We start from the raw sequence: 71,220 nt of genomic DNA on the forward strand, positions 1-71,220 counted from the left end.
AAAAGGACAAGCTGTGGAAAACGGCGGAAACAGAGATTGAACGGCTAAAGGAAGAGCTCCGCTAGCAGAAGGACTGCGAGGACCGGGGCCGTCGTCAGATCAACGCACGGCTCAAGCAAAAGACGGATGATTTTGAGCACCTGCACCGGGACTACAAACGGCTGGAAACGGAGCATAAAGAACGGATGGCCGAGCTCCAGCAGGTAGTTGATCGGGCCGCGACGGCGATCGCCGACGAACGGGCGGAAAATACAAGACGCTTAGAAGAGGCGGAGAAGGTCCGGATGGAGCTCCAGAGGCAGCAGCAGGAAGACAAAGAGAGAGCGTCAACAGTATTGCAGAAATTACAAAGTACATATCAAAGGCAATTGACGCATTACAAGGCGCAGGCGGAGGACAACGTCAAAATCATCAAACAACTGAAGGAGGAACGGCAAGCGGCGGAAACCAAATCACAATTGGGAACGAGCCGGATTCAGTCCATCCTCCGGGCATGGCTGAATCAGACGAAACACTTGATTGATGAAAGCTCCGTAAAATGGTGGACAAAGTGGGCACAAAATGCGGCGGAACTCCAGTTGCTACGGGCGGATGTGGCAAACCGGCGGAAGGTAGGAGATGACTGTTATACGTTGACTTCCGAAGACTTCACCGCCATACGGGACGAGCTAGCCGACAACTTCCAAGTCCTGGCAGATGAACAGCTGGCGCAGGTCAGGCAGCTCGTAGCTCAGCTGGACGATGATAGGTTGGACGCTCAAATCCAGTTTGAAAGCTACGAGCGGTCCTAGGTGCGGGAAGAAAAAGCACGGGAAGCGACAACGGTTAACCTTAGTGATGAGGAACCATCGCCGGCTGAGGGCCAGCCGGGAACCAGTCAACCGGAGACCACTACGATGCAGGGAGCAACGATGGAGACGCCAGTGTCAGAGCCACAAACGGAGGAGCAGCCGCAACAACCACCAACGGACCCGCCGCAGCAGACAACAACAAAGCAACAACAACAGCAACAACAACAACCACTTCCAGATGAACCATTGGAGCCTCTCGAACAAAGCATTCTAGACATTTTGGACGAAGAATAGCAAGGGTCAGTTGTGGATTCGACATACAAGGTACTGTCCCACGGGCGTGCCATGTGTTACCGGCCGACAAAGGAGTCCAGAGTGGGAAACGGAGAGCTAATTAAGTAGTAGGAATGTGGTTGTAACTAAGCTATGAGTGTGGACGGACGGACCGGAATCGGTATGCCGTTCCGGAGCCGGACCGATCCCGAACAGGCGCGGATGGCACCGTTTTGTAATACAGACCAGAAACCTATTTAAAGGCCCGGATACAATGTAATAGTTAGCGGTTAATTAATGAAAGCTTAAGCGTTGTTATCTCTCTGTGTTAATTGTCGTTCTGTCTTAATTGTTATATCTTACGCGTGTTATGAAAGACGATCCTAATAAGTAACTTAACTAAGTTGGATTAAGCGTTGAAGTCTAATCCGGTTGCCGTAACACCCTTTGGTGAAGTGTCTCACGTAGACACCCTGTGTTAGGCCATTGTCCGGCCCGAAGAGTTAACAAATGCATTGGTTGTGGATGCATCGGTGATCTGTCGGAGTAACGAATCATCCTGCAACATAAAGTGGCAAAAAGATGCAATTGATCGGGTTTCAGCAAACAACGAGATTGTTGAGCATGAGCAGCATCCCCCGAGCAGATGGAAAATTCGGCACGACGAGAAAGAGCATTGGCCTTCCCATGTTGGCCACCGGGTCGAAATACGATCTCAAAATCATAGTAAGCGAGAAATTTCGACTAGCGAGCCTACCTTCCATTCAAAGTACGAGTAGTGGAAAAAATAAATAAATTCTTACGATCAGTCACTACCTGGACACGGTGTTGTGCTCTGGCCAAATAAGGGTGCCATTCTTGAAAGGCAACAATGATAGCAACAAGCTCCTTGTCGTATATTGCATAATTGATTTCATATGCTATGAATTTGTGGGAGTAGTAAGCCACTGGGTGCATGATATTGGAGTCATCGACCTAATATAAAATGGTGCCAATGGCAAAGTCAAAGGCATCAATTTCTACCTGGAAGGGTCATGTGGGGTCAGCATGTAGAAGCACGTTGTCGCGTTGTTACACACGTGCGTATAGAACGAGGTGGGACCACGGGGGTCTTGGAACGAGGAATAACCAATCAGGAGTAGGAGCAAGAAGGACAACGACCGTGCTTCCACACACACACACACACACACACAGAAACCGCAACCGAATGAAACAACGGAAACGAGACGAATGCGTATATGTATATATATATTCTGATGAAAAAGGGGTTACAACTGGTAGGCTGGTGAGTGACAATATCCTACGCCTACACGCACGCACATAGAAGAGCGAGATGGAGACTCTACCGGAAGCACTCGGGCGTTCCGCGGAGCAGAGTCAGCCTCCCGAAAACCTGAACAGAGCAAAGACAGAGAAAGACGGAGGAGAAGAGCTCGGTCCTAGTCCGATAGCACTTCGTCCTCGACAAAAGCGATCCCTTTTACGATTCCTCTCCCTCTCTTTTATAGCCCAAGGAGGGAGGCCGTTACAACTTGTTACCTCACCTTTATTCTCTGTCCTTTCGGACGGAGATATGTGTTATATGTTTTATGGTTAGGGTATGATAATGATAAAGATAGGAATAGGGCTAGCAATGATGGTAGATTGATAATGAATGTGTGATGATGAGAGAGGGCGTGAAGAACAAGACAACCATTGAGGGGTGGGGGGTGGTGCCTAGAATGGCTCCACCCCCCTCCCAAGGGGGTTCAACGTTAAGGGGAGAGAGAGGAAGAGAGATGACAAAGAGAGAGAGAGAGAGATTAAGAGAGAAATGTTCATTCATGTTTCATTCATTCCCCATAAGGGGTTAAATAGGTACAAAGGGGTAGATCCACAAGGGTGCAAGCCCCCTTGGCATTCACACCTAGTCACTCACTCACACCTCTTTGTATCTACCACACTCACACTTACATTCACACTCATAATTTTATAAAATCACACATACATATCAACACATTACATCTTTCACCCTCACTTATCACATTTATCAATCACCCGTACATCTCGTACGGTAACACAATATGGCACGCCCGTGGGAGAGTGCCTTGCACGTCGATCCCACATGCCTTGATCATAATTTTTCTTCGACCGGAATTTCCATCGGTCCTCTCAACAATCGACTCCCTCGATCAGAGCGCTTGACTCGAACATCTCCGTCGGTCAGTGACTCTTCTGTGACACGAACATTCTTGTTCTGTCGACTTACGAACTTTGGTAACATCAACGATCGACTCCCTCGATCGGAGCGCTTGACTTGAACATCTCCGTCGGTCAGCGAATCTTCATCAGTTCACGAACTTCGGTAACATCATTTGGGTTGTCAAAAAAATGTTGTATGTATGTGTGTTCCTTTTGTTCATTTTGTGAGTTGTGTGTCGATCGCGTCCATTTCTTTTAGGTTGATGAGTTTTCAAATTTTCGTAGGTGCCCTTTGATTTTTAAAATTTGTATTATATACCCTCGAGTTTTGAAAATTTCATTCAGTACCCCCAGGTTTCTGAAATTTTAGATTGCTAACCTCAACATTTAAAATTTCTTCAGGTGCCCCTTATCATTCTCTTTTTCCCTCTTTTTTTCTTTTCTTGTTTCCTTCTTTTTTTTCTCTTACTTCTTGTTTTCTTCTTCTTCAACGTCTCTTCCTCTATGTTTTCTATTTCTTCTTCCCTTTCTCTATTTCTTTCCTTCATCTCCGTTTTCTGTTTCTTCTTCCTTCTTTCACCACCGCTATGTCCGTTGTCCGTGCCTATCACGCTTTGTTCTTGTGTGTCGTTGCGTCTATACGGCCTTCTCGGTTCATCTCCGTCTCTGTCTCTATTTTCGTTTCTGTTTTCGTCTCTGGCTTCGTCGCCGTCACCATCACTGTTGTCATCACCATCACCATCACCATCTGTCGTCCTTGTTTGTCCGTCACTGTCGTTTGTCGGTTAGTCCTCGTCCAGCGTTGTCTATCTGTGTCTCTGACTCTGTCTGGTCCGTCTGTCAGAACTGGCCGTTATTGTCTTTCCGGCCCTCCAACCACTATTCGGTTGTCCGGTCTGTCGTTTCAACATCATCACTGTTCCGGCCATCGGCTGTCCGGCCATTCCTGTCACTTTTTTGCGTGGTGTCGCCGTTCTGGTTGTTGTCCAGCCGCTTCGGCTGTCTGTCCGGTTGCTAATTTTTGCTGCCGCTGGTTGTCCGTGTCCGACCCTATCTCCTGGTCCTCCGTTCGTTTGTCTGGCCCATCCGGTCCGGCCATCTTCGTCGCTAATTTTTCGCCGCCGCCGCTGATTATTTGCTGCCACTCCGGTCGTTGTTCAGCTACTATCCCAACCATTTGTCCGTTGTCTTCCGGTCGTACGTTCGGTCCGTCCTCCCGGCCGCCTGTCTGCTTCCCCAGCCTTGTCCGACCCTCCGGCCACTCCGGCTGCTACTGCCACTGTCCGGTTATTCCGATCGATTTTCGGCCCTTCCGACCGCTCTTTCCACTCTTCGGCCGAAACTCTCCTGTTGCGGCCGCTACTTCGTTGGGTTTTATGGTCGTCTCCGTCGACCGGCCGTCGTCAAGCGTCGTCGTCCGGCTGTCGTACCGGCATTTGTCCGGTCGTCGGCTGTTGTTTAGCCACTAACCGGCTACTCCAACCGCTCCGACTGTTGTCCGGCTGCTCTTCAGCCGTTGTCCAACGTCGTCCGGTCTGGCCGCCTCCTTTCCGGCGCCGTTTAGCCACTACGACCGCTCTTCGGTCGCTCTCCAGCCGGCGCTTCTCCAGCCTCTCCTCTATCGATATCGTTGTTCTAGCCATCAAGCTGTCTTAGTTCGGCTCGTTCCGGTCCGTACCGGCCGGTTTTCTGGCAGTTGGTTCGGCTGCTCCCATCTTTGTTCATCTTCTCATGCCATTGGTCATTCTTTCCACCGCCCTTTCTCTTTGTCACCATCATCTCTGGCGGACCCTTCATTTTTTTCGTCTTGTTGTCCGGTCCTCCTTGTTCTTCTTTGGTGTTCTCCCGTCTTCTCCTTCTATTTGTTGTTGATGATTTTAGCAATGGTGACCCTAATGATTATGATTACAACGAAAAGTGACCGCACATTCTAATTCCTTCATATGCATCATCTTGGAGATCATGTTTTATGAACAAACTATGCTTATTATGAGTGCCACCATGATATGAATCATGCTCACATGCATTATGGTGGTTAATATAGCTGTTAGTATCAGGGTTAGTATAAGGGCCAGAGGCACACACTTAGGGTTAGTACACGAAGAGTTTGGGCTAAACTTATAAGGCCCATGGGTGTAGGAGAAACTAGGGCTAGGGTATCTAGTGCAAGGAATGGTAGAGGAATTAGGGTTAGGAAAACAAGAACAGAAAATGGGGTTAGGGTTACAGGAGTTGTGATTATCCAAAGACCAAAAATGATGAGAATGATGATGATAATGCTCGGAGACATCATCAATCTACCATTTTCATCATTTCTTGTACATTGTCAATTTGATTTCTTGCTCTCTCGCACATACTTCTACCGCATATCATTCCGTAAGTTCCACTCGCACATCATACTGCCGCGGATCATTCGTCGACTCTATCTCCAAAGGGGGGTCGCCTTAGTGGTCGCCAAAAGGTGTTATATGTTTTATGGTTAGGGTATGATAATGATAAAGATAGGAATAGGGCTAGCAATGATGGTAGATTGATAATGAATGTGTGATGATGAGAGAGGGCGTGAAGAACAAGACAACCATTGAGGGGTGGGGGGTGGTGCCTAGAATGGCTCCACCCCCCTCCCAAGGGGGTTCAACGTTAAGGGGAGAGAGAGGAAGAGAGATGACAAAGAGAGAGAGAGAGAGATTAAGAGAGAAATGTTCATTCATGTTTCATTCATTCCCCATAAGGGGTTAAATAGGTACAAAGGGGTAGATCCACAAGGGTGCAAGCCCCCTTGGCATTCACACCTAGTCACTCACTCACACCTCTTTGTATCTACCACACTCACACTTACATTCACGCTCATAATTGTATAAAATCACACATACATATCAACACATTACATCTTTCACCCTCACTTATCACATTTATCAATCACCCGTACATCTCGTACGGTAACAATATGCCTCGATCTCCTACCTATCAAATCCGTGCAACCTAGGATATTCACATCAGCCGACTTGTACCTAAATATGTACATTACAACAAAACTTGTGCCCGCGTGTAAGGGTCAGTTCGCGCACATCATTCTCCAATTCCGCCTAGGGACGGTTTTCTCTACGACAACGTGGGCAGTGATGAATGCATGTTTGAGAGAGTTGAACGTATTTTGTGTTGCCGAGGTCCATAGAAAGGGAGTACCTTTGCGCGTGAGGGTGATAAGAGGATGAGCTAGAGTGGAAAACCCCTTGATGAAGCTATGGTAAAAATTGACGAAGCTGAGGAAGGAATGCACATCTTTAAGTTGAGTTGGAGTCACCCACTCCTTAATGACTGAAACCTTCTTCATATCCATCGTGATGCTAGTGGGCGAGATGATGTAGCCCAAGAATTCAATTGTGGTACGATCAAACTCACATTTCTCACTTTTGGCATAAAGGCCGTGCTCCCGAGGGTTTGCAAGAATTAATCGACCTTGACGGGTGTGCTCTGCCATGTTTGGTGAAAAAATTGAGAATATCATCTAGGTAGATGACCACAAAATGATCGAGATATTCCCATAATATACTGTTCAACATATGTTGAAAAACAGTTGGGGCGTTAGTAAGGCCGAAAGGCATTACCTTGTATTCGAAATGCCCATATCATGTTTCGAATGCGGTTTTCCATTCATCACCGGGCTTGATGCGTACCAAATTGTATGTGCCACACAGATCAAGCTTGGAGAAGAGATGCGTAGCGAGGAGCCAGTCAAGGAGTTCGGGGATCAGAGGGAACGGATAGCGGTTGCGCTCAATGAGTTTGTTGAGACCTTGATAGTCTACAGATAAGTGTACAAAGCCGTCCTTCTTCTTCACGAATAATATGGGGGGCCCGGCCGGCGACTTAGAAGGTTGAATATATCCTTTCGCGAGGTTCTCATCGAGATACACTCGAAGGGCCTTTAGTTCTAATGCAGACAATGCATATAGAGGACCAAAGGGGGGACACGCCTTCATGAAGATCGATGAGACAGTCGTAGAGCTGGTGTTCAGGCAAACGATTTGCATTACATTTCTCAAATACATCAGAGAGGTCTTTATACTTGTCGGGAATAGCGTGGAGTGTGTTAGAAGTAGCTCCACAAATGGTGAGCGGGTGATGAAGTAAGGATGGGATGGCCGAGTTGAAATCGACCGTCTCCAGAGGATGTGAAACTAAATTGACCTTCATAAATGTAAACGAGCATCATGGCTCACTAAATGTGATCGAGCGATTGCACAAATCCACTATTGGATTGTGCGCCTCCAACCACGATAGTCCTAAGACAATCGGATGTCGAGGGGATGCGATGAGGTAAAAGGGAAGCTCCTCCTGGTGGGAACCCACACGAAGCCGTAATGGGATTGTAGTCTCAGTAATTGCTCTTGACGAGATGACACACCTATCAATGGCTTCAACAGGAATGGGCTCTAACGACCAACCAATTCGTCTTTCGGCTTATTTACCCGATTCGGACCCAACCGATCGGTCTCCATCCGATCCGGCTCTCGGCTTCTTCAGCCGATTCGGTGCAAGTTGACCTTGCTCGCTCAACAAAGATCTAAAAAATCATTAGTTCTCATTTTTCCTTAAAAATACACAAAGTTACTTTTCATATTTGATCAAACTTTGGCATTTTTCAATTTTATCAAATGGTGACAATTTCACCTTTTTCATCAAGTTTTCAAGAACATGTGATACTAGTATCACGGTGTTTTGTGAAATGGCCAAAAAACCCCCAAAATCAGATGAAATATTCCTTATCCTTCCACTTGTGAATGCGAACGAGGATTCCTCACAATCTTCCTCTTGTTGTGAATCAACCTCATGTATAGCACCATCCCCCACAGGAATTGGATGAACATTAATTAGATCACTATCTCGACCTTTCCACCTTGTCAATATCCTCAATGGTTTGATCCTCGATGAACACTACATCACACCTCCTTATAAGCACCTATAATCAAAATAATCTTGATCATATCCCATTAAAAGGCATTGTTTAGACTTAGCATATAACTTAGACCTTTCATCATTGGGTATATGCACAAAACACTTACAACCAAACACACATATCGTAACAAACATCCCTACCATGTGTGACAACACTCTATTCACCACTATTATTAATGCAAATACATTTCAGCTTCTTCCTTATCTTCTTTCCACAAAAACATGAAATTCCTTAAACACATCAATTACTTGATCTTTTGACTTCAACATTCGAACCCAAAGCTTCCTAGAATGATCATCAATGAAAGTGACAAAATAAAGTACTCTGCCTATTGACCTTACCTTCGAAGGTCCACAAACATCCGAATGTACTATGTTGTGAAAGTTAACGTGCGGAATCGTATTACAAACCGGCTCTACCGGATAGTAACAGTAGAGAGAAAGGTTCAATGGAAGCTTAACACAGAGAATATGCGTGGGAGAGAAAGAGAGTGAGCAGAACGTAAACTCTATTAAAAAAGTAACACTCTGTAACTTTGTACATAGAATGTGCTCAGAGAGCACTTTTATACAAGTCCATAAAGGATTGATAGAAGTATTGACAGGTACTTCAATGCTCATACGAGTAACTGTACTGACTCCAAAAAATATCGCTACGTACTAGGCTGGATCCGTAGGCCTCTAACCGCATACCGGTTTCAATAAGATTCAGCTCTCCGATCGGGCTTCTGGTTCCGGATATCATCCAGACATCGATCCGGCTCTGGCTTATTCAGCCAATCTAGATCCGGTTGAGCTTGCTCCCTCAACACTCCCCCTCGAGCTCAACTTGAGGTTGGATCGTGGTGTCAGTTTCTGTGGTAGCCGGTTCTTCCCTCCAACTCCTTCTGGTGTCCTCCAACCTTGCTCATGCTCCTCGTCCGGTCCGGTTACGCTTCCCACGACCCGTCCGGTTCTGCGATCCTCGACCTCCTTAGTCGGCTTGTCTACTCAACATGCCCATCTCAGCTCCTTCGCTGCTATGACTCCGGCGCTTGTCCACCCATCTGTTTCTCCATGTCGGTGTCAACTTTCGTTGCCTTCTCGTCCGCTTGGTCTTTAGTTGATCCGGCTCCTCCGAATCCAACTGTTGAACCGAATCGGCTTCCTTTGATTCGTTCTAGCTCTTGTCCAAGTTGGTAGTCTCCAACTCGTCTTCCATTTTTAGGCCCTTCACCACATCAGACCACGTCCGGGTCTTGGCCTTCTTTCGGTCGGCTCTGTCCTTCTTGACTCTACCGCCACTGTCGTTTGCTCTTACTTGTTTGGATGTGCCAACTCCATTGGTCGGCTTGACTTCCTTTATCTACTCATCTCCCCCCTTGGTTCTTTCTTCCTCTCCGGCTCCTTGTCTGGTGCTATCCATTCCCATTCTTGTTCTCCCCCTCATGTGTGGCAGATCAAGATGTTGAATGCCAAGCATCTCCGAAAAATGTTGCAACTTGTCCTATCCGAGCGACTTGGTGAAGATGTTGGCAACCTGTCGATCCGTGTGAACATACCGAAGTTCAACTTCACCACCCAAGACCCGCTCATAGACAAAGTGATAATGCACTTCTATGTGCTTTGTCCGAGCATGGAATACAGGGTTCTTGTCGAGCTGTATGCTGCGTATGTTGTCGCAGTAGATCAGGATCAGGGTCGGCATCTCAATCCGGAGGTCTCGCAGCAGTCATCGAAGCCAGATGGCTTCACAGGTGGCAATGGTAGCACCCTGGTACTCAGCCTCAGAGCTCAACAGAGCCACTGTTGGCTGCTTTTTGTTGCTCCTTGCAACAACCGCACTACCAAGAGAAAACATGTAACCGGAGGTGGGTCGGCGATCCGATGCATCACCAGCATAGTCGGTGTCGGTATACCTGACGAGCTTCCCAACTATACCGTGTCGATATAACAATCCGGTCCTTCGTGCCGCTAACATACCAGAGACGGTGCTCGACGGTCGACTTTTGCATGAACTGGCAGATCACTCCGACCGGGTAACTAATGTCGGGTCGAGTGATTCTCAAGTATATGAGGCTTCCGACTATTTGTCGGAACCATTTCTCATCGCAGGCCGGTCTGGAGTGGGGACGTAGCTTCAGGTTCCAATCCAGGGGTGTGGAGATCGGTCGGCATGCTGTCATGCCGAACTTGTACAACATATTCAACACATAGTGTCTTTCTGAGAGGAATATGCCATTGGGGGTCCGGACCACCCCGATCCCAAGAAAATAATGAAGGTCCCCCAGGTCCTTCATTTCACATGCGTCCGACGGTTGGGACTTCACTCGATTAAATCATCTACATATAGCAGGATAGAAACCGGACCGTCGGACTGTTCCGGATGAACAGTGACGAGTCAAACTTTGAGGCCGCAAACCCCATCTTATGCAACCGGTGCGTGATCTTCGCATTCCAAGCTCGGCGGGCTGGCTTCAAACCATAAAGCGACTTCTTGAGTCGGCATACTACCAACTTGTTCATCGTTGTTTGGAATCTGGGGGTTTGGATCATATAGACCCGTTCTTCAAGGTCACCTTTAAGAAACGCATTCTTCACATCCATTTGGTGAAGATGTCATCCCCTTGCCGCAACAACAGCCAGTACCACACGAATCGTCGTCATCTTCACTACCGGAGCGAAGGTCTCGTCGTAGTCGATTCCGTGGGTCTGTGCGTATCCCTTTGCCACTAACCGGGCCTTGTACCGGTTGACCGAACCGTCGACATTGTACTTCACCTTATACACCCACTTACATCCGATCAGTTTACATTGTCGGGGAGGGTCAACCAGGTTCCATGTGTCGTTGGCATCAAGTGCCTGCATTTCTTCCTCCCTAGCAGCACGCACTTCCGCCACCTTAGTCATGTACGCATAGTGATGCGCCATGTACTCGTTATACCTGTACCTCTTGACAGGGTTCTCTTGGCGGGTTGACCGACGTAACATGTCATTACCCGGTTTGAGGCCCTTCTTGGCTGGTTCGGGCTTCATTTTTGAAGGTCCGCCTTCTCCCTTTCCGAGGTCAGATTCGGTCAAATCCGACCCTTCACTGCCGATATCGTATTCCAAAATCTTCTTCTTCCCCTTCTCTTTGCGCTTGAACCATCCCCTCAATTCCTTGTGCAGGGAGAGCACGGTAGAGTCTCCACGACTCGCCGGTTCTTCATCCGATTGGTCATCCCGACTCAGCCGCTCATTCGGCCCACTTAGACGGAATGAGATCAGACTCTCATTTAGAGTACCGAAATCTTCATCTTCTTCTTGAACCTCTCCAGGTTCACTAGCCTCATCCTCCAGAATCGGGTGGATGACGGGAGACGTCCAGCTGCATGGCTCCTACTACAACCAGACGATATCATTTTCCGAATGTTGGGGTCCGTTGGCTCGATGGAATTGTGGGTGACTACTCCTAGGACAATGGTGAAGGAGATGACCCAACGCACCACAATATAGGCACAATACATTAGCTCGCCGAAATTGTCGTTCAGGATTAGTCAATGGCCGAAATTGAGCTTGATCAATTAAATTCCATTGGGATGGAGCATCTGCCAAAGTAGGGGAGCGTTAAAGCGGGAATGATACCTGGGGTTGTACCATTGGGGCATGTCGTGGAAGTGAATGAGTCAAACTCCAAGTCCGGCCCTCTTCTTGGCGAAATTCAAAAAGACGATTGTCACAATGGACTGCTTGTGAAATCGCTTGGGATAATGAGGTGGGCTGGGGAAAGTTCAAGAGAAGATTCTTGACATTGCTGAAGGCCCCGCCGAAAGTGATAAGCTAAAGCTTGATCACCCCAGTTGACATCGCAAGCTAGTTGTCAAAATTCTGAAGCATAGATAGAAGTTTCACACAAACCTTGTTCATGTTGGGACCTCGATCCCTTTGGATGGGGGTCAGGAGGACCGATTCAGACAGACTAGATGAAGGAACTGGATCGGGATGAGACCCGGAAACCGGATCTAGTGAATCCGAATGGATCTGGTGCGAACCAGATCCAAGGATATATTTGTAAATATGTTTCATGATGAGCCTATTGAGGCTATATTTGTAAATAACCCAAAAGCCATATAAGTATAAATATGACTTAGGGCAATCACTTTATGTGTGTGTGTGTGTGTGTTGTTAGTTGTATGTGATTATCGTTGTCTTCGTTGTCCTTTTGTTTTGTAACTGCCGCTTAGCGAAGATACAGAGCTCCAGATTGTTGCCTGTGAGTCTCACATTGTTTTCCTCCCCTCATAGTGATAGTTGGAGTCCGTGGGCTCCCAGGGTTTTCCCCGTTTAGGGTTTTCCACATTAATAGTCTGTGCCATCTTACTTTTAGTTTGTTCTCTTCCATTCATTGTTTAAGTCTCGGTTGTGGCCGAGCGTTACTTCCTCTGAAACTGGTATCAGAGCGATAACAACAAACCAAATGGAAGACTCATTCGGCGGCATGTTCAAGCTCACAGGAGCCAACTACTTAGTGTGGAAGTCGAAGATGAGGGACATGTTGGTGGTTAAAGACCTCTAGCTTCCGGTACAGTTCGAGGACAACAAACCGGACAAGATCAATGCCACGACATGGGAGGTGATGCATATGAAGATGATAGCATACATAAGATGCTTCATCGACATGAGCCTATACAACAACTTCAATGAAGAAAGCAAGGCTCATGAACTCTGGGAGAAGATAAGCATCATGTTCTAGAACAAGAATGTCGTGAATCGAGTCTCGGTTCTCCAAAAGCTGGTGAGACTCAGATATTAAGACGGCTCCAACATGACGGAGCACATGAATGCCTTCCAGGGGCTCATAAATCAAGCCACCTCATTGGAAGTACCTCTGGCCAATGAGGTACTTGCGTTGCTATTGCTCGGTTCCCTCCCGGATAGCTGGGAGACGCTAGTTGTCACTTTGGGCAACGCCGGGTCGGAAGGAAAGCAGTTGTCCCTAGCAAGCGTAAAGTTGAGCTTGCTAGATGAAGAGGCGCGTCAAAAAGACAAGGAAGTGATCTCCGACCCAAAAGCCCTGATTTCCGAATCTGACACAACGAGGGAGAAACCGGAACTGGAGTCCCTAGAACCGTGAAAAGTCAGGGACAAGGTCAAAGTCAAGGGGGAGGCCTACTTGCTTCTATTGTGGGAAGCCAGGGCACTTCCAGAAGAACTGTCGACATTTCCGGAAAGAGAAAGGAATCAACGGTGCCGATTCGAAGAAGAGTTCAGACCGGAAAGGCTCAGATCGGAAGGGAACGTCGGCGATCACGACAAGTGAAGAAGAAGTGTTGCTCATCACCAAGGAGAATGACTTAAACCTTGTCGGCGATGAGACAACGTGGGTTGTCGACTCCGGAGCATTGTTCCACCTGACATCGGACCAAAAATACTTGTCATCCTACACAGCCGAAGACCACAGTTGTGTCCGGATGGGGAATGAAGGTACACGCTGAATTGCTGGCATAGGAGATGTGTTGTTGATGACATCAACCAGATGCGAGGTGTTTCTTAAAGATGCCAGACACGTTCCGGAGGTTCGGTTGAACCTGATATCAGACGAACGGCTGGATGATGAAGGCTACACGGGTAGCATCCGGCATGGCATCATGAAGTTCAGCAAGGGAAGCCTAATTGTGGCACGATCCTGGAAGATCAACACACTGTACCTGATGCATGGTCGGATATGCCAGGAAGAAGTGAACATAGAATCCAACAATGTCGGTGAGTTGTGTCACAAGAGACTATGTCACATGAGCCAGAAGGGGATGTGAAGACTCGCCGAAGATAACCTCATTCTGGAGGTGAAAGAATCTTGTGACGTGCATTGATTGCTTGGTCGGCAAGCAAAATCGAACCTCGTTCTGGTCAAGACCACTGATGAGATGAAATGCACCACTAGAGCTGGTGCATACCAATGTCTGTCAAGTGGACACGAAGTCACATGCCGGATCACAGTACTTCATGACGTTCATAGACGACCACATCCGGAAGCTGTGGGTCTCACTGTTGAAGACAAAGGATCAGGTGTTGTCTGTCTTGAAGGAGCTGCACGCGAGAGTGGAAAGGGAAACCGGTTGGAAGCTAACGGCGGTTCGAGCAGATAACAGAGGTGAATATAGGGGGCAGTTCGAGGAGTATTTCCTGTCGAAGGGAATCCGGCTCAAATTCACCATGCCGAAGACACCGGAACTGAACAGGCTGGCCAAACGGATGAACCGGACCATAATGGAGAGAGTCCGAAGCATGCAAACTTGTATGTCGCGAGTCATACAAGCTTGTAAAGAGGGGCATTGTGCTTTTTACCGAGACGGACATATGATAATAAATGATCGCGCCGCCAATTGACGGCATGTGGCCCATGTGATAGACAATAAACTTAGAATGACTTTATGGAACTATAACAGTGCACTTTAGACACACCCTAGCCGTCTAGAGGAGATTTTCAAGGTATCTGACATACTTTTTTTAGTAGAACTACATCAGAACCCAAATCGAGGACTGCCACGAGTTGACAGTTTTCGTTGGGAATCTGTCTTTAGATAGACCTCATGTCGACATACTACTAGAGGGTCTGGAGCGGTTGCGATACTATTTCGGAGAGAGATACAAAATAGGATAGAAATACTAAAGAAAGATCCAGAAGCCCGTTTTGTATGGGTGAAAGTCCTCACTAGCAAGGATCATGCGATATTTATCGCCGTGTGTTACTTCCCCCCGAAAGGATCCCAGTATAATATGGCTGGAGAGGCGAGTATAGTTGATGCAGGAACGCCGCATGGTCCTTCTCCATACGAACCTTTATTGGATGACATAATCTGATATTCTTCTCAAGGGGAAGTCTTCCTTGTAGGAGATTTCAATGCGAGAACCCAATCCCGACAATGCACAATATTTCAGATGGATAGAAACCTTGAAATGGTGAATGTCGACCCTTTAGACTTAGACATAACGCGTACATCAAAGGATCAAGGTGCGGACGCCACAAGATTTGGCCATCATCTGCTTGAACTTGGAAGCCGACACCAGATGATCATATATAATGGCTTAGCCAAGTGGCCGGGCTCGGAAGCGCTCACATGTTTCCCACATGGAGGAGGGGAAAGCACAGTTGATTACCTAATAGGACGCCCTGAAGCTACCCACATGGTTAACTCCTTCCGGGTGACCCCATGCCCCATTGGTGCAGACCATAGCTTCCTATACTTTGAGCTAAAATGCAACACCTCCCACGCCACCAACTCTAGTCAACCAAACCATCACACCATAATACATTTCACACATGAGCTCGATGACATCTATTCTCAACATGTTCAAGCCCATCTCTCCTCTTTTGATTCTTCCTTGCCTTTAGAGAACCTCACTACAGAACTCGCACACACCCTTCACTCAACAGCAATTAGTAGCTTCCCATACACGAAACACTCCAATCATAGTAGAATAGGGTCTATGCCACAGAACAAGTGGTATGACGAGGATTGTAGAGAGTTGTATAGACAACTTAAAGTGTCGCGACTTAGTGGTACTATTTCCTCAGTACAGGCCCGAAAAGAGATGCGCAAGATGACACGTCGTAAAAGACGAGCTTGGGAAGCATCCCAATATTGGGAACTCTACCATATGCTCATGAGTAGGGATTGCGCCCTTACATGGAAGAGACTACGGGAACTGCGACCACAAACACCCATCGAGGATCCCAATATTTGGCACACATATATCGAGAGACTCTACCATGTCCCAAACCAACCACCCATCCCAATGCCTTCCACACCCCGACCTAACATGGGGACACCTTTCACGACCTCTAGGGTCACGAAGGTCATAAAAAAATTACAGCATAGGAAATCCATGGACCACATAGGATTGCGAGCCGAGCACATCATATATGCTCGAGAGTGCCTAGATCCTTTTCTCACTCTAATCTTCAATCACGCCCTTGTCGAGGGTTTTCCACCACAATGGACCATGAACACAATGGCCCCTATATATAAAGGAGGGGACCCAATGAACCCAAATACATATAGGACCATTATGATAGGCCATACGCTTGCTAAACTATATGGTGCGGTAATGGAAGCGGAGCTTAGCGATTATATGGAAACATTAAGTCTTCGAGAACCTGAGCAGGCTGGTTTTAGACGAGCCTTCTCCACTATTGACCATATCTTCACACTTAGGTGCTTAATTGAGCAGACGAAGGCTCGTAAGAAGAAACTATATTGTTGCTTTGTGGACTTCCACAAAGCCTTTGACACAGTTCCTAGGGAGAAGTTGTTTGATAGACTTAAGATATTGGAGATACCAAATGACATGATTTGGGCCATTTATGCCCTATATGAGCAAGTCTCTAGGTGCATAAGATGCCCAGGTGGTCTATCCAATTGTTTCACTAGCACCATTGGTGTAAAACCGGGGTGCCCCCTATCACCGACTCTTTTTGGGATCTACATTGATAAGATCACTGATTTTATTGCTCGTAAGGGAGGCAAGGGAGTAGCTATTGGGGATACACACATTAGTCTCTTACTCTACGCAGACGACATTGTCTTTCTCTCGGAGTCAGAACACGGCCTACAAAAGCATCTTAATGCCCTAGATGACTTTTGTACACAACGAGGACTAGTAGTGAATCTAGCAAAAACTAAAGTCCTTATCTTTCATACATCGTCCCGAGCTAGGAGTAAAGGTCACCTAATCCTCTCTCATAAACTAGTTGAGGTAGTTGGATCATATGTATACTTGGGAGTCACTTTTAGTGCTCGCTCAGGTGAATTCTCGATGACCCAGGCAGCCAAAGATAGGCTAAAGAGAGGGTATGCATCCCTCTCACTCTTAGAGAGACAATGCCACCAAGCATACTTTCAAGAGCCACAAACTAAGGGATGGCTCTTCGACTCATTAGTGACCCCTTCCCTCATGTATGCATCAGTAGGATGGGCTCCAAGTCTACCATCTTTCATGTGGATGCAATTAGAGAGACCTTTGGTGATGATGTTATCACGTCAACTCCGAAGCAAATTGACAGTACCACATGACATTATTAGAGTAGAGTTCAGTCTACCCCTAATGTTAGTAGAAGCACTGTTTCAAGTGGTAGTTTTTATTCATCGGATACATAGCCAACCACAAGATAGGATATCTCGTCAAGCCTTTGAGGCATCTCGATCCCTACATGCGTCTAGAGACACTAGCTCTTGGTATAGCACTGTGGTGAGTTGGTTACTTGTAAACGGCATAGACATTAATAACCTACCTCCCCTTAAGTAAAACCATGGGACTGACCAAACTCTAATATCTCATGAAGACTGTAATAAAGTGATACGCCAAGAAATATGGCAAATTTACTCTCAATATAAATGGATCACCCCACGAGAGCCACTCCCATCTAAAATGTTGTACTATAAGGAACACTTCTTGCACTTCTCTCAATTAGGTTTTATTACACGACCAAGATATCTAGATACATTCTTATCAAATGCACTAAGGGTTGCCATTGGACAACTTAGGATATCATCTCACCAACTTGAGATTGAGAGTGGTCAAGCTAATAGAGTCCCTAGGAAGGAAAGGCTATGTAGGTTGTGCCACATAGGGATAGAGGATGAGTGTCACTTCACATGCAAGTGCCCAACTTAAGCCGAGATACAAGTGGAATACCAAGACATATTAGGACCCTCTCCCACCCTCTCCAAAGTATTAGATACCTCGGATGTAAAGAGACTATGTAGTTATATCTTAGACCTAAAACAACATAGGGAGAATAAATTACAAAGTGTTAACCATAACCCTTTACTATTCATCAACTTGTAACTAGTGTAATTTTTCAGGAACAAGGGGAGACGATAAATGTGGATACACTTATGCCACTCGGCCTCTCTCTTGAGGAAGTCGAAACGCAAAGAACAACCAAATGCCCTCAGATGTTGGGCTTCAAAACAAGTTGACACAGAGTACAAAGGATTAAGAAGATAAGGGAGCGTGAGCTATGTCGACTAGAAGCTATGGTTGGGGTACCTTTTACATTGGGGCCACGGGCCACATCCACATCGAAACCTTTGACCTCCCGCTTCTCTTCGAGAGACTTGGATGGAAATGAACTAGGCCTAGTATAACATCTTTTTCATTGTAGAACATGTTTGTTATTTTATTTTACTAGAACTATTTAGCTTAAAACTCTATTTTTATTTTTTACTTTCGATGAATGGGTAATATCCCATTTTTTGTTGTAAACCATTTGTCTCATGGGCCAATTTTGGCCTTGGAAGACATTAATATATCTTTCTTTCTTTCTCTCTCTCTCTCTCTCTCTCTCTCTCTCTCTCTCTCTCTCTCTCTCTCTCTCTCTCTCTCACACACACACACACACACACATACACACATCTCTTCCGTTACACACAATCACTCTCGTTTCTTTACACAAACAATGTCCAAACTACCATGTCCCATGTGAATAGCGATGGCGGAAGGTTGTCGACAAATATTCTTAGGAGGCATTGCCATACCAATTGAGACTAAATGCAGTCCCATAGACAATGTTTATGAGTTTCAACTTGCAAATGACAAGCAGAACTAGAGGATACATCCATCTTATGCAGCCATTGCCAACAAGTAAGCCAACCACTTACATGAAGTATTTGTCGTGACTGTTTTCTTGCCCATAGGTTAACCTAGAACTTAGGAAGAAACGTTAGAGTAATATTGTGTTGACTCCGATATTGAAATGCAGTTAATAACACATCTCATCTATTCGACAAAACATGACTTCCCAACTCTACATTATATTGGAAAAAGTTAAAGTTGTTACTAGGAAATGTCCGATCCGTCCACTGAAATTAACTAGGTTCCATGTGCCAAAGGCATTCCAAAAATATCATCCTAGGAGTAAATATCTTGAAGTAGGAGCAAGAGTAATCACCATCTCTACAATCATTCATAGATACTGCAACAGAACAAGCCATATTGAACGTAAAATACATATAAAAAAAGATGGCCAAAAGGGAAAAGGTCTGAAGATTCCTTCCTAAAACAAAAAAACAAACATTGCTTCATTACAATCAAATAATAGAAAATATGAAGATAATGACAACAATTTCATACGAGCATTCATGTATGAGATAGAAGAAACATAAATTAAAGATGAATGTGGAGTGAATCACATAGAAGCTTATATGGTAGATCATTTTTAGATATTGCAACAAATGAAGCCATACTATTGAACATGAATGTAGAAAGAAACAATAGGAACAATAGAAGATTCCTTCCACAAGCAAACAATGTTTCTAAGAATATGACGATGGAGACAATAATTTCATAGGGGTGATGGAGACTTTCATACACGAATAACTCAACATCCCTGGCCCTAACATCCATGTGGTTATCCATGTTTTGAAACTTCTTTGGATCCTCCTCAAAGTCCTTGACTTCACCCCCATGCAATTTCATTACAACGGTCACCCTCCTTGGGGCATCACATTGGATTTAAACAAGGGCCCAACACAACACCAAATGGTTAGCCTTTGGTTCCATATCACCATATTACCTTTTATGCTAACAACGTGATTTTGAAATATTGATCCACGTGCCCTTTTTTCTCCCCCTACATCAACTATGGTCAAATACCACCATTCATGTAAAAGTGACAAACTACCCATCAATGGGTGGCTAATAACATATCTAAATTCTTTACCATCACCACCCACATGCATAATATTTCCCTTTCAACCCTTAACATTGAATGGCTCCAACACCCACATAGACCATCACTTATACTACCTTAATTGTTGTCATAGAGCCCCCCCACTACCACCCTCAAGCAACCTCCATAACAGCTCCTCTATTGACCTCGCCTTCAACGTCTTCCATACCCCCCCCCCCCCCCCCCCATACTTTTGATTACATTCACATTTCTTCGTCCCTCTCCTTCCCAACCCTACGGATTAGAGTCAAGCATGGTGCACCCAAGAGTGTGCACTCGTTTGGTTGGGGGGGGGGGGGGGGTGTTAAGCCCTCATCTTACACCACATGTCATGCAAATACAATGGAATCTACTAGAAAATATTAAGGAAAATGTGGACGAAGACAAACTTTACTCTATTTGGTTTTAGAAGACATTACTATTAAAATATTGGGCCAAGTGGTTATAACAAAGTTATAAAAGCCATCTTTTGTGACGTTTTAGCATCTTCTAAGGTAAGCACTAATCACTTCTTTTATTGTATCTTGTTAGGGTGTGATTACTTAATGCTAGTGGTACCTTTAACATGTGTCCATTGTATGCATGTCTTAATCTAGTTAATATTAAACCTTACATTACGTCTTAATTATCCTATTATTAATGTAGTGATCTTCATAGGAGAGGAAGATACGAGCTTTTCATAAGCTCGTGTGGGAAGTGTCGTCCATCCCAGGTCCCAAGGATGCTCAAGGTCAATGGAATATTACCATCCGACAATTAATGCACTAATCTTGAGTTAGGTGTTAGTAATTTGATTTTGGTGTATAATCATATTTATTGGACATAGTACTTAGTCATTAGTCCTAATTATTTCTTGGATGCTTAATTTTTAATCACCAGTGTGAATTTTTCATTAATTTTCCCAAAACTTTCAATATTTTTCTCAACTTTTAACTTTTATTTTTATCATCATCATTATATTTTGTTTTATGTCACATCAAGTTTATTTCCTCTATCGACTAAGAGGAACGGCACGAATGTAATAACATATTCGATACCTTACACTATACCCTAAAAGCTTGAGTTGAGAGCTCCAACACTCAAGCCTAAAAGCAAGCGTGAGTGGAGACCTTCAAAGCTCGAATCGAGACATTCAAATCGAGGATCTTATATCAAGATAAACACTCTAAGGTGTTGCAAGACTAATTGACATAGAAAGGAAAGTCCTCCAAGGATGATGTACTCGTAGATCTCTATTATGAAAACTACTAAATAATTTTCCTTTTAGCCTATACACTTGTTATGGTATTCTATGGAGAATGAAACAAGAACCCATTGCTCATATTCCAATTGAATCATAGACCTCAAGTAGTCAAACAATGCCTTATGCAATGGACAAAGGTAAAGAAAGGTCTAGAAATGTGACTTCTCAACACATGTGTGGATTATCAAAGGCGTCCAAGGGATGTGCATTCATATTGTGAGAGGACAAGTCGACCAAATGCAAGCCACCTCTAATTGAAACTACAGGTTAAGAGTGCTTTTCATTTGCACATGGAAGTGTTTCATCTTGTTATTTACGAAGTTATTCATCTATTACTTTTCAATTCCCACCACATTGCCCAAAAGTTTGTGAGAGAGCTAATAATATATTTTTCTTTGTGCAATTTAGAGCTAGAAGCACACCACTATTATATCACATTTTCATTGTTTCTTCCAAATCTATGAATCATGTGAGAAAACACATTTGATGTCATCAATGCATTTTCATACGGCATTCTTTACATTTGCGTAACTATCTTGCTATTTTTTGTTAGTACTAAGGGCCACATAAATGCACAGAAGAAAAGAGGGAATAATGAACACATGACTTAACCATGGATGATGTGGTGGAATCATAACTACTTACAACCATATTCCTTTAATTGGTCGAATCACATCATTTATTATATTTGTATAATTTTAGTCGTCCTAAATTTGTCACTTGTCCACATTTGCGCCATAGCTAGTTAATATCTACCATTACCTTTGGTATGGAATGGTACGTCCAACTCATATTATTATTTTCCAATTTGAATGTGAAAATGTGTAGCAACTGGATGTGAATAATGCAATTCACAAAGTAGCCACTCGATAGATATGTAAATGACCAAAAACTGGTACCCATTCAATATTTAAATCTAACACAAATGATAGACAAAAGTAACCAAACCACATTTAAGAAACATGACAACACTCTCTAGATTAAAAACATTTACAACACCATTTACAAAGAGTCACAAGATATTTAAGAGTACACGTAGGCAATTAAGTGTCCAAAGGTCCTAGGAAATTGTCAACAATCAAGATATTGGAAAGCATTACCATAGAGCAAAGTACTAAGGTTAGAAACATTAACTTGTTGAGCCAATACCGATTTAATTCATCAAGTAAATAAGTATAGAAACAATTTGTTAAACACAAAAAAAAAAAATTGAGGTTTTAGAGCTAGAAACATAACTACTTTTAAGGGTAAAAGATATTTCTATGTATACAATCTTTTGTACATTACGTAATTAATGACTTTGCACATTCCGAGTCAAAAGTATTGAAAAGAAAAGTTTCGGCGTTGGATACCATGGTACATTTGAGACCTCAACTCATCCACCAAATGGGTATAGACGAGATTTGACAACGCCAATTAGGTGCCACAAGAACGAAGATGTCATCGGCTTATACGGAAAGCCAAAAGAAAAGGGATTCCAATTTCCATCTATATGTGGAAAAGTACCAACACGACCTGCGTAAAGAAGATAAAGCAAGAAACTTGAAAGTCCTTAAACAAGGCCCAAGGGCTAAATTGTAAGAAAAAAGAAGAAGCTCATTCTCGGTACCTATAAAGATAAAAGAGCTCAAAAAAAGGCTGTGAGAGTCTACATGCTTTCTTGCATTGTTGTCTACGGTGTTAACAATTCTATTGAAATCTAAATTTCTCATGGTGTTCTTTTAGGAATTCCGAAACTCAAAATGAAAATGAGATGTTTATCGAATTTCATGGTGTCGTTTAAAAGGATTTCAAAAACTCAAAAGGTTCATGAGAAGGTTTATCTATTTATGAATCTAAGGGTTTTAAAGTCCTATGGTGTGTTTTTCAAAGTCTTTTTGAGATAAAAAATTCAAGGCTTCTTTTATGGTGTCTGTCCTTCAAAGTAGTTCGAAGAACTCAAAGCTCCTTATCGGCTAAACATTGGGAGCTTGAAATTCTTGTTCCAATAAGACGGTCCCAATTAAAAGAGGATAGAAAGACTTTCATGGGCTAGAAGAAAAGGTTAGGATTTAAGCATGCTCATCGTTTTATATGGTACGCGAAGATTACGGAAAGTTGGGTACCTTTCTTTATCCTTTATGCTCTTCTTCGCCTTCTTCAGAGCAATGGTCCAAGAGCAAGTTCTAAGTAAAAAAAAAGAGAGAGAGGAAAGTTACCAAGTAATTCTTTATCACAAGAGTTTTATGAAAAGGAGAGAAAGAGAGTGGGTTTCTTTTTATTACCAATCTTTCTTTTTAACATACCTTTACTAGTTTCTCGAACTCTAGCCTCAATAACTCGGTGGCTTTTTCGCTCTCTTTCCTCAATTGCGTCGCACGAGTTAGCATGGTTCTGTCTCAATGCACCAAAGCTTCTTTCAATGAGAAAAGAGTTATGAAGTGTTTTTTTTTTTCATTTTTTGTTATCTGATTGTGGATATCTTCCTTTTCATTTAATCATTCGGAAGTTGAATTCGAGTTTTTGTTTTGTCTAGTATATCTCAATGGTTTTAACATTTAGAGCAAATGAAGTAACAACATTTGAATGGATTTCTCGCTTTTTCCGGAAATTTTCTTTTTCTTTGGCTTTCATGAAAACACAATTGGATGGAATCTTCTTTTTAAAGCGTTTGCACACGTTTGATTGTGAGAGGGAAATTTTTAAAAAATCTTTACCTTAAATGCAAGACCTCCTCTGTAAGTTTGTCGTATTTTAGCCGCAATTCCTCGAAATCTTGTGTTTTTTGAGTTATTTGAAGACGATCTGCAAACATATCATTGTGAAACCTATGCAATTTAGAGTCCTAATACATATGTGTGGTGCAATTGACACTAGAATGACAATATTATCATCATCAGCCTCACAATTTTCCACTTCTTGCTCTGCTTTATCTTTTTGAATCACGAGCTCTTCTATGCTCTGGAGATTGAGATCTGTGGCAGAATTGCAATGAAAGTCATGGAGAATTTTAAAAGAACTGACGTGATTAAGATAGATTAATGGTGAATCAGGTGTGCGTGTGTGTGTCCTAGCTAATATTGAGTTAGTCTATTTAATCTAATTGTTCTATGTAACAATTCTAATCTGTAAGATATTGATAAGACTTATTGTGTATGATCTAACTAATCTCATATACAACAATCCTTCTGATTAAGGTAGATTGGCAACGAATCGAAATGTGTATCTTCTACATTTTAGTTATGTCCACTTAATCTTATAGCTCCATGTAGCAATCCTTCAGATAAAGGCAGATAGTAATGAATTGTATGTGCATGCTCGATGTAACAATTCTTCTGACTGAGATATAGTTTAGAGATATATCTAATGTGTATGTTACAGTTACAAAGTTTATTAAGCCCAAGAGCTCTATGTAGAATCCTTTGGATTAACATGTTCCTGATTTCTCTATAGCTATAAATTTTGGCACATTTATGTCCAATTGTTTGAATGTTTCTAAGTATCTGACATGTCCTAAATATGTTTCTTTTGTTGGGTTTGCTTCAACCTCAACATATATGTTTTTGTGGGTTTTCTTCAACCTCAAAATTGAAGAATTAACACGTAGCTAAAAGTATCCATGAATGCTCCATGAATGCGACACGGAAAAGAAGTAAAAACAAAGAAAATGAAACCTTACCAGAATTCCGGACCATCACGCCCACATGCATTATGCCCGACTTGTCCTTGAGAAGTGTGGCACGATCCATGGACCTCGGGAGGTGGCATAGCCCGTAAAACTCGAGATCTTCCTTCACGATGCCAAGGGCCGATGAGCATTCTTCGCTCACCTCTCTCATCAGCACCTCCGCTTCACCTACTACTACAGCCGGCTCATCACAGGATGCATTAGATACCATTTCATGATTTCCTCGTAATGCATTTCCCGAAGATGATCCTAATCCCGAAGATACCATATCATTAGAGCTCATCGTTGATACATTTCTCTCATCTGATACCAGATCATTCGTTTTCATCATCGATGCTTTTCCGGAATGTGAGCTTGATACCATATCAACATTGGCAATCAGCACATTTCTTGTAGAGGATCCCATGCCTGACATCATATCAACATTGCCCATCAATACACTCCTAGAAGGCAATCCGGATACCTTATCACCACTACTTATCGCTACATATTGTGACGGTTCCTTATCATTACTACTTATTGATACATTTCTTGCATTTGAACCCAAACCTGATATGTTATAATCACTACTTATCGCCACATATTGTGACAGTTCCTTATCATTACCACTTATCGATACATGTCTTGAATTTGAACCCAAACCTGATATGTTATCATCACTACTTATCGCCACATATCGTGATGGTTCCTTATCATTACCACTTATTGATAAATGTCTTGCATTTGAACCCAAAACGGATATGTTATCATCACTACTTATCGCTACATGTCGTGACGGTTCCTTATCATTACAACTTATTGATACATGTCTTGCATTTGAACCCAAACCTGATATGTTATCATCACTACTTATTGATACATGTCTGGAAGGTGAGCCCAAACCTGAGACCATATCATTATTACTTATCGATACATGTCTTGAAGATGAGCCTGACACCATACTATGGTTCTTGGGGTGATCTGAAACTGCCTTTTCAGAGGCACTTTGCTTCCCTCGGCCTCCTTTCTTCCGATTTCCTTTCCTTTTTGTTTGCGATTTGTGATGCAAGGAGGTTGAAGAAGAAGAAATAGACTTCGATTGAGGAGAAGAAGGGCTTGAACCCACAACATTACTCATATTACTAACGTTACTCACATTGCTCACTGTACTCCGGGGGGAAGCGAAATCCCTTGGACAAGAGGAAGAATTATAATTAGAGCCTCCATCTCGCGAAGTCAAAGCAGGGGAAATGCATTCGTTGTCTTTGGTTTCTATGGCAAAATTATCTGATGTAGCTGGGGAATCATGGTGAATCTTCTGGTTCCTGCTTGAACCTTTCTCTGTGAAGAAAGCATGAGATATGACTGACACATTGATGGTCATCGTTGCAGTGGCAGTAGTAATAGCAATTTTAAAGAAGCTAGAGAACGCTCTTTCAAGTACGGAGACCTGCTGAATAGAGCATTTAATGTTATGCTTTTGAATTCTTCTCCGAAGATTACTTTGGGGTATAGGTTTAGGATTGTTAAACTTTTTGAAATCCTTTTTGCAGATGTTTTAGTGTTGGGTTTCGGGTTTTAAAATCTTCTCCTCTGGGTGTTTAATGTCGAGGGTTTGGGGTTTGGATTAGGATTAGGATTAGGATTAGGCTAGGGTTTTGAAATCTTCTCTGAAGATTTCTCTGGGTAGATCATGGTGAAGGTTTAGGATTTTGAGGTGTTCAATGCTTATCTTATCATTCACCAGGTTGTTTTAAGATTTCTTGTTTCGGATTTAGAGTTAGAGGTAAGGTTTAAACCTTCTCTAAAATGCAAATGGGTGATTAAGAGTTGGCTTTAAGGATTTGATTCCTTTAAACTTCATATTTGTGTGAGCGCTCTTAGGGTTAATCCTTCTCTCGAATACCTGGGGTGTTTCAAGTATAGGGTTTAGGGTTAGAAATCAGGCTTAGAGTTAGAAATCAGGCTTAGGCTTAGATTTAAGCAAGGGAAAGATATACGCCTATAGACCTGTATAGGATTAGATTTATTTTTTTTCTTGTGCTGTCTGCATACATGCATCCACTGTGCTGAAACTAGGGTTTGGGTTTTCTCCTTCTCTTTCTCCTGCTTCTGCTTCTGCAGAGAGATAGAGATAGAGATAGAGAAGAGAAGAGAAAGAAAAGGAAGAAAGGAGGGCATGAATTCAAGTGAAATGGAAAGAAAAGCGGTTGAGCAACCAAAAAGTGTGAGAAGAGGCTCAAAGTTCTCATAAATTACAAAACTATGCTTTAGGGAAGTAATGTATTCTCTCTCTCTCTCTCTCTCTCTCTCTCTCTCTCAGATGGAGACCTCCCTACACTCATGTATGTATGTATGTATGTATGTATGCATGTATGGGTGTGTGTATGTATGTATGTATGTATGTATGCATGTATGGGTGTGTGTGTGTATGTATGTATGTATGTATGTATGTAAGTATGTATGTATGTATGTATGTATGTATGTATGTATGTATGTATGTATGTATGTATCTATGCATGCATGTATCTATGTATGTATCTATGTATGTATCTATGTATGTATGTATGTATGTATGTATGTATGTATGTATGTATGTGTGTATGTATGTACATATATTGTGATCCGAAGATTTCAATTTACTTGAACCCCTGTGCACCTCATTCCAATGCCGATCCTACAGATCATGATCATGAAAAATGATGCCCCAACGCATTTGCCGAAACCCTCGCACGCCCCTCATTCCAATGCCCAAACCAATGAAGGCGTTTGCTTGAACCCCGTGTTGTCTTCAATACCAAATCAATGAAGGCATTTGTCTCAATCCCTCTCATTCTAATGCAAAACCAATGAAGGAAGGCATTTGTGTGAACCCATGCGCGCCTCTTTCCTATATGCCAGACCAATGAAGGTTTAGGGTTCAGGGTTTAGTTTGAACCCCGCACTGATTCGAATACCAAATCGATGAAGGCATTTTCGCCGATTCTAGGTATAGTGGGGATTGATGAAAGTGTGCTCCTACTTGAACCCCCTTCACAACCCAATCCTAACTTGTCCAAGTTGAGACTCTTTTCCCTATACTTCTAGCTAGTCATCCCATAACCTGCAAGCATAGCTCTAGACAAAGGTTATCGTGGGGAAAAATGACAAAAGGTCCTACAAAAACAATTCAGACCTGGCAATGATTTGTATTGCATTCATGGGAAGAGCAAAATGAATTTCTAGGTAATATGCATGGTGGCCAAATAATGTATCAACAAATTCAAGACGCTATGAGTAGACTCCCCATACCACCCAATAACTGTAACCATAGATGGGTTGGGTTTTTTTCAAGATTGGAAGTACACTTGGTTGTTAAGGGGTATTCATATGATAAGACCTTCCGGTCTTTTGAGGTGGATGAAACAAACCAATTGTCTCAGTCGGGGGAAATGGCGATAGATTACCCTTATGCTATTGAACACAAGATAAGGGTCATCGGATATGCCGACCGTAAATGGTATATTGATCCAATGATAGAGGAAATAAGGGCACATTGGAAGTTGTGGGTGTTGGCCAAAAAACCGGTATTAAGATTAGATTGGAACCCAATTGATTATCAGTGAATAGATCCTTTTACGAGTAACAAGTTCAATTTCTTCCAATATTCTGTACAATTAAGAAGTCGTGTGCTTTCAGATACACAGGATGTGTTACCAGCTGCATTTCAATATTGGAATCAACAAGGTATTACTCCCCAATTCCTTGCATACTTCTGGGTTATATTATGGGCAAGAAAACAACCACACCAAATTTTGCATGTACAATGGTTACTGGTACACCGAGCCTTGCCGGTTGGCACATGGTTGCATAGGATGGGAGTATCTTCTAGTTGTGCTTGATGCCATTTACAAACAGAAATTCAAAACCATTGTTTATGGCAATGCATTGAGTCTCAACCGATATGGCAACGTCTCCTTAGAATTTTTGCTAACTATTTTCCCCCGTTGGTTTTCACTTGGGGCATGGTGGTTTGGACATCATTTGTCTGTGAGGCGTTCCATTATGATACCGAATCTATGGACCATGGATTTTACACTAAATCTGGAAGTGTTCATACATTACCATTGCTGTCATTACAGTTTTCAAGAATACGAAAGGAAGTCCAACCAGTATGGGAGATACTGAGTAGTACCACTGTGTATCACATCTGGAAGGCTCGGTGCTCTCTCATTTTCCATCAACTTAAAACATCACCAACTGAATTGGTTTCAAATATCTGGTTAGACATAGTTCATACTTTGAAGGGACAATGGGATGATATAGTTGGAGATTCTGATGCTAAAATTGCTCAACAGCATGAGTTTATTATCAGCTGGACAGCTACTCCATTCATGACATCCAATTATAGTACTCCTTATTGCCATTTTCAACCTCCGAAGTGGTTGTTTTCCCTACTGATCACATAAAGTTTAAAAATCTTGTAAAATGTTTACACTAATGACAAGATATCTTCTTTAAAAAATAAAATAAACTGCAAGCATAGCTCATCAACTAGGCTTGTTATTATTCCTCCCCAATGAGTGCATGTTGCCCATTTTCTAGTCATATGTATGACTAACAAAATAGGAACTCTTCAAGACAGAAAGAATGCACTCCTTTGTCGTTTGATAGGAGTTTCATGATTGAATTGTTAGATTAGTTGATAAGTATTACTAGCAAACTACGACTCATTAAGAAAAAATGCACTCATGTGCCATTTCATAAGAGTTCCGTGATTGAATTGTTGCCTTAATGAACTCAAATCTTCTAATTATTGCTTCAGGTATAATTATGTGTTTGATCTTTCAACATATTTTGGTCATTTTTTCGAGACAAACAAGCATACTTAAAAGAAATGACTTTTCTTTAAAAGAAATGAAACGGGAAGACAAAAAGAAGAATTTTGTACTACCAACATGGTAGCATGGAATTGAAGTACAAAAATTGTGCACTTACACATGGCGATACACGACTAGTGGTACCAAAGTGAAGCGCTTTCACGCACAATGTGCATGTAAAGTGGGAGGACCAAAGTAAACTTTTTCATGTTGTGTGTGTGGAGTTTACAAATGACTCTCAATGTGGCACATTTTTACCAAAGGAACGTTGCAATTGAGGAGTGCATGTTGTGAGTCGTGACTGACAAAGAAATGTGTACACTGTTGAAGTGTATTGTCTGTTGTGTGTTCTTATGGCTTTCTTTAATTATATCATTAATCTTAACTCTTTATGCAATCAGGAGCCTTAAGTTTGAGCTGCAAGCATACACACATGTAATTGTGCAAACAAGAGAACAAGCATATATTTTGAATTTCAAATATCTCTACACATATTCCCCTTAAAATTTTCGTTCAATACAAAAATGGGTAGTTGCCAGTAGATGAAGGTAACAATCAGCAACGGTTCAGTTCAGTTTGAGAGGGTCCAAACCGAACCATTTAGAGATGTTGAAACCTGAACTGAACCACGAAACCGTTAAACAGAACCATTAAAAAAAATTCAAACCATTAAGCCATTAAACTGGTAAAACCGCGGTTTCGTGGTTCGGCTTCGGTTTTCAGCTTAGGTCAAATTTTAAATTTAAAAATTTAAAAATTTTCCCAAAATGTGAGAATAAGGCATGAAAATGAAATGATTATTTTTAAACAATTTTTAAAAAAAAATTTACAATTGTTTTACAATTTTTTTAAAAAAATTAAAAATTAAAAATTAATAAACCGTTAAACCGTTTAAACTGTTGAAACCAAACCGAAAACGGTTCGGTTCGGTGCCGAACCATTGCCGATTGTTAGATGAAGGTTAGATTGCCCTTTCATATTCTAATTAGCTATAGGCTATTCAATGGCATATGGCATGTCCTTTCTTCTCTCTCTCTCTCTCTCTCTCTCTCTCTCTCTCTCTCTCTCCACCTTTAATGTCAAACCCTCCTAATCCTTATAGAAAGATAAGACCCTGATGGAACAGAAATAAATCACTCATTACAATTTAAGATGAACATGAACATGCTACAAAATGGAAAGTGTGGTTGTTAAGGAAAATTGGCTACATTCTACGAAATATAAAATAAGTCTAATGAATTGTGTGTGTGCACACATCTCTCTTTCGAACTTTTGGGGTTGTGAATCATGTGGCAGGTGTCATGTATGTGCATTACTCAATATACGTACAACCTAACAAACATTGTTACTCAACTAACTCCAAAAGACAATTTAACAAAATCACTATTTCCCGATGCATTTATTTATACTAGGCTGTTTTCCATGGCTCTCTACTAGATACATCTCTCTATGCAAATTCGTCATTTGTTGTTATAGTTTTATCGTAAGCATTATTCTTGCAATACAAAAATAATAGGGCTTTACCAATACCCTGTGAGAATAGAGTTGAGGGAGAAGCCCCATTTGTAAATCTTCCATTAAGGATGGAAGGGAGAGTAACTTGTTGAATTGTTTATGACGCTTTGATAGTGTTATTAAATGACCTCCCGTACTTCAATTTGCACAATTTCTCTCTCCAATGCCTAAAGAGCTCATTTATTAAAATGCCGAGATGACATTTTAGGCATTAGTAAGGAGTACGTATCTCTAACAAAATTTCTTGTTTTCCAAATATGTCTTTCTTCGTGAGGGTTCATTTGTTTGTACTTGGCATTATCCTTGGGACAAAGAAAAGATAAATTTAAAAATATGTATTGAATTAAGGCTTCTCGATAACATAGTACATTTTATCCACATTTTCTTAGGGCAAAGGGGAGTGATTGCATAGCAGTGTCTAACATCCATAAAAATTTAAAACTTCAAGTAATAATGGAATAACGTGCGACATGTTCTAATCTCAAAGAAGCTTTTGGGAGCTATTGAATGAGTTATGAATTTTGGATTTTCACAATCTCCTAATGAGTAGAGTGTTAAAGTTGTTTATTATGGTCCATCCCAAGTGATTTGGACCCATATCCAAACTTAAGGGCACCGCCTAATAAATGGCATATTAGTATCTAACAAAAATTATAGTAGTGGTTATGTTATTTTATCACTACTATTTATGAATATATAAAATTTGGAATATGATTCAAGCCCTTGAATGAGGTTGGAGAAGCTCTTCGCAAGAGCAAATTAAAATATAGCCATGATTGTCCTACCATAACTTTGACAAAAACAAATGTAGAAGGATTTTTACTTCCTTGTCTCTTACATGGGTGTAATGTGATTTTTGTATATTATCTGCGTGGTCTTGCCATCAAGTTAGCTTGTGCATGTACGATTTCTTCTTCCCCCTTATTAAAGAAACTCATAAGACTTCCCAACTTCTTACATGGGTATAGAGTTATTTTCAGCTAGATTTCCGATTCTATTCACATGTTCTTGCCATCAATATAGCTTGTGCATGTTGAGTTTCTTCTTCTCTCTCATTAAAGAAAGCCACAAGACATGGAGAAGTGGAGCTAAAGAGTACAATAATAAGCAAATAAGTTGACGTACACTTTAGCATTGTAAAGTAATTGCTCTTTAATTGCTTGGGAAGAGAGAACGATTGTTTAAATGGTTTCCAAACATACAGGTGCCATGAAAATGTTGAGGGCTTGAGAAAGGATAAAAAAATTGGGGTGAAACAAGCAAGCCCACATGAATAGAAACTTTGGACCACATGAAGACCTTTTTCTGTTTTTGGAGCACACTAGCTTAGTACAACCATTTGGCTATAAATGACAAAAGAGCAATAACACAAGGTGACAACCATGCAAAGACAAGTTTTCAAAAAACGACCTACTTGTGGTCAAGAACTCCAAATTAAGCCCCATTTTATATGCATGCTTGTATTCAGGGTCTTCTTCGTCTAATTAGATAAGGTCTTTGACAACAATCCTGATACTTAGCTTTTATTGTTAAGTTGGTTAGTTGTTCAACGGGGGTTACTACACATTTGAATCAGGCATTAACTCTCATGGAAAATGATGTTCCTTGCTAGTGCGCATAATGCCAATGATTTCTTAACATTTCCATATTCATACATCAAACTAGAGACATTACCCAAAGAATATCCAAAGTAAGACATGTCAAGAGAAGAATACCACAACACCACATTGAAGATGATGCAACAATGTAATGAAGAGGTAGAGAAGCAGCAGTGATACAAGACACAACAAAGATTTAAATTTCACTCGCATGTCTTCACGTACTAATTGGAACTAGGCTTGCCTCTCTAATGGCATTGGACAGAGAGATATCTCTTACAAATTATATAGACATTCACAAGTTCCATTTGGAACAAAGGTACACTACACTAGATTAAAGCTTTTCATTAAAGAGTGATCAAGCTAAATCCCCTGCTCACACAAATGGCAATGGGATGCTTCACCAAAAGAACAAAAAGATGTTAATGATTGTCCATTAGCAATACATGCTTCTATGTTGGTCACAAAAATGATCACTTTTGTAGCTGACGTGCATTTCAAGTTGGTTGTTAAGTTATCCTGTTGAATGCTACATTTCAACAGACATGGCTTCTTTGAAATTGGTAAAGTTTGCGCTAAGTTCACAAAAGATCAAGTTGTATATGTTTCACTTTAAATGCTCAACCTTTCTATACACCATTTAATGGATAATCTGTAGATCGATTCACTATGCCATCTTTCAACAAAGATGATATGAAACACAGCATTTAGGTGGGGAAGAATAGCTTTGTTATTAAAACAACATTTCGAATTTGATAGTTTTCCCAACCCCTGAATCATATAAAATGAAGGGATACTCTCTTTTTCGATGACCCTTGATGTCACAGATTGCATACAATTCATACCAAGGCATTAGAACTTGACAATATGGGCTTTCACTAACAAAATCATTGCAAACAATCCCAAATTTTCTTATTTAAGCCTGCCCTAAAACACTGTTGATCTCTCCGATAATATTGATTTTACGTCCTCCATACAATGTCGAAACAATTTTCTCACAATTCTCCTTTATTTCCCTCGTCCTCCGCACTGCAGCCTCCTGTATATGCATATAAAACATGTACAAAACCAGTATATAATCGAACAAAGGATAACAAAGCATATCCTACCTAAAATGAACCAGGAAAGTGGAGGGATGTTTCACTATTAGTTTACTAAGAAGAATAAACTGTATAGGTAGGTGTTTTATGTGCTTCAAGAGGCAAGATGTCATCTGAAGTCATGAAAGATCAAGTGGTTGTTAACTGCCACAAATATCTATATCAGCTTTTAAGGTCATGCTTACACTTAACAGGGTAACATGGAGCATAACAGCCCACTTCTAGGATTTGTTTGTGTTGAACATAGTGGGATTCAAAGATTGCATCCCACTATGTTCAACACAAACAAATTAATGCATCTCTAGTTCAAGCCATATTTCACTCCTAAGTTCAGTATCTAACCATAATTAGTAGTACAGCCATTACTAAGTTTGGCATGACATAGAGCTCCGGAAACTAGTATCAAATTTCCTTTATAGTGAGACTTGGCAGGACTCCCTTAAAGCCATCCTTGTATCATTTAAGACATGGGACACATCAGGAATAGCTAGTTGTGGATTGGGTAAGGACACTTCTTCTGGCATTAAAATGAAATTGAATTGAAGTATACCCTATTACCTGTTTTGGCCATATTGCTGCCAGAGTATTTCGTAATTCTGATTGTTTCTGGTGGATCTCTCTTACATTTTCCAAGAGCTTTGACTCTTGCTGTTTTTTCTGAGTCAACGATGCTTCTAGTCGGTTCAAAAACCTGTTACACTTGTGGATGTGAGGCTCAAAAAAATAAAATTAACTCTGATCTTCCAATGAAGTTACCAAAAATAGAGTGACAAAATCGCTAGTTTTCATAATCTTCAATATAGAGATTTAAGCCAAGAACAAAAATTTACATCATCACACAGACAGGTTAGTACACACACAGCTTTTTGTATACAAGACCTGTTTTAACATTCATACAGCCAGTCATGGCATCATCAGCATCAGCTTACAAACCTTAGGAGCTAATAAGAAGAGTTCCATATTTGATGAACATGAAGACCAAAAATAGCATAGCATAGTGTAAACTGTAAACAAGGATAAATCAGAAATCAAAACAAAAAGGAGGAAAAATGTAGAAAAAAACAAAATAAGGCTGTTTCAGGGCATATTAATTATCCTACAGTCTTGAATAAATAAAGAAATGTAGGATTTCTTTATATGACATCAAACTTACACTCCATTTTTTTATCCAATTTGTCTCACCAGATTATATGTAGAGGAATGTGAATTGTTTAAATCCTTGAGAAACAAATTCATATTACTCCAAATTAAAGTTTGGTCATGTGATATGAATTCTATTAGATCCTTCATAAGAAATATATTCTTATCAATCAAAATTAAACACTCAAGGTTCAGCCATGCTCAAGAGGATTAATCCTATGGTTATGCAAATATCTAAATGGACAATTATTCTTGGACTGCAAAACATACCTCTCTGAAGTAGCCATCATAATCAAATCTCGATTTCTTTTGTTAGTAAGCAAACCGATGGCTTTAGAAATTTCAGAGCACATCGCATTAAACGAGTCAATTCCGTATTGTTGCAAGCTTCCTGGGCAGATTGCTTGGACCTGATTTTGTAGGGATGATGTTTCTTCTCTATTCATTTCTTCGATCCTAAGCACTAAGAAAGTTTGAAGCTGCCAGAACCAATCAATGCAGAAACCTTAAATAAGTTAATGTGTTTAAAAACATTTTCATCCTGTCAGGAACTGCAGGAAAAACATAAATGATAATGTTTTTATTTTACATTAAGACCACATAGAGAACAGATTGATGCAACTGCATGAGCCACATACTCTATATCATGCCTCTACCTAGACTCGGTTCAACATTTTGACCTGAAGCATATTGGCAAGAAGTCAGCATGCTAACTATGAGATTGCAAAAAATACTCACTTATGGCTTCTTCAACTTTCACATGCCTTGAAACTTCAATAAATGGGCTATATAAGTAAGTGCAAAATTTACATAACGTGCTATGTTTTTAATTCATCAGACTGCTTTCTATAATCTTTTGACTCTTATGGCATGCCATAAATACTCCCATTCAGAACTACATGATGATAATATATCTCTTAGTTTGTAATACTCCCCTTCAATTTCTTTAAGTGAAAAATTATGGAAAATAGTTAAAACCACCTTTCAGTCTGTAGAACTATAGAATCACACAGAACGAATGACTTTATCTTTCACAGGTGGTAGTAATTATAAGCTATCTTTCACAGCTATTAAAATTTATATTATCCAAAACACCTTATAAGCTATATACTGGTATGGATAACAACTACATAGGCTTTATATCAATCTAATTACCTCTAGTAAGTCATCCAAAAGATTGTTCCGAAATTCTGTTTCCATCAATTCATTCGCAATTACCACCCGTTCCAGTACTTCGGCTGGTGAATGGCTTTCTGAAGAGAGGGGTTGAATGTCAATATCAAGTCCAGTGCTATCCTCAATACTTATATCCCAATCGATACAAGATTCTCCACTCAACGCATTATCATTATTTCCAGTATCCCAGTGTATTTCTGATTCCACAGATTCTCCAGTAAACATGTTATCAGTATTTCCTATATCCCATTGTATCTCAGTTTCCACTATTTCTCTGATGTCTTTGGTATCCCAATCTATACCTCGCAAACTCTCCACTGATCCATCCTTGCTCCTTCCATTTTGTTCAGTGTGCACGCTAGTAAACTCCATTGTATGTTCTTTGCATACTTTATCTTGAAGAGGTTGAGAAGAATTCTCAACTACACCAATGTCCCAATCAATATCCACATTAGCATTTTCTTGTACTTTGGATAACGATACATCAGAAGCTAAAAATTCTATACTCTCTCCAAAATTTTGTTCCAAATTGGATGTGGGTAGTGATAAATTGACTGGATCCTCGTCATTAATTAAATTTCCTGAATGAAGGGAATTGGAATGCTTATCTCGATATGTCATTAAGCTGGATACAACTAAATCAGATTTCCCCTGGAAAAAATTTAAAATACTGTCAGAATTTTAAATGAATTCAGTGCAATGTACATTATCTTATCATCATTCAAGAAGAATATTACATTGTTACTGCTGGATGCATATGAAACAAAGGCTTGATAGCAATCTACTGCTTGACCCATTATCTCATCACAAAGCACTTTCTCAACCTCAGCAAAGACACCATGTAAATTTTTGGTAGTCTCCAACAATTCAACCCTGATGTTTGTTCCCTGTATTGTACCCAACAAAATTCAACTGAGAAAGAAAGACATATTGACGTCTTCTAAGACATATTGATTTCTAGAAGCACTGGACTGAGGTTTACTCCATAAAAGAATGGGTCCTCTAAATAAATTCAAATATCCCTTGTTCTGAGCCTCACTTTCACTCCCAACTCTTGGCAAGCTTGTTGATATTTTGCAGCTGCAACAGCAGCATTCCGCTTGTACTCTGTTTCTTTCCTCTCTAAATCCCCTAACTGTTGATGGAGCTTCGTGGTCTGTTTCTTTAAATAAGGTCTGCATAATATGCATACTGATAAAATAATTAGCTTACATGTTTCGTTGACAGAATAAAAATACATCGGATCAACAGGACAAAAATTCCTTACATTTCATAATTAACATTCTGAACCATAGTCTGTGTAGCCTCACCAAGGAAAAGTAAATCTTTCTCATATGCCCGCACAATCATGTCCCAGTCACCCTATAAAACCATATGTCAGAGAGAGTAACATCACCCAAATAGCGTGCCACGTGATTATGCTAACATACATTATTATTCTGATATTTAAAGTTAAGCTGATGCATCAAGAACTGAAAATATACTGACATATCAGGGAAGATTGATGATGTCTATAGGAATGAAATTTGAGTTTCAAAAAATAGTGACTCTTACTGCAACACCAGAAAGTCGACCAAACAATGACCGAGCTTCAGGTTTGGCAGCAGTTAGAATGCTCAAAATCTGCTTTGCTTCAAGATATCCAACGTCTGCAGTGACAAGTAAATCAAAAAGCAACTGCCCATTAATCATGTAAACTTACTCAAAGGAGAATCAAGCAGATAAGTATAAGCCATATTTTCTTGGAATCATGGACTAGCAAATGATTAAAAATACAAATATTTATATTTTCAATTCTTGAGATCATGATTTCAGTATTATTTACTTTGTGCTCCATACACAATTGCAGCTAGAAACGTTTGAAGAACAGGTACAGGATGAGCATACAGGTCATTAGGTCAGTACATGTTTTTAGAGCTGTTTTGTCTTCAACCTCACCATTGTTTGAGATTTGTTATGTGAGGTCTCAATTTTCTCAATTCCTCAATCTTTGGAAAGCTGTGTTAATCCTTCTGGTTTTTCAGCTTTTCAGTTTTCACTCATTTCATTTTATTTGTACTTCTCGTAGGCCTCTTAAAGGTGTCAATCCATCTTTTATTTTTACTTTTTTTCCTAACTACTTTCTAGACAATTACATGATACCAATCAACTATCATAGGTTACTCTGGCCTCTTGAGAGAGGTTAATAATTTGATCTCATTCCCCCTCTCATACATGAGATTGAGTTTGTAACATTTTTTAGTCTCATAGGAGATTTTTTTCTTCTTGACAAAATTAATCAATCTCTCTCTTCCTCTGATACAAGACTTGAAGATTATAACTTCTTTTGAGTCACGCATGTCAGTTTGGTCTCTGACAAGACTTCAGTACAACCAATCAATCATTCTCTCTCTTCTTTTTAAGAGTGGTTAATCGTATCTGGAAAGTCTGGACACTTAGCCACCTCAGAAATAATTCCCTTGCACTGGGTAGTTCCAATTTCCAATCTGCACCAAGGGGAATTGGATCCTCTTTTCAAAAGAAGATCTCCTTTGTCTAAATAGGCCTACATCTTTTGGCAAATAACCCAGTATTAATACTATCCGAGGTATACCCTGCACAAGTCATGTTAGAATCATACATCAGTCAGGACCACCAGCAACTCTGGGGACAATTCTGCAACATGGGGAGGATTGGCTCCCCTTTTCAAAAAGCTGCTGTTTCTAGTACGCCTACACCTTCAAACAGAAACAACCATGTGTTTAACACAATCTGATATATCCCACCATAAATTCATCTTGTAAGTCTTTGATGCTCTCCAATAATCGCCACCTCGTGCTCAAGATTATAATCTTGATTGTCAATGTGGACTACCTTTGTTTCACCAACTTATGCCTTATAGGGTATGTATGCCTCTTGTGAGGTTAATATAATCAGTCGATGTATCTAACATCTCTCACCCTCTATCCGAGAAGCCTTCGGGTAACATAACGAAAGAGCAGCCATTGGACATCTCACATTAATGCTTCTGATTTAGGATGTTATACTGTTGGCATATCCTTAACTGAGACTGAAAAAGCTTTTAGATATGTTACATACTTTCCGTAAACACAGTGGCCTTGCAGTTAGAACTACAGTCAAAACTGGGGTCAACTGCTGTCAAAACTGAAAGTCAGCAGCCAGTACTGTACACAGGAGGAAATTAAAGTGTTTCACAGTTTCAAATAGCTTAGGGTTAACATATGCTTGGAGCATGTGTCTAACAAGGAGAATAGAAGTTTTCACAGCCCATAATACTGTTAGTCTGAAAGTCAGTAGCCAGTAGTGTACAGACGAGGCAATTGAAGTGTTTCACATTTCAAATACACTGGGGTACCTATTCAATAGACTTGAACCAGGTGCTAACTAGGAGAGTAGAAGTCAGCACAGCCCAATCCCATGAATGTGGGAAGATTCGCATTTCTAAAAACCTGGATGAAGGTCAATATAGTTTTATGCATTTAAAAAAGCTTACAAGTACATATCGGAAGTAAGGGTGCTGCCTCAAAATCGCCTTCCCAAAGCCCATCTGAAAAATTGGACGATTACCAACAAGAAAAGAAAATTTCTTTCATCCAGCTGGGTCCAAGACATCCAGACGTGATGTGCAAGATTGCAAGTTGAAGAATAATTGGAGGTGCACGTAGAGGAAAAAGAAAAGGAGAGGAGAACATGAGGCAATGTTCTACTCAGCTAAACTGGAAGGCTATGTGAAATGTAGAACAGCCTAACATAGATCTAAGTTTAAGTACTATTGTAGATGTATTAAGACACAATACATATTGGGAAAGTTACTGAGGGTAGATGGCCAATGCCAGAGCCATCTGGACACCCATGCCCAAGAGAACGAGATGCGCAATTATTACCAATGCGCAATGCTCACACACTGAAAACAGAAACTGGGGATTGGCTAAATATTGAGCACAAAAAGAGAATATGTGACTCTTGTTGCATACACACACCAGCAAACAAGAACATATATCACTTTGAAATGCCCCACATATGAGAACATCAGTCATTATTTTCAAGAATTCCTAATAGGTTTCAAAAAAGTCTAATGAGGACAGAACCAAGTCCAATGAAAACATTAGGAATACTCTTTGCTCGTGTACTCGACCACAGAACCATATGCAACCAGTGAAATTTAAAAACTGAGTTAGTTTTTCATTTTAGGTTTTAGTTTTTCTTCTTATTCTACCATTTTCAATCTGATCCCCCGCCTACACAGCTGGGATAGTGCTTTATAACCATTGGTCGGTCCCATGGTTCTTGTTTTCTCCCTGCTGGACATACTTAATATATCATCATCATCATCTCCCATCCATAGCACCAAAATTGTAAGCTTTTTGAGTATCTTATAGATTTGCTTTGCCTCTTCAGACACTGTAATCTCTCTCTCTTCTCTCTCTCTCTCAAAATTAAAATAAAAAATAAAAAATAGAAGAAAATAAATAAATAAAATTAAGCTAACTACAACAATACCATACCTTCTATAGTGAGGGTTGCAAACCAAGGATTGAGATCCTTTGGGAGATTTGCGAAAGCCGATGTGATCTTAGATCTGACAGTCAGGAGGCGTTTACGCCAATCGGAAGGTATACGCTTCCGGTCGACAAGCCAATCAGAGAGCTTGGAGAAGACCACATCTATGGGTATGGCCAGATCCTCCCCCATGTCTCTTCACCAGCACATATACCTTCTTTCTTCCTTCCTTCCTTAGCTTTCTCCCTGTCTCTGTTTCACCACTGCAAGGTATTACATGACAACCTTGATTCCTTTCACTCTGCAGAGTAGTATCGTTCCCAGCACAGAACAAATTGCACACAAGATTATGTGGATTCATAAGTATGCATCAAAATCAAAATCAAAATCATCATCAGGTTATGAATTCAATGCATGTAGGCATGCATTACATACATACATACATACATGTTATAGACTATATACATAGTCTATAGATGAATGCAAGCTCCTCTCCTCCTCCTTGTGATGCATGTTAGTTTTTATATGGTTACTTGATTAGGTTAAGCTTCATGAGGTATACACATCACAAGGTTATTATTATGTATAGATTCATTTACCAGGTTATACAATTAGGGCTCGCAACGTTAAGTTTAATGCATAGGGTTATAGAAATTCATAGACATATATGATTTTGGGTTGCTCGGCAAAGCATGTAAAATTCGAGAAGAGGAAGGAATTATACATATATAGAATAGAATCGAAGCTTAAGTGACAGTAAGGACCCAATTATATAGATCGTGCGGCAATCCTTGTTCTTGGAGGACAACCATTTACTCTTTGATGGGTGGGAAATGATTATGTGTTGCCCTATTGTGATCATACCTCTTCGCATAAATATGTATTTCAAGCATGAGGAAGGCAAAGATAATTGTGTGCTTCATTATTCTATTGTATTCTAGCACGTGTCCTTCCACTTGAATTAAGATTGATTAATTCTTAATTACGTGTTTGCTTGCTTTTGAGAGTTAACAACTTTGTGTGGAGTCAAAAGTATTCGCGATCGTAGCATCATCCAGGTGTCCTACCACGCCAGATACATTGCACCTAGGTTGGACAAAAATCTACATATCTTGTCCTTTCCTTCTTTGAAATTAGCCCCTTGATTGTTTCTTCATGATCGTTCTCGATTTAGAAAGACTTTGAAGGGTCTGATAATAGAAGAGTAGGAGTTTGCCATAATGCTCTTTGAGAATGTTCAATGTTGTGTTTAGTTTGTCGCATTGGGAATTTGGTGTGATTGACTTACTTGGATGACCTTTCAAAAGATCAGTAAATGGCTAGGTCAATTTGGAATAGATCCAACAAATCCTAAAAATGATCAAAGTTCATAAATATTATGTGAAATGGACCAAAGTTTAATCTTCACAATATGGGAAGGTTCAATTTCAAGGTCATTTTTTGTAATCAAATGACCTAGGTACATAAAAATTACATTTTGAATTTTTTGCATGGAACAAGTTGTCATGCAACTTGTGTAAAACAAATTGAACATGTTGAACATGGTCTTGCAAGGTACAACTAGTCCAAGAAAACGACAACAAAACCACTGAGTTGATCGTGAAATGTAATTGGAGCATTAGTCAATCCGAAGGGCATGATTAAAAACTCATAAAGGCCATAGCACGTACAAAAATAGGTTTTAGGAAAATCATCTTTGGCAATGTAAATCTCACAATAGCCTATTCATAAGTCAATTGTATGAAGTATTGGGTTCCATGCAAACGATCAATCAAATCATCAACACAAGGTAAGGGATACACATTTTAAATTTGCATTTTATTCAAATAGAGATAGTTAATGCACATTTGCCATGAACATTCCTTCTCCTTAACTAAAAGAATTGGTGCATCCCTAGGTGATTTACTATAACAAATGTGACCCATACTTATGTATTCCTTAAATTGCTTAGTAATCTCATCCTCTTCTAATCAACTAGAATGCTCACTAGAGCAACACATCCAATGGGGTCGATTCGATTGTTCACATTATGTTATAGTGTTAAATTAAGTGACAATTAATTAGAAAACACGTATTGAAAAAGTTCTAAAATAGAGTCAAGTAACTATGGTTTATGATGTAGTAATTGTGTGGCATCAATATCAAAAAAATAAAATTGAGGTGTTGGATCAATTAGACACAAGTAAATGACAAGAAAGATTTGAACATTGAATAAAATCCTTATACCAGTTAAGTTAAAATGTGATTGAGTGATTAACTCAATCAATGAACAAGAGGGGATCTCATTGGAAAACCACAGGTATCCAAAAATTACATTTGCGGATTGTAGTTTCATAACATGAAAGTCAAGCTTCTCCATAGAGGTGTCTATATGACAATTTACAAACAACTCCACTAATGTACAAGATGCCTTCATTTGCCCGTGAACTTGATAGATATGATCACTTGCATTTATATAGAGTTTCATTTGTTGCACTTAATGATTGTTAACAAATTTGTTAATTGAGCTATATCTTTCTATTGTTTTAGAAACTTATCATCTTTCCCATGTCATTCTCGTTATACTTTTGCCGTATCCTTGAATCTTTCATATATCTTGAATTCAATGCATTTCTTCTTGTGAGTTGCCCACATCATGACAACATGTACTATGTCTTTATGCTCATTCGGTCTACTATTAGAGGCTAGGATTCTTAGAGTAAACCAAGACAATATTTATGCTCTTCTTCATCGCACCACTTACTACCAATAGGGCAATCCATGTATCCAAATGGTATCAGAGGTAGAGATTGTGATCAATCTTCTCGTAGTATTCATGGTCATCTTGTTATATTTCAAGTCCTCTTCCGGTTAATAAACAAGCAAGGCGACTTTGAATTCTCTAATGAGTGACCAATCTTCCATGATGTAAGTGAAATGTTATGGGCGGTATTGGTAAAACCTTTTGTGGTTGCAATCACCAATGACACTTCCTAAGAGCTATGACAAATCAACAAATGGGGCATCATAATTCAAACCTCTACCCTCTCAATTATCTTCCTAGTAATAACATTGTTTCCCCTTACCAAAACATTTTATGGGAACTCTATTGCCATGCAAAAGCACTCTAGATCTATGTTTTCTAATAGGATTGGTTGTGCCACAAATTCTTTTGCATTATTAATTCATGATGTTATTTGGACTCCACATAAGGTGGGTCCAGAATAGGCTTGTAATGCATTAGTTTGAGTCCCACATATAAAGGCATCATAGAATTTAAATCCTATATAAAACCATGGAAGAAGCCTTAGTCTTTGTCCCTTCGGGGACATCTGATAAAATTGGAACGATACAGAGAACAAAAAAGTACATAGTGCTGGGTACAATCAAGTCTTGGACTTCGAGTAGATCCACATATCAAAAGATATCCAAGTTATTAGATTTAACAAGATTCAGCTCATGAGAAGGGAAAAGCGAAAGGATTGATTGCATGGGGTATATTGTAACCCCAATAACAATGAATTGAGTTTTTAGGATTCACCATTGCATTTTGAGCTAGCCTAACAGGTTTAGGGATCAATTGGGTTCAACTTACCATTGCTGATTCCTACTAGAAATAGAGAGCAATGTTCCAATGAAAGCAGTAAGCTAGATGGTTCAACATAAAACACAATACAAATTAAATCTATTCATCAAGCTAATGAATCTGTATCAATGGTGATTGTGGTGGTGAACTCTAAACAAAGAATATATTATAGTGTAAATTTCAGAGTAGGTTTTGCATTAGGCCACAAACCAAATGTAGTGTCAGTTTTAAAAAAAACTTTGGGATGATACATAAAGAAGCTGCAATTAACAGAAAGATACTGGCATTGTATTGATAGAGATCCATCCAATGTGTTTGGAGCGAAAAATGATAATATACTTTTTACATCATTTTTTTCTTCTCTTCATTTTCTTTGAAGACAATGTGAAGGTAGGAAGGGGGGGAGGGAGGGGGTTCACGTACTGTTTTCTCGTGTCACATTCTAACAGGGTCTACAAAACTGTCGATGGAACAAACAAAATATTCAAACTAATCACTAAGCCTTATTTCAGCTCCTCTGTTCCTCCACACATCTTATTCTAGATGTTAGCTTTTTATTCTTGTCACTCCTGTCCTCGTAATGGGAGGGTGATTTAAGTTTCTTGCGATCCACTACATTTTCATGGTTTTCTGAAATTAGTTCCAGCATAACGAACATTTCCCAACTCCTCTTCAATGCGAAGCAACTACAAAGACACAAAACAATAACATTACAAAAAAGGACAACATTCGGACAAAATTATTTGGCTTTAGACTATTCTCAATAATTATTGTATTGGGCTTGCAGTAAAAAATAATCTGCACCTGATTGTACTTTGCCAAACGCTCACTACGGCACGGAGCTCCAGTTTTAATCTGCAAAAATAATGATATTTGTTCAATATAAATAGTAACTTTCAATGTCCTCGATATGAATGGTAACAATATGCAAAGTATTCAATATGAAAGAAAACAAATACATACTTGTCCACTTGCCAAACCAACAGAAAGATCAGCAATGAATGTGTCTTCAGTTTCTCCGCTTCTGTGGCTAACCATCACACCCCAACCGGCAGCTTTCGAATCTAGTGCCGCTTGGATTGACTCAGTGACCGATCCGATCTGATTAACCTGTTCAACGGTTGTCACATTTTAAATCTTAATATGATCAATTGACTATAAAGAAGCTTGGTTTTTCAACAATCTTTCTTTTTCTTTTGCATCAAGCTTGATATTTTATCTTGGTGATTGACACTTTTACTACCTTCAATAGGAGAGCATTGCAAGCTTTCTTGGAAATAGCTTCAGCAATCTTCTTGGGATTAGTCACAAGAAGGTCATCTCCAACAAGTTGAATATCTACACTGCCTTGCAAGCGAGCCCATGATTGCCAATCATCTTGATCAAATGGGTCTTCAATGGAAACAATGGGAAACTCTTTCACAAACTCCTTGTAGAGGTCTCCTAGTGCTTCACCAGATAAAATATGACTCCCACTGTTTGGTTGCTCCTTGAAATCAAGGTCATATTTCCCATCCTTAGTAAGGAATTCCGATGCTGCGACATCCATGCCGATTTTAACCTATCTCGGCACAAAATTTTTATCATTAGCTCTCAGAATTTGAGATTGTCCTAAAAGCTGGCATCATTAATGACCCACAATACTCTTGTTTTACTAACAGATGATTCATTGGAGAGGGACTAAAGAGGGATTACCTTTCCAGTGTAGCCTGCCTTTTCAATGGCATCTACAAGGAGGATCAAGCCTTCTCTGTTGTCTTGAATGTTTGGTGCAAAACCACCTTCATCCCCCACATTACAAGCATCTTGTCCATATTTCTTCTTGATGATGCCTTTCAAAACTTGGTACACTGATACATTCAAAGAATTGCGTATCAAAAGTCAATGCACAAAAACCCTATAAAGAGCATACAAAGTATCAATGAAAAGAAAAGAAAGATGTGGGAAAGGATCAATCATAAAAAAAATTGCGAATCAATGTAAAAATACCCTATCAAGGGCCATAATAAAGACCAATGAGGCCACAATGGTCTAATGGGTTTTTGAAACCTAAAGCCTTAACAGAGATGTGAATCAGTGCAAAAAAGAACCCATTAACAAGAGAACGAATGAAAGAAGTAATTCTGAAAGAAACATATATTTATCAAATGCAAAAAGGTAACCATTAATATGAGAAGGAAAAACAAAGAAAAAGAAGGATCAAGTTAGCCAGAAAAGGTGTTTAAGTCTCTTTTACCTTCACTGCCCATTCGCATGGCTTCAGCAAAGGATGAAGCTCCAATGGGCAAGATCATGAATTCTTGCATAGCTAGTTTATTGCCGGCATGGCTACCTCCATTGATAACATTCAAGGCTGGGACAGGCATCACCAGCTCTCTTGTTCCTGCAAGATGCTGAATGTGCTTATACAAAGGTATGCCCTGTGCTCCTGCACCTGCTCTGCATAAACTAAGTGAAACTCCAAGAATCGCATTCGCACCAAGCTTCTCTTTATTAGGGGTTCCATCCAACTCTATCATGAGATTATCCACTTCTTTCTGTTCCCTGTGACCAATAACATATAATAAATATAATTAATCTCCTAGTCACCTATATATAGAGGATGCCACAAGGAGTATGACTCTTTGAAAGAAATACTACAGAATTGTGAGAGAAATACTACAGAATTGCGAGATGTAAAATAGAATTACAAGGAATATGACTCTTTGATGCATTTTTAAGTCAATGGCATTCAGGAAACAAGGGATTCTGAGTTTACATGAGTTAAAAGAGACCAATTTTGCATGTTTAACAACGAAAAAGAGCATGCATAAAAAACAGGGGATTTTGCTTTTAGTGAGTGTGAAGATAAGAGAAGCATTTTTCATTGAATAGATGGTAAGAACACAAAAGAACTTGCTAAATGACAAAAAGATTTTGATTTAGTGATATTGAAGGTTCTTTAGAAAACTATTTCGCTCTTCAAATGAGAGTAACTGGTTTTCAAAGAACAATTTTACAGGTTTTTTAAACACACAAGAGCATGCTTTATAAGACTATTTTGCTCTTCTAATGATGGCAAAGATTTTCGGAGAAACATTTTACATGTTTTCTAAACACACAAGAGCATGCAAAAGTAACAGGGTGAAGGTTCCTAAGAGATCAAAGAGCATGCAAAAACTAAACAAGGGGGATAATTAACAACAAAAACATGAGGGTTCAATCCAACACTTTTGAAAACATTACATATCTAAGGCAATCAAAACACAGCGAAAATAGTGAAAACCCTAAATCCATCCCATCGTTTTTTTGTAGGTAACAAACAATGTCAAATTTTGAGGGTTAAAATCTATCTAATACCCTTTTAAAGCATTGCATCTATCTAGGATGTGCAAAAAACAGGGGAGAAAATAGGCAAACCCTATTCCATCCCATGTTCAATTGGTGATCAACAAGGCACAAATTAACATTATCTCTTCTGCACTATCATCTTTTTAAGCAAAGCAAAATCAACATATGACACAGCATCATCTCTCTTGGACCAGACCAACCAAATAAAAGAACCATCATCTCTCCTAGGCAACATCAACAACAGAATTCTACACAAATTTTGAACAGAAGAAACATGGACTCAATTTTTGTATTTACCTGGGATCGAGGCCAATCAGCTTGGGAGCAATTATTTCATTGATATTCTTCACGGCATTCAAGACACCCTTCCCACCATAGACAGACTTATCTCCATCTCTAAGCTCAAGGGCTTCATAGATCCCGGTAGAAGCACCGCTCGGCACAGCCGAACGATAAACACGGTCCGTCTCGAGGTCTACTTCCACAGTAGGATTTCCTCGGCTATCGATGATCTGCCGGGCTTTGATGGATTTGATCTTCAGCGCCTGGTTGAGAGAGACCTGAGAAGGCGAAGAAACAGCGGAAGCTGTGATGAGGAGGGGGGAGGATCTGGGAGCCGAAACCATAGGTTTTAAGGGTGCATGGCGACAGGTGAATGCAGAAGAAGAAGAAGAAGAAGAAGAGAGGGGAGAGGAAGTGAATGAAGAGGAGAGAGAAGCCATGGAAAATAGTCACACAGACACAAAAAGCAGGGGAAGACCCAAATCAGGAGAGCAGGTCCTGATTCAGCAGGAAACCCAAAAAGAGGAAGAACAGAAGGAAAAACTCTGATGAATTGCAGGCAGACAAGATCTATGGAGTTTCTATGGAGTCTCTCTAGTATCTACACACTCTAAGACTTCCTCTTGGAGAGAAGCAGAGACAGAGAGAGGAAGAGAGAGGAAGAGGCATTAAAAGAGTAAGAGGGGAGCACGTGCGTATGCTGACGTGGCAGCCACATAAGCACGTGACCTCGTCCCACGTGGACTATGCTCGTGCAAAAAGTCCTGCTCTGTGAGTCTCTCTCTCTCTCTCTCTCTCTGTTTTTCTTCTTTGCATGCATATTGGCTTGAGTGGCTTCATAAGAGATAGAAAGCCACCATTTTAGAAGAGATGGGCTATCTATCTATCTATCTATCTATCTATCTATCTATCTATCTCTGGATGGGCTCGTCTCGTGGCCCCGTCCCCGTCCGTAGCCGATCCATACGCATGTCCGGAATTCGACATGCCCGCACGCCTTCTGGACCAAAAGCCCCCCCCCCTCTTTTTGGTCTTTCGATTCATGCCCACATGCGATCTCTTCCTGTTATTGTCCGTCGCCTTTCAACACTCTCCCATACACCCAAAAAGCGCACGACTTTTCTGAGGGGCCATACTGGCATGCTTTGGTAGAGCTCTGAACCCCATTCCGTTGCATGACCCCTCTCCATCCATGCTCTTACGCTTTCTTCTGCAAGTCGATTGTTGTATGCCATGATGTGAGCTTCGCAGAGACAAGCATAGGACCATGTGGTGTTTGACGCTTTCTTATGTGAGTTGATTGTTGTATGCCATGATGCTAGTTGAGAAGAGACAATCATAGGACCATGTGGCGTTTGTCCAGGCCACATTTTTGGTTGCCAAATATGTTTGTTGCACGGTGCATCTCGACCACAATGATAGGTTGCTTTTCTTGGTGAAGTTTGTTCATGAGAGTATTGGCATGTACCAAGCATACAAGACAATTGACCATTTTAGCATCCATCTATCAAATGTCATGTATTTGATTAGAGTGATTCCTTATGCATTGGGATGTTTACATGAACCCGGCATGTGACATGTCTAGAACTACTCACTTCTTTGTGGGTTCTCATAAATAAAATGTATCCTTTGTATATTCTCTATATGTATACCCCCTTTAGCAAGGTACCTTTTGTGTAACTAATGCGCAAGGACCTAAACCATAATTATATATTCATGGGTGACCACTCTATATTATAATCTCATTACTGTTGCGGGAAGCACTATGCACTCTCTCAATCAGCTCACTTGCAAGTCTTTTCTTTTGGGGGTAGATACCACTTTGATACTTTGGAGCCATTCATCACACTTAAAGGGTAGGGTCATGGTGCACTTTTATAGAGTTCACAAAGCATACATTTGTTGACTAATATATTGATACCATGAACACTATTTGCCTTTTGAAGATCAAACGGTCACCTTTGACCGTTCTTTCTTATATGCGTTTAGTCGGCAAAAAACCTCAATCTTTTGGTTTTGCTTGTGACAAGAGTATTTGTCATTTGGCTAGTCAAAGAGTAGCTTCGAATGGCCAACCAAAGAGTTATGAACACCCACAACTATATTATCAAGAATTAATTAAGCTTGTATACACTTATTGGTATTAATTAAACCTAATATGTTTACAATATCCAACTATAGATATAGTCTTAGTATGAAGGAGGTGCCTTGGCAATTGCTCCTTTGGATTGAAAGCATTGTTGGCGTGTACAATCATCATTCTTTTGTTGTGGTTCACAAGTAGAACGTTTTTATCTTCCTTTTTGGATCTTTACATCAGTTTCTTTATTATCTTTATACCGTAAAACCTCTTTCTAGTGTTGCCCTCAAGCAAATTTCAACTTGTTTCAAACCCATGGGACCATGATTCATGGAAACACACAAATATTTGATTATGTTTCCTAAAAATCTGTGGAACTATTGGACTATTGGACTTATGTCTGTACAATTTATTTTTGAGGGGGATCAAGGAAAGCATCCTATTACATTATTCCCATATAGAAACACATTTTACACATTATAAAATGATCACTTTTTAAGTGCACGCATCCAATTGATATTCATTCTAGGTGGCCCCGATTTTTTTTTTTCACAAAAAACATACCATTAACTCAGATTTTCTTTTACAAAGGATTTCACATGGAACAAATCATCCCTACCCTTGTGTTTTCATGTAAGTTACCATCTCTTTCATTGATAACCTAATACATAGCCACAATATCCCCAATTTTCGATTTAATTCTGAGGGCAACACTTTGATTAATCAGAGTATAAATCCTCAGAAAGTGGCAAACAAAAGAAGGATCCCCTTGATAAATGTTCGTTACATAAGGTGTGCAATCAAAAAGTTTTCTATCCAATAATTCTATAAGTTCTGGGATAGAACGATAAATTTAAATGAAAAGACAATCATCTAACATAACACAAACTGAAGAGGTTAGTAGGGAGGAAGGTGTGACACAAGTTGGATGTTGGAATTGGAAAAGAGATCTTCTGCCATGGAAAGCTTCAATTTCTGAAGGATGTTGGAAGCCCTTTCTTTCCACAGTAGTTTGGGCATTACACTTTAAGCTGTAATGACCTTTTTGTTCAGATGGGCTCCCAGAATTTTGTTTCTCTGTATCACTTTACAACTAAGAAACTGCAAAAAAATATAGTGAAACCATCAATCTGCATGCAACGCAATTATGATGTCACCAGTTATCTAATACCAAAGCAAAGCATTTAAGATATGCATTTCAGTGGCACACCATCATAGTAAAAGAACAAAAATATTAGTCGTCCATATAAAGTTGAGATAGGAAGAACCTAAGCTTTAATACATAAATTCAAATGAATAATCAACACCAACAAAAATAAAGGAAATGGAAAATAGGAATGCAGTAAGAAGACAACAGAAAGCGTGAAGAGTGATGATCAAAACATGTCATTTAAGGAATGCAAAAACAACAATCTTTATGCTTTTGAGAAGTATAGCAAAGAAGTGAGCAACAGCAATCTCTATGCTTTTGAGAAGTATAGCAAAGAAAGCAACAGCAATCGCTATGCTTTTGAGACGAAGAGATTACAAGGGCAATCAATTGATAAATCATCATTTTCATGTATATATAGATAATAGGATACATTTGGAAAACATATTGAGATGATCCCTTTTCTTCACAGTTTCAGTGATAAAACTAGAAAAACAATAAAGACATTTCGACAAATGGAAAAATATAAGCATGAATAAAGGGAATGTTTTCTCAGTATTGATGAGCTTTATCCAACAATCATGAAAAAAACTTTGTATTTCTAATGCCCCTTGTGATGAGAACCACGTGTACATTCTCATAATGGGGAACCCATTTCTGGGACTTGAGCTCCTGCCCTCTATCTTACACATATATGTTCTTCCCAAACATTCATCATATCTTTGAAAGCTGAAACACACATCCGCATTTCTTTCCAAAGTATTTCCTCACCCTTGTTCAGAAAATTTTATTGTTAAAATGCATCAAGGCTGTTAACAAAACCCAAAATAAAAGTAAAAATTTTCCATTAAATTCATCCAGAAATTATAGAATTTTATCATAGTTACCTTTCATTCATGCATGAAAAGGAAACTTTACCAATATTTAAGAAACTTTTCCTAAATATTGGAATTTTGCCTCTATAGAAAATATGCCGAAGCATTTGAAAGATGTGTTGAAGAGTATTTAACCAGATTTGACATTAACTGTGTGTTAACTTCGTTAATTGAAAATATAATTACAGGAAAAAAAAGTTATTTGCACATACAGAATAACCATCCTCTGTAACATGAACCTTGTGTTCTTCACAGTGCTGCAGACATTAGGTAGCTCCTTATCCGTTGCAGTAACTCTGCCTTCACACTATCAGGTACAGATGCTGTTTTATAACCAAGGATTTATACATGACAATATATTGTATATATCAAAGGAAAACGTAGAAGTTAATGAGCTGAACTTCCTCACTACATTAAAAAGCTGTAAGGTGACTCTCTCTATGGCTTACATCTTCCTTTGGGAGTGATTATTCGGATAAGTTCATCAAGAGTCACATTGTTTCTCCCTCTCTTTCTCGTATAGTTTCTGGCATAAACAAAAAAGGTTTATTGACATTTATTTTACTATTATGTGTCATCAATGATATGCTGTTTGCAGAAAACATTGACAGAGAGAGAGAGAGAGAGAGAGAGAGAAGCTCCATCAAGAACTGCATGCTTTTCTGTTAGAAATGTTAACATGAGCAAAAAACTAGAGCTACGATAGTATGGACACACAAACACACACACACACACTTCATCCATCTCCACAGATACAATACATATTGATTTGTAATCCACATTTCTAACAGAAGAACATTACAAACTCTCCTTCAGGATTTACACATTTTTCTGTTAGAAATATGGATAACAAATCAATGTGAGCAAGCAAACTTGGGATATGGTAGTATGAAACACTCACTTCATCCATCTCTACAGGGACAATCCACATTTCCAAAAGAAACACATATTCACACGTAGACAAAAGCTCCATCAGGATTTACATGTTTTTCTGTTAAAAATATGGAATCCAAAGCAATGCAAATAAACAAACTAGAACTATGGTAGTATGCACATACTCACTTCATCCATTTCCACAGAGACAATCCAAATTGATTGTAGTTCGCATTTCAAACACATACACAAATGCTCCTTCATCCATCTCCATGTAGTCAATTAATGTAGATAACAATCGAAATGAACAAACTAGAGCTATAGTAGTATGGAGATATTCACTTCATCCATCTCCATGTAGTCAATTAAGGTGTGCAATCCATCAGTAAATTAGGAATTAATAATTAAACTAGAAATTGAAACATTTTAATTGTCCTACTCACAAACAATAATGAACATTTGAGCAATACTCCAAAAATCTATGATTGAGAGAAAAAATTTGTTTCGTAAACATGACAATTACAACATTAAGAATTCCTCCTATAAGACAAAAATAGCACTTAATCAACAGCCTTAAGCAGTCATTCCTTATTTCCATCTAAACTGCTCTTTCTTAAGCCTGTTATTAGATATATTTTAGCTATTTGATAGTATTCTAGTAATGTTTTAACACCACGAATATCAGGAACAAACCTAAAGAGTGGACAGAATATTTAGATTAACTATAAATGAAAGGTAATTAACAAAAAAATAAAGAGAGAACCTGCAATGGCTTTTCATCTCGTCTTTCCAACCGCATTCTATCAATCTTTCTCTGAGCAACTCCTTTAATCTCTCTTTCTCTCCACTTTCAATGAGCTGAAAGCAAAAAAAAAAACTGTATTTACAAATTCTCTCAAGAAAGTGCTATAGGATGAAGCCAAACGCATTCATAAGATCTCTTTCTCTCTCGAGAACATGTTATAAAATAATGGCATGCATCTACATACTCTGAGATCATTTGGGTCATTATTCAAAGATCATATTCAGTACGATAGCGTGGGAGACTTGGCAAGAGTTACCTCACAAAGGATAAAGACATGATTTCTTTTGTCAACCACATCTTCTGTAAAACAAAAAGTTGATCCCAATGGATTGCTCTTGACATATCAAGGTACACACACAGGTTCAGGTTCAGGGTTGAGGGATGAAGACATGAATTTATAGTGTAGACACATTCTATAAAACAAAAAGATCATTTCAATAGAACACTCTCGACTCCTCAATATACAGGTGTCTAACGTCCAGGGTCTAGTTCCTGGGGCTATGGTCGAGGAGTAGGTTACAAGGTCCTGGGTAAGGTTTTTCTCTTCACGTTATTGGAATTGAGATAATGCTTCTTCTTCTTTGCCTTACCTAGTGTCTTCTCCTCATATACTTATACTCTTCAACATCCCAGTGTTCCAAAATATGCGATCTCACTGGCAGACATACTATAAAAAAACAATGTATTTCCTTATATTTTGCTTGTTATCATTAGTTTCATATTAGACCTCAGTGGAATCTAATTTCTTCAATCTCATAGGTCTTCTTTTACCTTTTGACTTGGATTGGATCGGCCAGGGCCACATCGGAGGTCTTTTGAAGGCAGAAGTTTCGGTCCACCTAATCTCAGAGTTTTAAGAGCTAATGAGATTATCTAGCACCTTGGGCAGATTATATACTGTCCATCTAATCTCACGACTTCTAAGCGCTAACGAGATTATCTCACGCATTGGGAAGATTTAAAATTTCGGTTATATTTATTTTTGGGGCCTTTTGTTCTCAAAGATGAGACAAAAAGCTAAGGTGCAGCCTCTCCTTCTGTCTCATACTCTATTTTTGGCCTCTTAAAAGACACTAACACAGCTTTCTCTCTCACCACACAACACAGAAACATAAAGATCAAGAACATGCCTCAATGATTATAAAGAAAGAGAAGAAATCTAGTGACCTTGATGTTGATGATCTCTTGCAATGTCGGTTCGGAGCCTGATTTCTCGTCGTTTCCATCCGGAGTCGGCGGCCTGTTCACAGAAGCTCTCCTGCAAAGAAAGAATAACGAAAAAGAAAAGATTCAGAGAACAGAAACGCATACATACACAGAAGATTGGACACAACCACTCAAGAAGAAGAAGAAGAAGAAGAAGAATTCTGCCAGAGGAAGAAGCATTACTTACATGGTGAAGAGAAACAGGGGACCTGTTTTTCTTCATTGCACCTATATATATATATATCTTGAGAGAGAAAGAGAGAGAGTATAATCTCCTCAATACCCCTGTGAATTTTATTTATTTCCCCAAATGCCCCTCCTTCCCGAGAGAGAGAGAGAGAGAGAGAGAGAGAGAGAGAGAGAGAGAGAGAGAGAGAGAGAGAGAGAGAGATTATATTATCGCCTTCGAGGGTCAAATATGACCAATGAGACCAAAAAATATATTTCACGTGATATGCGTGAAAGTGAGTAGCGACTCTTGATGTTCAAGAACTTTACCAATAGAATGTTGCAATCGAGAGTGCACACGTTGTGGCTGTGAGAGAAGTCCGCGCAAGGGTTGGGCTCCGGTCGAAGATGTGTGGAAAGCATGGTCGAATATGATCAAAAGTAGAGCATTGTATCAAAGTGTGATACTCAGGCCCTCGAACTTGTTTAGGGCAAAGTGTGCATAGTCGACCACTCTCATCACCTGTACCCCAACGCCCCTGTCTCACATCGCAATGCATGTGAGCTAAGTCGCATAGAAGCAATGGTTCGAATGGAAGACAAAGAAATGGGCTCTAACATGTATCGATGTGTACACTTTCCCCGTCCCGCGAAGAATATGGTTTTGTAGTTAGGTGCAACATGTGTAGTATAATGTGTAAAGCGCGAGCCTCCACATTTTCCCCATGTCATGACATGTTAGCGTTGCAAAAAGGCATCATTTACAAAGGAATCTAGTGATGCATCATGAAGCAAATGTGTTGCATCCCATCTACCAAACCACTTTTCTATATCTTGCATCCAACCGGAACATAAAAATTTGCTTTTATGAGTCTTTTGGATCTTTTTGTTTGTTTCCCATGCAATTCTAGGAAGTCGATGTGAGGGACTTTTTTGAATCTTAATCTTGTATTCAACAACCCTTTCCATGGCCATGATCTCAATGGGAAGTGATCACGTCTCAAGGAGGAGGAAGATGTATGACATTTGTTTCTTAACTTGTAGAAACTTTGTAAGAAAATGTTTTTGGACATTTTCAAACCCTTTCCAAGTAGATTTAGGGATGCTACCACCCCATAAAGAAGCACCAGTGTCACCAAAGTGTCAAAAGGGTATTTCTTGAGGACGCGACACTTAATATCTCCATGATTGCGTGTGTTCTCAAATGCATAATATGCTCGCTTTCCCGCCCCTAAGTGGCGGTACCACATTAATTCCATCTATGATTTGAAAGGAACTTCAAGGCCAAGATATTTGAAGCTTTCCACACATTCAAGTGACTCATTATTATACATAATGCATGGCTTATCTTTTTTTTGGCTCTTCACACGTATGATCTTTGTTTTAGACCTATTGACACTTAATTTAGTATGCATGCAACTTTTTTCCAGTGCCTTCATAAGCTTTTGCGCAACTTCTAAAGTATTTGCAAAAAGCACTACATCATCTGCATATAGGAAAAGCATAATGATAGCATCCCCAATCTCCTGAATACCCTTGGTAATTTTATTTATTTCCTCAAATGCCCCTCCCTCCCTCTTACATCTCTATTCACCTCCAAACTGATTGAACACCACAAACTCCTTATCCATTTCTTGCAATTGACTGCAATGCATGCCTCCAATTGACCCTGAGAATGGATCCCCAAACACATTTTGAACAAATTTATGTGTTGGAAATCCCAGGGCTTGGCCCTTTCATGTTAATGTGGTTCGATCGATTATGATACCTATGGTATCATACTTTTATGAGTGTTACAATGATTGAATGTGGCTACTAAAAAAGGACCAACCTTAATGAGGTTCACATCGTGGAAGATGACGGAATTTTTAGGCTTCTCTTTGGATGGCTTGGAATCATATTTGCACACCAACTATAGATTCTTTATGGATTGGGGGGTCAACAACTATGGATTGAATTTGTCGCATTCTTTATGCAGAAAGAAGGTATTCAACATGGTCTGACAAATCTTTCATTTTATTGTTGTGTCACATATGGTTAATAGAGATGGACTTGCAGGATTAATTGAGTCAATGATAATTCATCATTTTGTGAGGTTGTGGCAAAAGATATTGGAGTGACAACCTCCATTGGAAAGAGAAGACTCAAAATTTCCTACAACTTGAGGTTGGATACCATAGTCAATATGTATTGTGGTGTGAGCCATTTTAGTTCTTTTGTTTTGTTGGAGGTCATAGTTTCCCCCTCATATGTTAATGCCATCCATCGATGAACTTTTACTCTATGGAGAACCTCACCTACTTTGCGTTTAGTGATTGGAAGGAAACCTCTTTTGCTTCAAGGTGATGGTTTTCCTCCGTTAAATATTGTTGAGTATCAAAGCATTGAGTTCATGTTGACAATCATTGTGTTGTGTTGCACATGGACAACTTGTTCAAGAGTCTTGATTGTTTCTTTTGTTGATGTTAATTGGTATGTGAGGTTCAATGTCCTTCCTTTGGCACTCAATTGTTACAGCGTGTGAAGTGATGCTCATGTCATGAATTGATCCAAAGGTGCGTGGCTTCTAATATTTCAAATTTACTTCAACATCGCGAATCTTTATGGTGGCCATGGGCATAGAGTTCATAGGAGAGGGTTTCACACCCTTTTTTGGGTAAAAGGAGTGAATGGGCTTTGGTGCCAAAAACTAGACAGTTCGTTTTTTTAATTGGTTATCAAAGAACTATGACATTTGTTTTTGATGAGTTGTCACTAAGGTAGGCAACAAGAAGTCATCTTTAAGACTACTACAGGCTATTTGTCTTAGAGTAGGTAGGAACAATTTGTATCTAAGAGAGTTGGACACAATCCATTTGTAGAAGAGATAGAGACAATTTGTCTTGTTAATAGCTCAGAACTATTTGTCTTTGGAAGGAGTAGAGATGATTTTTCTATAAGGGAGCTAACAACAATTCATCACTAAGACATTTTGGCTATTTGTTAATAACCTCTGGATCAATGTTTTATAACATACCACATAATAATGATAAATGGCAAGCAAAGTGAAGAGAAATTGCAAGCAGAGGTGAGGAGAGACATTAGGGGTGGAGTGATGGAGGAAGAGGAGGCAATCAATGCATGGTATGCTTTGGAGGTAGAAAGAAGATGAAAAAGGTGAATATTGTAGCCTCATTTTTTTTTTCTAGTTTAAGTTAAGGATATTTAGGGTATATATGTAAAAATAAACTATCTTATCTTCATTCTAGAGAATTCTAGTGTGAATTTCTACTAGTAGTCTAGTAGATATAAGCATTCATATTATACCCCCTACTTGAGCATCATCATTTAATGGTGTTTCTTTCTCCTTGCTCAATATCATGCTACAACCATGGTTCGCCAATCAATTTGATTATGTTTGTCACCTCTTGGAACCTACCAATGACTGAAACAAAGTATTGCCATCATTTGGTAGGGTGGGCGGTGAGGTAGTCATCATGTTAGCTTGTGCATAAGTAGGGCCCATTTGGTCATTTTTTTCGTATTGGTGATGGTTTATTTCAATTGATTTATATTGATTGATTATAATTTATTTATGTTAATAGCATAATTGCATGGTATAATGAACCATAGTTCTCTAGCCTTCAGGTTAGTAGGTGTGTGGGCTAGCTCACAACCAAGGAAGGGCAAGGGGTATATAGAAGAGTTTTCCATTCGAGTGGTTCCTTTTAAGTATACCTTGTTAATGTTTGTGTTAGTCATACATGGGTGTATTTCCCGTTGAGATTTAGGTGTATGTGGATTTCGTGAGAACCATTGGGGTCTTGAACTAGGGAAGATGGGTTTGGTGTTGTTGCCAATGATGTTTGCAGGATTCGCGCAAGATATATTCGCACATGCTTGTGTTCTTGGTGTTTTTCCCTACTCAATTCGCACAAGTGCACATGTAAAATGTACATTTTGTGTGTATCTCTATGTATAGTGTGAGTATTTATAATATACTTTTGTTTGTATATGTGTTAACATCTGTGTAATGCATTATGTTTTTTATTACCTTTTTTAACTTGTGTGTATAATGTGAGTACATATGCAAAACTGTGTTGCCATAAGGGGGACTATGTTGCCATAAGGGGGTTGTGTGCATTTAGCTTAAAAGTGTAGTCCCACATAGAAAGGCATCATAGAATTTAAATCCTATATAAAGCCATGGAAGAAGCCTTAGTCTTTGTCCCTTCGGGGACATCTGATAAAATTGGAACGATACAGAGAAGATTAGCATGGCCCCTGCGCAAGGATGACACGCACAAATCGAGAAATGGTCCAAATTTTTTCTTCTTTCTTATTATCTCTTCTCTCATTTTGATTTATGATCCATCCATCCATCCCGTGAACCTTAGAGCTGCCTCTCCCATGAAATTTTCATCATTTCGAATTAGGGTTATGCATTTTACTCAAGCATATGGGCTTGACAAAAATCAAGCATGAAGTGGGCCAATCTTAGTGGGGTCTTAATTTGATGGAGGTATGGAGTTGTGCAATGCAATATCTAAAGGTTTATCATTTGTAATGGTCCTTCCCTATTTAATCCATGGAAGCATAGTTTACTATTGCAATATGTTGCTTGCCATTAACTTGGTTTATCAATCATTTGTGTTTGTATAACTTTTCCTTCACTTTCGACCAAGACCATTTTCTTTTCCATATAGATTGTTCATTTACAGCAAGGTCTTTCATCTTCATTCTTTATTTCAACCCATTATCGGTGAAAGATCTTGATTGCTTTGTAATTGTTGTTATGATATTTACGAGTTGTCACTAATTGTCTTAGGATTCTTATGAGAGATGTCACATGCTCTAGTTTATGATTGAAGTTAAAAGTACTCATCGTTCACATGCTTTATCATTTAGATCTTTTTATTGTCACTTAGATGTTTGCAAACATTCAACTTTAAGCTCATCATTTTACATCTCTTTTGGTGTTTGAACATATCCATGCATGTGACTTGAACCCCAAACTTGTTATGAAAAAGTGAGCATATCTCGTAAAGAAACAATTCATTAATCCATCCCACCTAGAACTTTTATCATTCAAGAAATTTGACATGACTCTCCACCTCACCCTTGTAAAATCTATTTGTAGGCTTTTTGTAAGGGTTCACATTTGCAGCCAATGTTGTCGAAATTCACAAGTCGCTTAGGCACATGTATGTGAATTGTATGGACATTGTTGCTTAGCTACAACATGGGCCAAAGAGGAATTGTTTCAAATGCAACAATGTTGTAGTTGTTGCACTCGGTTCAAACTTATTTAAATGTGACTTTCCCTTTTATATGACTGGTTTACATGGAGTTTGAAACTAAAAGTGTACAACTTATGCTTTAGGTTTTTGGTTGATGATGGAATTTGATTCATAAATTCTCCCATATCTGACAGAAATCTCATGTGCATTTGTACCACAGTACAGAGTTTCATCCTAGACTCATCAAACAATTGATAATGGGAGGTCAAGATCTTAAACACCATTACAACATTACTAACTCCATAACCATGTTGATTGCATTCAAATTTGGACATAAGAATATGGGAATGTACCATGGACTTTTAACACAAGTAACATGTTCCTATTGTTTTAGACTTTAGTTATACAAGATGCAAGTAGAGTCATGTGATGTTATCTTCTACTATTAGTAATGTGAGGTAATAAATATAGGACCTTATTAATGATAGACCAACCACTATATTCATTGCATCATAATTATGGGAAGTTGAACATCACGTTATGCTTGAAACTATAGCCAAAGTGTTGTTTTCACAATTATTATGAATAAATTTCTAACCACCATAAACGATATTTGGTTGGGCGTGCTTTTAAAGTTATATCCATAGTTGTCATTATGCTTATGCCTCTACACAAAGGAAAAGAACGATGCATTTTGTGTATGGAGAAGTTTCTTTCGTTTTAATTTAAAGGATTGAAAAACATTGATATAATTACTCAGTGTACTAATATGCCCAACTATCATAACAAGTCTCATTGATATCATTGATATAATTGCACAAGATTTGAAGCGGAAACTTTGGGCATTCAATCCAACAAACTTGAAGATACAATTAGAGATTGAAAGTTATGTGATAATGCATTATGTGACAATAGCATGTTATAAAGAACTTAGAAAGGAAAGTTATAAACAATAACTCTTTATGAAGAAAGATGATCGAAATCAATTACATGATAAATCAGATTGCTAGAAGAGCAAGAAAGAAAGATGATAATAATCATTTGCAAGAAGCCAAAATATTCATTAGCATCAATGTATCTCCTTTTAAGTTATAGGTGAGGAGCTATCAAGACATGCAATGGCACTATTTCATTGGTACATTAGAAATAAAACAGAGAAGGAGATCACCAAAGAAAAAGCGTCCACATAACATTCATATCCAATTGAAAATGATCATTGAGTAGAAAAACTTGGTACATTTGTTTTTTTAAGCAAAGGAAAATTGTCACAATGAGCTCATGCGAGCACATACATACATTATAATTTCCTATTCACAAGTGAAGGAGGAGCGATATTGAGGCAAATATGAGATTCTTCCAACATTGTATTGCGTTTTTTTTTCTTTGAAGAAATGAAAAAAAAAATAGTATGCATGCCTCTACTGAGCTCAAATGCATACAAATTCATTACTGCCCAATATACGAGAAAATTGTTCACCATGAAAAAAAAAGCCGAGCTTTCTCATGAAGACGAATTCAAATTAGCAGAGTCTCGGAGGGGCTGATGGCCCATCATCTCCAACGAAGTTGTAGTAGATATGTTCGAAACCATGTTGCTCTCTTCACTGTTGCTACTGATATAAGAATCACCATAGTCTTGATGTTGGTTATCCACATTTCCATTTGAAAGAGGTTTAGGGTGGATGTTGTTGTTTGCAGTTATAACTGCCATATCCACTGGATAAGCAGTTCCTGCTAGTTCTGTCAGTGATGATGCTGAAGGGCTGTATGTCAGATTAGGCATTGGATGGTCAAATTTGCAGGTGGAACCAAATTTGCATGTACGATATTGCATATAGAATGGACATTGCCGAACACCCTTTCATGACAATAAAAGAAAAAAGATCAGGATGTATCCAACTGTTGATGTTCAATTATAACAAGATTTCCTCGAGCATCTTTGTTACACGTTTTCCCTTGCCAATATATAACTAAGTAGTTAACCATAACTAGATATATCACACCACTAACTTAAATTAACTATATCTTGATATCATAATAAATTAATATTGTACACCGTGAATTTTCTTCTAGTCTGCACCCAGGCCAATTCTGTGAAGGGTGCATAAAGAGAACAAGGATATGTTGCATTTTACTATGCAAGCATGATCCATTTTTTTAACAGAACAGACTGCACTGTTACTGATTCAAAAAAATGATCACAAAATAAACATTTAGTGACCTACTGAACATCCCTCAGAATTACAACACACCACAATCCAGATTGAATCTATACATACAGTTAATATAAGCTCTCTGTCAAGTATGCATGAACAGAACAAGGGGTTTGTTGTATTATTACCATGCAAAAATAATGCATTTATTTAACAGAATGCACCATTACTAACTCACAAAAACGGTCAGAAAATTGAACATTTAGTGACAACGAAAAACAAGAAACCATGCCATACGCCTGCTGAAGATCCCTCAGAATTACAACACGTTGCAATTCAGATCGACTTTACATACAGTTATATAATCTCTCTTTTCTAGAGGGGAAAAAAAGGCATGTTGAACAAAGAGAAAAATAAAAACTTAGGAGCTTACTTGTCTTAATGGAAGGCCAAGGGGGCTAATAATGCAGTTAGGCAATGATGAAGCTCTCTCCTTTGGATGATTAAAACGGCAAGACAGCTGATATTTGCAGTTTCCGGTTCTCATATAGTAATCACAGTTTAATTGGCCAGGTCTTTCTGGAAACATGGTCCCTTTAGAGGTAACTGATGCCTCAATGGATGAAGGATCAATCCCTGCTGCACCAGGACTTTGTACATAATTGTTGTAGGTTGCATGAATACCATCAGAGGGTGATATTGATTCATCTGATGCAGAGGTACCATATGTAAGATTTCCAACTCCAGGTGCAGATTGTTGAACACCCAATGAAGCCATAGATCCCAGCCTAGCCTGATTCCAAACACCATTCATTTAGTAACAATAGTTCACATTTAAATATATAGTAACATTTAGAAGACTTTCTTCCTTTCACTTAATCTCTCTAGGACCAGGTTCACATGTGTGGCCAATAGAACATTTGAATCTCCACAAAGTTCATGGGACAGTTTATGATTAAAATTTCTAAATTTCGCCCTTCAATCAACCTTCATGCTTTAGAATGATGTTTTGCGGCCCAGTTGTTTGCTTTCCCAATCACTTTCAACATGCCAAATTTCAAAATTTACTTTCTATTATTCCTTTCTATTGGATATCTGAACCCAGCTTATGGTTAAATAAAGATACAAAAACCAATAGAAATGTCAATAAATTGTCAGCTGACCAGGCGAATGTCTCTTTAGTTTCTCTTATGGTTAAATTGTCAACCTGACCTGATGAGCATCTCTTCAGTTTTTCGTAGTATCTTATATAATCCAATCTGAACTAGCCTTGGGTTGGTTTCAAATGAAGCCACATCTTCTACAGCAATAAATATATCATGTATTGAGGATGTCCCTCTGTTCTTCTGCTTTCTTATATGCATCAATTGGCACTGCAATGTCCTACTGATTCTCCATTCCCATTGCTATAATTATGCTCCTTTCAACTCAGTCACTACATTTGTTTTTATCCATTCTAAGGAGATCCAGATTTCATTTTGTACTCAGCATGGTCAAAATGTTAAACCACAAATGATATTCCAGATTGAATCCCGTCTATTGTGCAACTATTATTAATACAAAAAACCCATAAAAAAGTTGATTTCTTACTTGATATGGGTTCCAACCAGGTACAGAGAGCATGTTTTGGGGTGATTGCACAATCAAAGGGGTGAAATTTGAATGGCTTTGAAACCGAGGCCTTGGCATATAGTGAGGTCGTGGCAATGACCATGACTGTATTCCTGAGGGAAATGAATGCGTTAAAGTTGCTTCTGGAGAGACATTGGATGGGTATACAGATGAACCCAATACTGTAGCTAAACCCTTAACTGCAGTAGGTTGTGGATGGTTAAATTTACATGTTGCTCCAAATTTACACGAGCCAGTTTGCATATAATATTGACAATCTTTTTCACCCTGTATAATCAAATTTCTTTATTCAGTTACAACCATGTCCAAAAAATGCATGGATAAATTCTCAAACAACTAGGTGCAATGCCAAAGCTAACGTTTTGATTACAAAGTTCACAGAATATCAATAAGAAATGCTTTACTAAAGTCTTCCTTGCTCATTTCTAAAGGCAAATACAATGGATGATGCCTCTGATTTTCAGCTATTCTTCTGTGTTTCAATATCTCAGGCACATTGTTGCGGGGATGTATATTCTCTGTACAAAATATCTACCATTTGAAATTGTTGCCATGTGTGGTTAGATGTTGCATATGAATAATTTGAAATTATTTTTAAACAGGGATGTATATTATCTGTACAAAATACTCAAAATACCTACCAAAACATCTAAATACTCAAAATATCTACCATTTGAAATTCTTTTTAAATACTCAAAATATCTACCATTTGAAATTCTTTTCAAATACTCAAAATATCTACCATTTGAAATTGTCGCCATGTGTGGTTAAATGTTGTATATGAATAATTTGAAATTCTTTTTAAACAGGGATGTATATTATCTGTACAAATTCCTTCAAGAAAAATACAATTCTCTCAACATACGGAAACTAGGAAAACAGAAAGTAATCAACAATTTTATAAGACTAGGACCCTTATCATCTCAAGATAGAGTAGACCTCTACATAACCAGCTTTTAGAGGTTCGTGAGAGCAATGGAGATCATTAAACACACTCTGGGTTATCTCCTACTATTATGAAACTCTTCAACAGTGAGTCTAAATTTGTATTTTTTCAAGAGTGCAGAAGTCTACTAGATATATTTCAGAGGAGATTGCTTCTACTTTAGATGTATATGGCTGTCTCAGAATCCTACAAGTTATATTCTTTTATCTAAAAGGATGATCAATAGATGTACATACACAACTTCGAGCAAAGCTAATACTCTTTGTGAAGACTATACCCACCTGCACTCAGGTGTACAAAAGGATCGAGCCCGTGGTTCTTTGCAATGTTCTTCATGCTCCAAGCCCCGAGATTTAAATAATCCTCACCTTTCTTTTAAGATCCAATGCAGATTAGACCCCTGTTCCGTGACCCTTTCATTGTTCTCTCATAGCTTTGCAAGCAAACACATTTACTTCACAGCATGTTAGCAATGCCATTTACCTTAACAGAACATTCATTGTGCTGCTCTGGTCATTAATAAGGTTACGATAGTTGTTTTTTTTCCAAATCTCATAATATCATAAGAGACAGTCTTGTTTCACTGACTTTATTCATACATTTATTTCTTGTCTCATAGAAAAATATTTTTTCTTGTCTTATAGAAAGCAGGGGCAAATAATTTTGAGACATATTGGGAAAATTGCCACCACTAAACAAACCCTCATTATGGTGCTGAGTTCTTTTACATACGACCAAACTACTTATATTTGTGCTCTGCTATTTGAGATCTAGAAAGAAAGATCTCAAGAATATGTAATAGCGAAGCAAACATATCGGCACCTGGCGCAAAGGAAAGCCGAGTATATTAGCTGATACCCTTCCCAGTCTATCCCTTGGATGGTGAAATTTGCAAGTGGAGCCAAACTTACAATCCCCTGTTTTCATGTAGTACTGTCATGGAACAAGAGATAATGAGTATAATGCATACGTAAAAATACATGGATTTCAACTAGTAATAGAAACTGAGAAATATTCATGAACATTAGCTATTCCATACCGGACATTCCGGCTGTCCAACACGCTCGGGATATTCTCCTTTACTGCTTCCTATATATGTTCCAGCCTGTTTATGGATAATCAGTAGTAAAATTACGTTCTAGTTGTGTTCATTTCGAAAAAAATCTGTTCAAGAAGTAAAAGTAATAATGTATCTGACAATGTTTACAAGGTTGCCCCAAGGTTGCCCCTAAGAAGTTTAGAAAAGTTGGCTTTTCTTGCCATTCACTCCATACTTCTTTTGGATAATTTCTTTTGCATGACCCCCTAATTAGTATAGAAAATAAGGAAAATCAGGCCTAATTGTTCAGAATATGGACAATGGTGACTGCCTCATTACCCTGACGAATGGAAGCCCAATTTGAAACAGCAAAATTTAAGAATAACCTGCAATTAGGCTGCAAACGTTTTCGAGATAGTAGTGAATAACCAACCTGTCACACTTTAGGGGCAACCCTGACATATTGTCTCACAGCTTACTGTCTCTCCCAAACTAATGCAATATGATATATGGCTTCGTAATGTATCATGCTCTGATTCAATGATGAATTAAGAAGTACCAGTTTTCGATTGGATGGATGATTAAATTTGCAGTCCATAGCATAAGCACACTGCCCTGTTCGAATGTAGTAAAGACAATCAGGCTCATTAGGACGTTCTGGAAAGCATCGTTGGATAGCTGTATCTGGATCTTGCACTGATTGACCCATCATGTGTTGCCACATCGATTCTGGAAGACAAAGTATTGTCGAAATTTTTTTAGTTCTTCTCCAAAATGTGATTTTCAACATAATTGTGATTCCTTTTTATTTAATCAATGTGTCATTTATTAACCTTTAATGGTATTCTTGCTAGTCAAGGCAATCTTCCTGAAGGAATAAATTTTCATACACGGGCATGTACAAACAATGGCCAATAATATTAGCGATGAAATTTCATGGTGATTAAGTACTTCGGAAATATGAGGAATTGGGATGATAACGATGGCCAACACTAGCCACGAAATTTCACAATCATTAGTTAGTTGAGCAGTATGCTATATTGAGATGAAACAAAGTACTGATCAGCTCAGATCTATGCCTTTCTCAGCATAAGAATGGAGCAAGGCAACAAGATGAGCAATCTCTCTCCTTCACATAAATACCTTCAAGGTTGGGGTATGCGACGGATGAACCATAGCCTGGAGAGATCCCTAATGTAGCTCTCTGCTGCTGCTGCGACAAGGGCGAGGTCTGCAGTAAATGCAGATTCTCAAGACTCGGCCGTGTGAAAGTGGGCTTATTAAGGGAGATTCGGTAGTTCCGAGAAGCGAACTGTTCCATGGGTCATACCATTTGTTAGCTATAATGCCTAAATAGAAAGCAGGGAAGAGGAAGAACTAGCAAATTAGGGTTTAAGGGAGATACAAAAAACGAAGAAATACAAAACGAGAGCGTCGAAATAGATCAGAATACAGGTGGGAGAAGGCAGGGGAGTTAAACAAATTTAGGGTTTCGAAATACAGGCGAGAGAACGGAAAGACAGAAATACTTTGGGCTTTAGATATAAGAGCAGAGAGAAGAGGAGAGAGATAAAAGATCAGAGTGAAGAAGAGATGGAAGAGGAGAAGAATCGATCGATCGATCGATCGACAGAGAGAGAGAGAGAGAGAGAGAGAGAGAGAGAGAGAGAAATTCAGAACAGAGCAGAGCGACACAGACAGACAGAGACAGAGTCTCGCCACGTGGCATTCCACGTCAGCAAGAGCGGGCACGAATGGTAGGGCCACGTGGCAGGACACGTGGGATGGCCCTGCCACGTGGCGTGTGGACCTTCTACGTGGCATCAGGCCCTTCCCCCCCCCCCGAGCCGACGATCAGGTCGCCGGCTCTTTTTCTGTCCGGGCCAAGAAACCCCCGTGACCACGCTCTCCGGCCGCCACTCGGTGAAATCGCGCTTCCTGGTTTTAGTAGGTCGAGATGTGGTCCTCTTCTGTCCTGGCTTTAGTAGGCCGAGATGTGGTCCTCTTCTGTCCTGAGCAAGAGATGCTCGGAGAACGATCTTGTGTGCCCAATTCCGTTCACTCGTTGGTTTGCTTGACTCGATCTGTAGAATTGAACTCCCCACCAAGGCGCACGCGGGTTGCACGTGTTCTTCCGAATGCCTGGCCATTGGCACTTACTACCGAATCGAGCTGAAAAAGGTCAAAAGGCTCTCCCAACTCCAGTTCCGAAACCAAATCACTCAAGTGTTTTAGAGTACATACATATATGAATAATTGAGGCTCTACAAAGAGAGTAGACATCCTAGTAGTATCCGGATTCCACATATAACAATATATCATGCAATTTGTGGTTTGTGGTTTGTCTCTTCTCCTCCAAGCTTGTTGACTTATAAATAGAGTTAGAACTTAGAAGTATTCCAAATCGGTAATTTCTCTAAAATTCGTCAGACCATAACTAAATCACATGGTTAAATTCTATTGAATGTGATTTAACTTACAACTCAAACTTCGACTAAGGGTTGCTTGAGCGTATTGTCCTTTCAATTGACGCATATAATCTTTTCCTAAAAGCAAGGTGTAGAGAATAATATCGTCCATCCAATCCACATGAAAAGTATTCAAACTTTAAGAATAATCTCTATCTTGGCCCCTCTACCATGCACATGCAATGCATCTTGAGAATATCACAAATAGTAGCTCCCAAACTTGTGATGGAAGTCATTGTTCTCCAATAACCTTTTGCCATGTCCCAATAGCTTCTGAAATAATATATATACAATAATACATATCCATACATACATACATACACACACACACACACATATATATATTGAAGTTCATATATGTAGCTATTATGGTTTGCAAAGCAATATGACTTTCGTTGTTGTACAACGTTTATTGTTTTTTTTGTATGTGATAAATCCCCACAACGGAAAATAATGCATGCAATGCGGTATGCATTTTAGTATACAAGCAATTCACATAAAAGTATAGCCTTCAAGATGAAAATATTCCTTATATGGTCGGTAACTTGCTATTCCATATAAAATCTTGATTCATCATATCGATACAATCACTACATGTAAACTACTCCCATTGTCTATACTTTAGGATCAACCTTGGAACTGTAACACGTTTGTAGGTAAATTACTATCACATGCCTTTTACTCGGGATGAAAAGTATGCATTGGCCTATATTATTTTAAAATTACAAATGCAGTCACACATTGATGTAACCTTTGGGTTTGTAGGAAGTTTGGTCACGCTTTTAGGTCCTAGATAACAAATGTCATAAATTTGTTTGCATGATCAAATTTCATGTCTTGAAGTTCCTCTCATACCAAGTTGACACACATAAAGATGCGACATTTTCTATTCAAAGTAACAAACAAAGCACGTGCTATTAGATTCCCCAACTGAACACATCAAATAAATCACTGATGCAACAACAACATTTTGGGGATCGGGGACGTTTAAAACGCTAGAAGTTGTATAGATTGTTCCTTTATTTTCTAGTTCTCATATTCAATATGCAAGGATTATTTGGGAAAAAGTAAAGTGAAGTTTATACGTGTATATATATATGTATATGTATACAATATATTATTTGCTTTGTATTTAGAATACACAAACCCCACCACCTAACTTGTTGAATGGTGTATCATGGTTGGTCCATGACACCATACATCATATTTTATTTTTACCCAAAAACCAGATGCTACTTGATGCATTTGACAGAAAATCTTGTTGGATGTTGTTATATTAATTAGTTTTTATATAAATATGACTGTGTTGGTTTCTTTGCTTGTTTTTGTAGAGATAATGCAAACCTTTCGTGAATATCAATAAAAAAAACATATGATCAAATGTAATGCGAATTGGGAATACATGTCCTCTATTTTAATATTTGTTCGTTCATGCATTATGTTCGGTCAATTACAACTTGGAAATGTTGAAGAAAAGCATGACAAAACACTAAAACTTCTTATTTGAATTGGCGTCGCAAATCCAAGCACACATTTTTCTTTTCCATGGGATCAAAACCATTAAACTATAATGTCTAAGGCAAGATCTCTACATCTCTATGCACACATTACATGTATAGGCTCACCCTAATTAAATTACTATATTGTCGTTTAGAAGGTAAACAAACATTAGTTAAAGGATCAGATACCATGATTGTCTTTTAAACTATCAAACTATCAAGGAATCAATCATTACCAAACAATGTGTACACTATGGTGAATAGTTGCATAGAGTTTATGAAATTTGAAACATATTTAGGGGTATTTTAACAATTGTTTCACGTACTATTGACCCAATCTTACTTTGAACCGACAAAAAAAAACTAATAATATATAGCATCGAGCTACATTCTTATTAGAGATAAAGTCGCATGTTTCATAATATTCGCATAAAAGTGGACGTAACATGTATGTCTTGCCCTATTAACATTTACGTTACACACATTAAGTTGATTAGAATATATGGGATTCAATTGTGATGAAATCATTGATGATATATAGTTAACGTGTTTATAATGAATAGTTAAAACATGTTGTTTAATCCATAAAAATCTTAGAGCATAGCAATAGAGAATCAAAATTGTGTTTAAACAAAGTTTCTATTTTAAAGTTTTAATAAAACCAATTTGATGATTTGGTGTGTGCGGGGCTTTGAGCTAACATGCGTACTTTGAGACTTGAGTTTTTTAAGTTTTTAACACATAACTCAATTCTGTTTGAGGGAGTCATTTTGAAAACAGAAAACAATAGAGAAGAGCTCTTCCTTGTTATTATATCCCGTCAATGTGGGATTTGTTAATTTTTCTTCTCCAACACAACTTTACAATTTGCACATGTGGCTGGGTTAGCCACAATGCACATCATGTGTTAGAAGTATAACACTATACTTGAATAAACATACCACCTAGAGGGAAGTTTGCCCTTATGAAGCAACTCATGTCAAGATCATACTAATACTCTAAAGCTATTCTGTTTTTGTCGTCTATGTCCATACTTGACAATGAGATGTCTACTAGTGCATGCGGCATATATAGATAGATAGATAAATAGTGGAGGGACCAATATTGAGCCATGGGACTTGAGTATACAAATTTTCTTAATGCGTGTCTCCTTCGTAATAAGGGATACTGAATATTCAAACTTCAACACACAAAGTCTCAAATGAGGCATACACATATGAACTCAACCCTCTAGGTAGTCTCTTAAGTACAACA

At 39.2% G+C, this 71,220-nt stretch overlaps 5 protein-coding genes and 1 non-coding gene across 10 annotated transcripts; 1 reads left to right on the plus strand and 5 right to left on the minus strand.

The window, feature by feature from the left end:
- Positions 1–22,381: 22,381 nt before the first annotated feature.
- Positions 22,382–26,845, minus strand: LOC147864381 (uncharacterized). Of its 2 annotated transcripts, XM_087320161.1 has the most exons (8): positions 25,642–26,845; positions 25,402–25,458; positions 24,801–25,365; positions 24,028–24,096; positions 23,839–23,926; positions 23,428–23,515; positions 23,248–23,307; positions 22,382–22,657 (listed from the first exon to the last, which is right to left on the minus strand). In XM_087320161.1, exons 1-7 carry the CDS (start codon positions 26,170–26,172, stop codon positions 23,254–23,256), a joined length of 1,452 nt encoding a protein of 483 aa, XP_087176287.1. In that variant the 5' UTR covers positions 26,173–26,845; the 3' UTR covers positions 22,382–22,657; positions 23,248–23,253. The 2 variants fall into 2 exon arrangements, with proteins under 2 accessions (XP_087176287.1, XP_087176288.1); XM_087320162.1 differs by lacking the exon at positions 25,402–25,458 and having other exon boundaries at positions 24,801–25,217; positions 25,692–26,844.
- Positions 26,846–33,340: 6,495 nt separating this feature from the next.
- LOC147864382 (CDK5RAP3 protein homolog) lies at positions 33,341–41,102 on the minus strand. The gene is made up of 9 exons (XM_087320163.1): positions 40,682–41,102; positions 37,731–37,825; positions 37,444–37,538; positions 37,216–37,351; positions 36,914–37,063; positions 36,156–36,827; positions 35,271–35,479; positions 34,419–34,551; positions 33,341–33,799 (listed from the first exon to the last, which is right to left on the minus strand). The coding sequence occupies exons 1-9, from the start codon at positions 40,866–40,868 to the stop codon at positions 33,677–33,679; spliced, it is 1,800 nt and encodes a 599-aa protein (XP_087176289.1). The 5' UTR covers positions 40,869–41,102; the 3' UTR covers positions 33,341–33,676.
- Positions 41,103–44,507: 3,405 nt separating this feature from the next.
- Positions 44,508–48,330, minus strand: LOC147864383 (enolase 1, chloroplastic-like). The gene is made up of 7 exons (XM_087320164.1): positions 47,869–48,330; positions 46,478–46,785; positions 45,937–46,091; positions 45,485–45,802; positions 45,205–45,351; positions 45,046–45,096; positions 44,508–44,927 (listed from the first exon to the last, which is right to left on the minus strand). The coding sequence occupies exons 1-7, from the start codon at positions 48,291–48,293 to the stop codon at positions 44,862–44,864; spliced, it is 1,470 nt and encodes a 489-aa protein (XP_087176290.1). The 5' UTR covers positions 48,294–48,330; the 3' UTR covers positions 44,508–44,861.
- Positions 48,331–50,671: 2,341 nt separating this feature from the next.
- Positions 50,672–55,086, minus strand: LOC147864384 (transcription/mRNA export factor). 4 transcript variants are annotated; one of them, XM_087320558.1, is made up of 6 exons: positions 55,030–55,086; positions 54,804–54,894; positions 53,595–53,689; positions 52,408–52,484; positions 52,171–52,281; positions 50,672–51,026 (listed from the first exon to the last, which is right to left on the minus strand). In XM_087320558.1, coding segments are annotated over exons 1-5 (339 nt in total). In that variant the 5' UTR covers positions 55,032–55,086; the 3' UTR covers positions 50,672–51,026; positions 52,171–52,207. The 4 variants fall into 4 exon arrangements, with proteins under 4 accessions (XP_087176684.1, XP_087176683.1, XP_087176685.1 ...); XM_087320557.1 differs by having other exon boundaries at positions 50,672–51,034; XM_087320559.1 differs by lacking the exon at positions 50,672–51,026 and having other exon boundaries at positions 52,076–52,265.
- Positions 55,087–59,216: 4,130 nt separating this feature from the next.
- Positions 59,217–59,319, plus strand: LOC147864385 (U6 spliceosomal RNA). The gene has a single exon (XR_015529891.1). It is a non-coding gene; the product is annotated as a U6 spliceosomal RNA (small nuclear RNA).
- A 2,126-nt stretch (positions 59,320–61,445) lies between these two features.
- LOC147864386 (zinc finger CCCH domain-containing protein ZFN-like) lies at positions 61,446–67,409 on the minus strand. Its single transcript, XM_087320165.1, has 7 exons — positions 67,143–67,409; positions 66,559–66,728; positions 66,000–66,065; positions 65,783–65,893; positions 63,973–64,281; positions 62,816–63,175; positions 61,446–62,087 (listed from the first exon to the last, which is right to left on the minus strand). Exons 1-7 carry the CDS (start codon positions 67,318–67,320, stop codon positions 61,731–61,733), a joined length of 1,551 nt encoding a protein of 516 aa, XP_087176291.1. The 5' UTR covers positions 67,321–67,409; the 3' UTR covers positions 61,446–61,730.
- Between the last annotated feature and the right edge of the window lie 3,811 nt (positions 67,410–71,220).

Source organism: Azolla caroliniana, unplaced genomic scaffold, assembly GCF_043228905.1.
Source record: "Azolla caroliniana isolate FFs.n. ecotype wild unplaced genomic scaffold, voAzoCaro1.0.p SCAF_5, whole genome shotgun sequence".
In the NCBI taxonomy this organism is placed as follows: Eukaryota; Viridiplantae; Streptophyta; class Polypodiopsida; order Salviniales; family Salviniaceae; genus Azolla; species Azolla caroliniana.

What these genes read in the sequence shown, in the direction of transcription:
- LOC147864381 (XM_087320161.1), bottom strand. Translation starts at nt 26,172, where the DNA reads ATGACCATCAATGTGTCAGTCATATCTCATGCTTTCTTCACAGAGAAA. An exon ending in TAAGTGGTAATGATAAGGAA is followed by an intron (nt 25,366 to 25,401) that starts CTGTCACAATAT and finishes AGTGATTATAAC; the next exon opens with ATATCAGGTTTGGGTTCAAA. An exon ending in GAGGAGGTCTTGCATTTAAG is followed by an intron (nt 23,516 to 23,838) that starts GTAAAGATTTTT and finishes GCATTGAGACAG; the next exon opens with AACCATGCTAACTCGTGCGA.
- LOC147864382 (XM_087320163.1), bottom strand. Translation starts at nt 40,868, where the DNA reads ATGGGGGAGGATCTGGCCATACCCATAGATGTGGTCTTCTCCAAGCTC. An exon ending in TGCAACCCTCACTATAGAAG is followed by an intron (nt 37,826 to 40,681) that starts GTATGGTATTGT and finishes TTGTCACTGCAG; the next exon opens with ACGTTGGATATCTTGAAGCA. An exon ending in CAGCAATATGGCCAAAACAG is followed by an intron (nt 33,800 to 34,418) that starts GTAATAGGGTAT and finishes ATGCATATACAG; the next exon opens with GAGGCTGCAGTGCGGAGGAC.
- LOC147864383 (XM_087320164.1), bottom strand. Translation starts at nt 48,293, where the DNA reads ATGGCTTCTCTCTCCTCTTCATTCACTTCCTCTCCCCTCTCTTCTTCT. An exon ending in CTGATTGGCCTCGATCCCAG is followed by an intron (nt 46,786 to 47,868) that starts GTAAATACAAAA and finishes TATTGGTCACAG; the next exon opens with GGAACAGAAAGAAGTGGATA. An exon ending in GCAATGCTCTCCTATTGAAG is followed by an intron (nt 45,352 to 45,484) that starts GTAGTAAAAGTG and finishes ACCGTTGAACAG; the next exon opens with GTTAATCAGATCGGATCGGT.
- LOC147864384 (XM_087320558.1), bottom strand. An exon ending in GAGATGAAAAGCCATTGCAG is followed by an intron (nt 52,485 to 53,594) that starts GTTCTCTCTTTA and finishes TGTTTATGCCAG; the next exon opens with AAACTATACGAGAAAGAGAG. An exon ending in AATCACTCCCAAAGGAAGAT is followed by an intron (nt 52,282 to 52,407) that starts GTAAGCCATAGA and finishes GTTATAAAACAG; the next exon opens with CATCTGTACCTGATAGTGTG.
- LOC147864386 (XM_087320165.1), bottom strand. Translation starts at nt 67,320, where the DNA reads ATGGAACAGTTCGCTTCTCGGAACTACCGAATCTCCCTTAATAAGCCC. An exon ending in TCGGCTTTCCTTTGCGCCAG is followed by an intron (nt 64,282 to 65,782) that starts GTGCCGATATGT and finishes TTGATTATACAG; the next exon opens with GGTGAAAAAGATTGTCAATA. An exon ending in CTGGTTGGAACCCATATCAA is followed by an intron (nt 63,176 to 63,972) that starts GTAAGAAATCAA and finishes GTTTGGAATCAG; the next exon opens with GCTAGGCTGGGATCTATGGC.